At 42.5% G+C, this 69,386-nt stretch overlaps 1 protein-coding gene across 5 annotated transcripts; it reads left to right on the forward strand.

Moving 5' to 3' along the window:
* Positions 1-26,523: 26,523 nt before the first annotated feature.
* Positions 26,524-60,680, forward strand: stx3b (syntaxin 3b). Of its 5 annotated transcripts, none has more exons than XM_061251644.1 (11): positions 26,524-26,682; positions 37,436-37,504; positions 37,598-37,697; positions 39,149-39,223; positions 39,375-39,442; positions 39,618-39,726; positions 50,975-51,048; positions 51,278-51,412; positions 55,676-55,786; positions 58,111-58,235; positions 59,597-60,680. In XM_061251644.1, the coding sequence occupies exons 2-10, from the start codon at positions 37,454-37,456 to the stop codon at positions 58,195-58,197; spliced, it is 810 nt and encodes a 269-aa protein (XP_061107628.1). In that variant the 5' UTR covers positions 26,524-26,682; positions 37,436-37,453; the 3' UTR covers positions 58,198-58,235; positions 59,597-60,680. The 5 variants fall into 5 exon arrangements, with proteins under 5 accessions (XP_061107628.1, XP_061107626.1, XP_061107624.1 ...); XM_061251642.1 differs by lacking the exon at positions 26,524-26,682 and adding an exon at positions 26,742-27,068; XM_061251640.1 differs by lacking the exon at positions 26,524-26,682 and having other exon boundaries at positions 37,129-37,504.
* The last annotated feature ends 8,706 nt before the right edge of the window (positions 60,681-69,386 follow it).

The following is a 69,386-nucleotide window of genomic DNA, read 5'->3' on the forward strand; positions in this document are numbered from 1 at the left end:
CAAAGGACTGGTCATTATCCTTTATCAACACATGTCAATACCATGGTATTCCAACTCTTATTTGTTATTTTAACATAAAGCACATGATTACTAAACGCGCTACAAGTGCATTAGCCACTAGCCGTGTGTAGTTGAAGACCTCCAGGGAACTTAAGTATTGCTTCTGTGTTTTTTGCGTGTGAGCATTAGGTAATAAGGAAACCTTGTTAGTCTATCAGCTGTTGTAGATTTGTTCGTCAAATTGCCGTGTTAGTTAGACCAGGTGTGTTGCATTTTGTTATTAGTTAGCAAATCTAGTGTGTTTTTCACCAGCCGCCGGCAGTTTCTCTCGGTTCTATTATTCTGATTAGGTGATCAGAATCAGCTAGATACTTTGGACAGTGCAATTGTTAGGATAATTATTAGATCGCTAGTTTGCATTAGTAATTAGCAGTTTATATAGGCGTGCTCAGAGCGTCGCTCCCTCCCATTTGGAATGGTATGGTGTGTCAGCACCCCATTATAGTCTGCTCTCTCCCCTTCAGAACGCGCTTCCAGCGACGTGGCCCTCCATGGCGACGGAACCCCAACAACCTCTGCTACCCCTCACTGACCCCCTGTGACAACTTCACAGTTGCAGGGGGGCTATGGAACTGCCAATCTGCCACACGGAAGGCTGACTTCATTGCTGGTTATGCCTCCCTCCTGTCCCTACAGTTCCTTTCCCTCACCGAGACCTGGATTACACCAGAGAACACCGCCACCCCCGCTGCCCTCTCATCCTCCTTCTCCTTCTCTGGCCGTGGATGTGGCACTGGCTTGCTGATCTCCCCTTCCTGGAAATTCTCTGCGTTTTCCCTCACTGACCTATCCCTATCCACCTTTGAATGCCATGCTTTCTCAATTACTCACCCTGTTAAACTTTATATTGTCGTTGTTTATCGTCCTCCAGGTGCCCTGGGAAGTTTCCTTGATGAGCTTGACACTCTACTCAGCTCGTTCCCCGAGGATGGCACCCCACTTATCCTCCTGGGAGATTTCAACATCCACCTGGAAGCCTCCCAGTCTGCTGCCTTCTTACCACTACTTCATTCCTTTGACCTCTCTCTGCAGCACTCTCCCCCAACTCACAAGGCTGGAAACCTTCTCAACCTGATCTTTCTGAGGAACTGCTCCTCTTCTAACCCCACTGTTACCCCTTTACACAAGTCCGATCACCACTTCATTTCCTTCTCCATCCCCCTAGCTCCTCTGCCTCCCTCCCCTTCTCTCACCCCCACTGTTTCTGTCCGATGTAACCTCCGCTCTCTATCACTCTCCTCCCTTGCCCCCAGAGTCACCGCTTCCCTCCCTCCTCTTGAATCCTTCTCCAAACTACCCACTGATTCTGCATCTTCCGCACTGCTTTCCTCTCTCTCCTCAGCCCTTGACTCTCTCTGTCCTCTTGTCTCCCGGCCTGCTCGATCCTCCCCTCCCAGCCCATGGGTTTCTGACCTTCTACGTTCTTCCAGGCCCAGCCTACATGCAGCTGAGAGGAAGTGGAGGAAATCAAAAGACCCATCAGACCTGTCTTCCTACCAGTCTCTCCTGGCGGAATTCTCCTCCGTTATAACCACTGCCAAAAGAAATTACTTCCAAACAAAAATCCAGAATTCCACTTCTAACCACCGTCAACTGTTTTCCATTTTCTCCTCTCTCCTCAGCACACCTCCCCCACCATCTCAGTCCTCGCTCACTGCTGATGACTGCGGTATTATTTGACGAGAAGGTTGCAGATATCCGCAGCACCTTCGCGACCACCACCACTTCTATGCCTGCCTCCCTTTCTGTGTCTGGCCCCTGTTTCTCCTCTTTCTGTCCCCTTACAGATGCTGATGTCTCACCTCCTGCTCTCCCACCGCCCTACTACTTGTGACCTGGACCCCATCCCCTCAAACCTCCTTCAGGCAATCACACCTGACATCCTTCTGTTTGTCACCTCCCTTGTTAACTCCTCTCTGTCCTCTGGCTGCTTTCCCTCATCATTCAAGAGGGCCTACGTCACCCCACTCCTAAAGAAACCCACTCTAGACCCCTCCTGCATTTAAAACTACCATCCGGTATCTCTCCTTCCTTTTCTTTCCAAATCCATTGAACAAGCTGCCTCCAACCAACTCTCTTCCTTCCTCTCACAGAATAACCTGCTGGACCCCCACCAGTCCGGCTTCAGACCTGGCCACTCGACGGAGACCACACTCCTCTCCGTCAATGAGTCCCTTCAGGCTGCACGAGCAACCTCTCTCTCGTCTGTCCTGATCCTTCTTGACCTCTCTGTAGCGTTCGACACGGTCAACCACTCCATCCTCTTAGCCTCCCTGGCATCTACAGGGATCTGTGGCACAGCCTTAGAGTGGATTAAATCTTATCTCTCTGGCCGGTCCTCCCAGGTGTCCTGGGCTGGAGGAGTGTCAACCCCTCGCCCCCTTGTTACAGGAGTCCCCCAGGGCTCAGTCCTCAGACCCCTCCTCTTCTCCACTTACACAAGATCCCTTGACCCTGTTATCTCTGCTCATGGCATCTCATATCATTGCTATGCCGATGACACCCAACTCTTTCTCTCCTTCCCCCCATCAGACACACAGGTCTCTACCCGTATCTCCGCCTGCCTGAGAGACATCCAGAGCTGGATGGGCAACCACCATCTAAAGCTCAACCCAGGTGAGACGGAGGTAATCTTCATCCCTGCTCTAACCTCTCCCTTCTCCGATTTTTCCATCTCACTAGGCGATACCACACTGACCTCATGCCCTAGTGAAAGAAACCTTGGAGTGGTGATGGACAACAGGCTGTCCTTCTCCGAGAACATAGCTATGGTGACCCAGGCGTGCAGGTTCTTCCTGTACAACATCCGGAGAATCCGACCCTTTCCCACCACCTACTCCACTCAGCTCCTTGTTCAAGCAATGGTCCTGTCCCGCCTGGACTATTGCAATTCTCTGCTGGCTGGCCTTCCAGCATCTGCCATCAGACCCCTACAACTGATCCAGAATGCTGCAGCCCGTCTGGTATTCAATGTTCCCAGACATTCACATGTCACCCCCCTGCTCAGCAACCTCCACTGGCTGCCTGTTATGGCTCACATCAAATTTAAAACTTTGGTGCTCACATACCAGGCAGTTAAGGGATCAGCCCCTGTATATATTCAATCCCTTATCAAGACCTATACACCAACAAGACCCCTCCGTTCTGCTACTTTGTGCCGTCTGGCGCCTCCCCCTCGCCACACCTGCACTTCACGCTCATGACTGCTGTCTGTCCTGGTCCCACGGTGGTGGAATGACCTCCCGGTGGATGTCAAAACGGCAGAGTCTCTGACCTCCTTCAAGCGCAGACTGAAGACTCATCTCTTCAGGCTACACCTTTCCCTCCCTAACTCACCACCATGATTAGCCTTAGACTGTAATGGCACTTATGTACAGATTGTATAGATATTGTTACTTGTATAGATATTGTTGTTTTTTATTGGCTGTTGTATTGTTGTATTCAGGGTATTCTAGATGCCAACTGTGGTATGCTAATTTGGAAGTTGATTGTACTCTTCAAGGGTTCTGATTATCTGTATGTTTACACTAGGACTCGGAACTGTACTGTCCTCTCCGGTCCTCTTAGCACTCATACTTGTGTTTGATTTGCACTTTGTTGTACATTGCTCTGGATAAGAGCATCTTCTAAATGCCATGTAATGTAATGTAATCTGGATTATTGATGTTGCAGATATACCTATCATTTTCAACAGCAGCACACATCAGAGATGCAACTTGTTCACAGTATATTGTCTGCTTCTACGTATAAAAAATGAAAACACAAGTGGTACAAGAGTGGTGTACATGTCTACGGTGTATGCCTCCAGCTTACGTGTCTTTGGGGAGGTTGGAATTTGGATAAAAAGGGTTTGTAATGGCTGTCATCAAGCTTTGACAACCATTATGTACCCCTTTTATCCAAATTCCAAACCGATAATAACACTGAATTGAGTCTAAACAACAAAACTTTTTCAACAAAAGTTATTAAAGCCCCTTCGTGCAAGCCTCAAGATCTGGCAACCCTCACCCATTTTGCAGTGTTCTACTTTGAGGCTTTGTAACTTCAGAGATGAGCATCACAGAGATGTGAAAAATGGCTTAAATGAAGCAAGACACTTGTAACATTTAAAATGTTGTTTATAATTTAGATATAAAGTGCTATATACAAAAAGTGGGTGAATCACAAACAGGTAAGAGGTAAGCATCTTCTGAATTATACATTTCTTGACCACAAGTGTGCGAAATCTGAGGATGATGGATAGAACTAGAGATGTGCATTTCCTAAAACAATGCAGAGTGTGATTGCAGAAAATCAGTAGACAATGCTACTACTTCTTATACTATGATGTTTAAATATTTGCATTTACAAGCTGGTGTACAGGTGTACCTAATGAAGTGGTCTCTGGGTTTATATGAACTGCCAGAGGGCAGACTCTGGTGACATCACAGGCTTCCAGGAGATACAGGTCATTTGAATATTAGTAGCGGATTGCCTGAGGTGCAAGAGTGTGAAGAAAGCTGCTCTCAAACAAGTGCTCATAATTAAGAGTATAAGGACTACCCAAAAGCTGTTGGAATAATTGGAAATGAAAATGCGGCAAATCTGTAGACTATTGCTACGACTGCTAATACAGAGATGGAGTTTAAATATTTGCATTTAGAAGCTGGTGTACAGGTGTCTAATGTGGTCACTGAGTCTATGAACATTTCGATATGTTATGTATGTATAGTGTAAAAATTGAGTAATGGCAGTTTATAAAACTGCCAAATATTATGTCACCAAGCCCCAAATGTAATTATGAATTATGATTTTAGACGCTAACAACACCGTGCCCTCTTCCGTGCAGGCAGACTCCGACAGTGCTTCTTCAAGTCACGGTGAGTGTATGAATCATTAAAGGGGAAGTGAAATACTCGATTAAGTTGGCATAATTTACAAGATTGATTCCCAATATATACATCCTTAAAGGTTTAAGACTGCCAGTAAAGCTGGATTAAAAATAATAAGTAATTAAATTACCCTTTTTTAAAACATGCGCAGCGCCATTTTATCCGAGTGTATAGCGTGACGTCACTGTCCAGAGCGATCTCGGCTGCTACCAGAGAAAGTAAATATGTTGCTTTTCCTTAACAAAAACTGTTAGGGCTAAATACATCAGGAGAAGCGCCTCCCCTTCACTGTTCTGTTTACATGTATGTGTCTGTTGGGTTGAACATGTAGGCAAGGGCTTTCGTCATCTCCCTAGGTTTTTATTTAATTTAATCTATTCTGAGAAGCATTTGTAATTTTAAGTTAAGCTTCTGTTCTGTTGAAGCATTATCACATTGACAGTTACCTTTAAGGCTGTATGGAGCTGCCTGACATACCTCGCACTGCACATGTTGACTTGCTAAGGGCTTAAAAGGCATGTTGCTGGTGTTACCCCCCTTGTGGTAATAAACAACGATTGAATCTTTTACCATCTTGTAACGTCTTTATTTTATACACTAAATTACACGCCGTGGTATTGATAAGAGTATCGATAAATACCGGCACCGATAAGGAGTATCGGTATTGGTATCGGTGTCAATAAAATCCTAACGATACACATCCCTACCTATCAGTGGTGTTTGGTTCACTCACGCGGATAAGCAACTTGCAAGTGGGTCCTGGAATTCCCTGGTCAAATGCACGCAGGTAACACAAGGCTTATTTTACCGAATTAAAACCAAGTTAATATCCAGTATGGTAGGCAGCGCCGTGGTAGTATGCACCTTTCTAGAGTCAACCCGACAAATGTAAACGGATAGGTCCGGTCCATTGTCTCCATTGTTCAATTTGCATTCCAGCCGTGCTAATATCCACGATATACGCATGGCTAAATGGAATGTTCACACATTTTAAAAAATTACTCCGCGTTTGTAGATCACCGTGATCTACCTTGTAATCGAAATTAACGTAACTTAACGTTATCAGCATCTTGCCTCTAGTAACCTACCAAAGTATAGTAAAATTAAATGAGTGAGTCTAATGTGTCCTTTGATTTGGAAAGGAGCAGGAACAAATACAACTTTTAGGCAACATTTTGAAATACCAGCAAGACCACCAAACCCAGCAAAGCAAATGATGACTCATAACAACACGTTATTTCAAAACCTGCACTTTATCTGGCAGTGTCCTTATAAATGTATGCAACAACGTTTATGCAGTGGGGATACAATATTGCAATACCGTTGCTTAGCTAAAATTAGTGCAGTGGGGTGTACCGTTGTTTCGATAGTGGAGTGGGGATACATTATACTAATAATACTGTTGCAGCAACCGATAAACTACTGTTCAGCACATTTACCATAAAACTTAGTTCCATTAAGAATACATTTATTTAAAGTTTGAAGAAGAAGAAGAAGAAGAAAATCGTAGGCCTACTTTCAAGGTAAGAAAGTAAATGTTCCTGTTATCTGTTTCAGTTTATTATTGTTATTCTTGTAATTGATTATTTTTCATATTAATGTCTAGTGTTCTGTTTACTTTCATCAGTCTTTGCACTCGACTTCCCCTGTGATGCCTGTGGCTGAATGTTTCTGATTCCTAGTCACTCCCCTGTCTGCGTGCTTCACTCATTGGGTGGTTTCGGAATTTTCTGGTTTCCCATAATTCCTTCTGTCTTGCTGTTCTTACTTCCCGCTTTCTCTCCATTTCATGTTTGTAGTTAACACTAATATACTAATCCCAACTAACATAGAATTTGTACAGTACTAATTATATTAATATGTTTGTCAAACTAACATTCACTAGTTTTGGGTATTTGCAATTTAATCACGTAACTAACTTACTAATGCATCTCCAGTTTCAATTCTGTTCTGTAACTCTGCCTCCCTATTCTATCACTGATTACTTGTTTAGTTTCAGCAAAGTGTTCGCACCTGTCTCTCGTATCAAGAGGGCCCAAAATGCCCCGCTGCTAAAAAAGCCTACTCTGGATCCTTCCATCATCCAGAACTACCACCCAGTATCTCTTCTTCCTTTTCTTTCTAAAACCATAGAACGAGCCGCTTCTTGTCAACTTTCTTCTTTCTTTTCTAACAACAACCTGCTAGACCCCCATCAGTCTGGCTTCAGATCGGGCCACTCGACAGAGACCGCGCTCCTCTCTGTCATTTCCCCAGGGCTCAGTCCTAGGCCCACTTCTTTTTTCTCTTTATACTCGTTCCCTTGGCCCTGTTATCACTGCACATGGTCTATCCTACCACCGCTATGCGGACGATACCCAACTCTTCATCGCATTCCCACCATCTGATACACAGGTTTCAGCCCGTATCTCTGCTTGCCTGAGTGATATCCAGAGCTGGATGGACAACCACCATCTAAATGTAACCCCTATATTAAATAATAAGAATGTAGAAGCCAGCTTATGGTAGGGACCACAAGGAAAAATTTATTCCAGGGAGGATGTATGTACTTAGTACGTTCCAGTTCAAACAATAGAAACTGAGTCCTACAATTGCACACAGCATACAGTTTTCTTTGCAAATGTGAAAAGGAAAATTACACAATGATACAGCATAAAATAAAAAAGACCTAACATAATAATAATTTTTATGCTGCAGCTTGTTAACAACCTCTGAATGTGTTGATCGGAATTCCCAAATTGAACTGTCTAGAATCAGTCCATGAACATGTTTGTTTGGAAAAAAACAAACAAACAATAAAAAAACGTAGAAGTCAAAGTCAAACGGGTACCCGTGTCATAAAAAATTCCGTTCCAATTCCTACTTGACGCTACACGCTCTACCAGTGCATTTATACTACTAGCTAAGTGCAGCTAGGTATATTACATTTTGTCCTACATAGAAAACATGACAATTTTAACCTCACAAAAATATTCCTTCACCAACTATTGCATCTCCCCAAAATAACGTACTTGATGCAAACTTTACACAGTGATACGTTTATTGCAGGTTAATTCCGTTTATTCCGTTAATTGAAAACCCAGAATAGCTAGCTAGCAACTGTACTAGCCATGTACAACTCCCGATAATTGATATTTTTAATACATAGTTTTAACATACATGCTCTTTAATTAACATGCATAAGACTCTACCATTTCTTTTGGTCCTGATGTTATATCATGAACTTTATAACCAACGTATTTCACATTTTCAACCAAGAATAACACATGTTGCTTACTTGCATCTAATTAGCAGCTAGCAGTAACAGCTTTGGCCCGCCATTTATATGACTAAGTATTAATACACTGTTTCTACTAAAAGCAATTTCTTTATAATAATGTAGACAAATGCTTACCTAATATGAGAGGCATGTAATTGCAAACTTTGTAGGAGCAAGAATTATCGCCAGTGGGTGCAGCGGTTACTGTACAGGACTGTACTGCTACTGCCTCAAGTCTGCACACTTACGTTCTGGCGCGCACATGCTCTACCAGTGCATTTATACTGCCCTTCTTACTATTGCTGTAAACTGTGACGCTACCGCAGAAAATAGCCTAAAATGCGGCAAAAACTTCTTAAAGGAACCCCATCACTACCTTACCAACTTAGTGTGGGTTACATAAAGCTCAACCCAGGTAAGACTGAAATGATATTCATCCCTGCCATTATCTCTCCATTTCCCTCGGGGATACCACACTTACGCCATCACCCAGTGCAAGGAACTGTAAGACGGAAATTATTATATTATTATATATTATTATTATATCTGGCATTATCACTCAGGGCTGGTCAGCTTGCTGGCTTCCTCTGGTATTGTGGCAAAATGTGGCTGTAAAGTAATTTAAGCCAGGAGCATGCACCATTAACCCCCACTATCTCCGCACCCATACGGGCAGGAGCCTGTGGGGGAAGACTCAGGCCTCCAGCGGTAAAACTCGTCACGACAGGGGCAACATCCTTTACGGCACGGGAAGGTTTCAGAGGGCACGGCCTGTTAGGCCCTGACCTTCTCCTGAACCCCCCTTCATTGCTCTCTCCCTCTTTACTCAGTCACTAAATGATGTGTACAGCATTGGATGTTTCATGACAAAGTCAGTTTAGATAATATTCATGTTTTGTATTATTCTGATTGTTTCAGTGCGACTGGTGCAATGGTTTTATTTCTGCAACAGCAAACCCTGTACATCATAACCAGGAGAAGCTGTGTGGAGCTCTGCCCCAGTGAAAGCCATGTGCCTCAACCCCCCTGCGTTTCCTGGGGAGACGTGGCTCCAAATTACAGATGGGTGACCCATTTTTAGGGTTAACATCAAAGGCCAGATTTTGGATTTAAGGACAGTGAACTAAGCAATCTGGGAGAATGCAATCAGCCTCCCGTGCACACAGTGCACGTAATTTCTACGTACAGGGTGTCTGTAGCCAGACTCCCGTATGTAGCTTTTATTACCAGGTATGACTTTTAAGACTCCGTAATTTGGTTTCCGTTGTAATGTTTTTTGATTTGGAACTAGTATGTATTTACGTGTATGTAACCTGCCTGGTAAAATAAAATTGTTAAAACTTGATCTGTTTTGTTTTCCTTACTGACACTCAATGTTACACAGGGAATGCGTGGTTTACCCCCTCAAACTGGTCTAGGGAGGATGATTATTTCCACTTACTGTATCACGGCGTATAGCACCCGTAGATCTATGTTGGTAAATCCTTCGCCTCCGCATGGTAGTTCATTCATGTCGAGCACAGCCGTAGCTATGTTGGTCTGCTTGGGTCCCTAGGCTGTAAACAGATATACCCGAGAGTAGCTATTCCTGCGACCTCTGTAATGACTACAGATAGCTAGTCAGTTCGTGAGACGTGCACATAACGCGCGATGTGACATGCGGTGGTGCCAGCAGAGGATTGTTCAGCGAGTTCTTCTCAGTACAGGATTCCTATAGCGATCAAGTCAAAATTATAAATAAGACATCCACTAAATGTGGATAACTAATCTAAATTATTATTCTAAAATGGAGTCAGATAAACGAGGGTGAATCTATTGGCCCTATTGTGGAGATTCTGGGTCAGCCCGGACCAGTAAAGAGCGGAAGGCAGAGTGGTACTACTGCCTTTGTATCGTGGTTTGTTTATTGGCTGATCTAGACTGTCTGCATAGGGGCCACTAATTTTTAACCCTATTAGTATTCTTTCAGCAAGACCAGAAGGACGAGCACGCTGATACCCTCGCTAAAGCCCTCGCTAAATTCCGTCGTTGGGTTAGCGTGGGGTTTTACAAAACCTCGGCGTGGTGATGGACAGCAGACTGTCCCTCTCCGAGAACATTGCGGCGGTGACCCAGTCATGCAGGTTCTTCCTATACAACATACGGAGAATCCGCCCCTTTCTCACCCCCTACTTGACCCAGCTCCTGGTCCAAGCGATGGTTCTGTCCCGCCTGGACTACTGCAATTCCCTCTTGGCTGGCCTCCCAGCGTCCGCCATCAGACCCCTTCAACTTATCCAGAATGCAGCAGCTCGTCTGGTCTTCAACCTTCCCAAATACTCACATGTCACCCCCCTGCTTACTTCCCTCCACTGGCTGCCTGTCATGGCTCGCATCAAATTCAAAATTTGGTGCTAGCCTTCCAAGCAGTTAAGGGTTCTTCCCCAGCTTACCTACAAAAAGTCGTCAGACCCTACACCCCTGCCAGACCTCTTCGTTCAGCCTCCACAGGCCTCCACAGGCACCTCACGCTCACGACTACTGTCTGTTCTGGCTCCACGATGGTGGAACGAACTCCCCGTTGAGGTCAGAACTGTAGAATCTCTTCCCATCTTCAAGCGCAAACTGAAGACGCACCTCTTCAAGCAGCACCTCTCCCTGTCCCTCCCTACCTCCCTGTGAACCTTAATTGTTGTCTTTCTGTGATTTACTTTCTGTGTATCAGTATTTTTAGTTTGGCTAGGTAAGCAGTGTTGGGCTAGTTAAGGGGTTTGTTCATACTTTTGCGTTGTTTGTTTAAAAAAAAAAAAAGTATAAATAAATTTTACTAAAATAAAAAATATAATAAAATAGTCCTTATCTTTGTTGTGCAGGTAGCAGTTGAAATTGTACTTCCCTTTCATTAGAAAGCTTTTATACAAATATATACGTTTGAAATTAAATATCGACCTTGGCTTACCTGTATTGCTTCACTGGTGATAGAAAAATGGCAGGCGTCTCATATTATTTAGACATCGCTCATGGAGTCTTGTAAAGTCACATGATGTTTTTCGGTCATTCGTAGTGATGTTATGAAATTTGAGGGCATGCAATTTTATATCATACTTACGAATGGGTTGTGAGACCAGGTTGCATGGATAATATATCTATGTAGTGTAAAAGTTGAGAGAGTAATGGCAGTTTAAAGAACATGTCAAAACATTTCAATCCTATCCGTCACCACTCAACATTCCATCATTCATTCCTCATTCCTATTTTTCCCTGGAAAACCTTAAACATCATGGAAATTACTGGGAATATCGAAAAGCTATAGACAGGCATGCCATTTGGGACCAAGCCAGACATTTTCCAGTTGGTTTTGTGTCGATAGCTCAAAAACTATGGGAGGAGTAGGTGGACAAAAAACCAGGGGAATAATAAATAAAAGTGTTACAAATTATACAAGTGTTTACAAATTATACAAAACTAAAATATATCTTAAATAATAATAATAATGGCTAACATATATATACACTGCTCAAAAGAATTAAAGGAACACTTAAGGGACACATCAGATCTTGATGAACGAGTTATTCAAGCTGAAAATCTTTACTGATATAAATTATTTTATTTTTTGACCGTTGACCTAATTGAGGGCTGGATTCAAAATCAGACCGAAAATCAAAGCAAAATAATTTAAATCACAGGCTGATCCAACTTGTGTGAATTTTCTCACGGTGACTCATAATGTGATCCAGTAATGTGTATGGCCCCCACATGCCTGTATGCACTCCCAACAACGTCTGGGCATGCTCTTGATGAGTCGGCGGATGGTGTCCTGGGGGATCTCCTCCCAGACTTGGATCAGGGCATCAGTGAGCTCCTGGACAGTCTGTGGCAGTACTTGGCGGCATCGGATGCACCAATACATAACATCCCATAGGTGCTCAATTGGATTTCGGTCAGGGGATCGTGAGGGCCAGTCAATGGCATCAATGCTGTTCTGGAAAAATGCAGACTGTTCTGTATAGGGAAGAACCACATTAGCGATCCCATCATCGTCACCAAACTGTTAGGGAAAAATGCCCTTTTTAACATTTCACAGGTGAGCATCATCTGATGAAACAGATCCAGTAAAAAACATAACAATAGCTATTCTTCTCTTTAACTTTCGTATTTATTTGCAAAGAAATTACAGAAAGTGAGAAAGCTTATACACAGTAAGACTCTTATACACACTTTTCCAGAAGGGGGAGCTTTACCAAAACAAAAAGACATGAAGCTGGCCACAAACATTTATCAGTATTTTGTCTTCTGAATACCCGTTGTTGACCTTGCTGTAAGACCAGAATGTGCTAGCTGAGAAGCAGAGACATTAAGGTCAAAGGCTGTCTGTCTGCTGGAGAGAGACCGAGAAAGACTCACACATAGTAAGCACTTAATTCAGAAAGTGGTCTAATAGTAATAAGGATTATCACTAAAAGGTTATTTGTAATCATGTGATTGTCTTTATGTTAACACACATTGTCAATTAAGAATCAATTAAGAAAATGACCCTTACAATGCCTTCCTCATCCAGGAACTGCCAACACACTCTGGCCACATGAGGCTGGGGATTGTCCTGCACCAGGAGGAACCCAGGGCCCACTGCACCAACATAAAGTCTGACAATTGGTCTGAGGATTTCATCCTGGTACCTAATAGCAGTCAGGGTACTGTTGGCTATGACATGGAGGTCTGTGCGACCCTCCAAGGACATGCCTCCCCAGACCATCACTGACCCACTGCCAAACCTGTCATGCTGGATGATGTTACAGGCAGCATAACTTTCACCATGGTGTCTCCAGATTCTTTCACACCTGTCACATGTGCTCAGTGTGAACCTGCTCTCATCTGTGAACAGGGCACCAATGGTGGACCTGCCAATTCTGGTGGTCTCTCACGAATGCCGATTGAGCTGCACAGTGCTGGGCTGTGAGCACAGGTCCTACTAGAGGATGTCAGGCCCTCATGCCACCCTCATGGACACCAGTAACCTGCTGGAGGTAATTTTGTAGGGCTCTAGCAGTGCTCCTCCTGTTCCTTCTCACACAAAGGAGCAGATACTGGTCCTGCTGCTGAGTTGATGCCCTTCTACAGCCCTGTCCAGCTCTCCTTGTGTAACGGCCGGTCTCCTGGTATCTCCTCCATGCTCTTGAGACTGCGCTGGGAGACACAGCAAACCTTCTTGCGACCGCACGTATGGATGTGCCATCCTGAAGGAGTTGGACTACCTGTGCAACCTGAGTGGTCTGCAGGTACCGCCCCATGCTACCAGTAGTGAAAAGGACACTAGCAGAACACAAAACTAGAGAAGAATGAGTCAGGAAAGATAAGGAGAGAGCAATTGTTGGTGGCCATGTGTCTTGCTTTTGCATCTCCATTGCACCTGTTGTCACGTTAATTTGCACCAAAGCAGGTGAAATTGATTCACAACCACTTGTGCTTCCTAAATGGACAGATAGATATCCCTGAAGTTTAACTGACTTGGTGTTACACTGTGATGATTAAATCATTTTTTTGAGCAGTGTGTGTATATATATATATATATATATACACAGTCAGGTCCAGAATTATTGGTACCTGTTATGTACGGTGCAGGGAACCCAGACGCAGACCACAGGATAATCCAAAAGAGTAGTTTTAATGTCCAGTAGTCACAAGCCAAGAGATACAAAACACAGCCAAAAACGAAAAGCAAAAGAATGGTCGAAAAAACAAGCGAGAGGTCAAAATCCAGAAAATCACAGGGCGAAGGTACAGCAGGGCAAAAGCAAAGTCGAAGTCAAGGCAAAGGGGTGTCTTTCAAGAATCTCTATAACAAGGCTTACAAACAATCGGCACTTATCAAGATCAACGTTCTGACAATGAAGCATACTGAGACTGAGGTTTAAATACAAGAGGGAAGGTGACAATCTAGGCGGGGCAGAGGAAAAGGTGGGCTAAACAAATGGACAACAGGTGGGGAAACACAATAGGGTAATAACATAATAACGGGAGGGAGACGAAAACGCGGACTGGATGCACAAAACAAAACAAGTAAAACATACGGCTCCGGATTAGGGAGTAGACATTTGCATAGTTAGAAGACGTAGTGATAGTTAGAGACAGGTGCGAACACTTCGCTGAAACTAAACGAGTAATCAGGGATAGCATAGGGAGGCGGAGTTATAGAACAGTGCAGAAATACTAAGAGATAGCGTTAGTGAGTTAGTTACGTGAATATTTCTAAACTACCCAATAAAAGTGATTGTTAGTTAGTTAGTTAGACAGACAGTAAGTGTATTAATCGGATTAGTACTGTACAAAATCTAGATTAGTAGTAGTTAGTAAGAATCGTGCTTTACAACATTTAACTATCAAGAAAAAGCAGGAAGTAAGAATCGCGAGTTTAGAAAAAATGTTGAACCCCGAAAACTACCGTAACCACCCGAATAGTGGGGCACGCAGACAGGGGAGTGACTAGACTGAAAAACATTCAGACGTAGACATAACAGGGGAGGACAATAGAGAACTGTAATGGGAAAACATAAACCAGGTACTATGAGAACTGAATGATAAACAAGAATAAACATGAAAAACATACAGAACAAATACAGAAACATTACAGGTACTCTTGATGAAAATCAGCAAAAAAGACTGTAGAAAACAAATAATACCATTACTCAGATATATTGTAATTTCCCAACATGTGGAAAATATTTTACTTTCTTAATGATTCAATGGAATCGACTAAAATGACACATTTTTCAAATTATACATTTCTTTCCGAAAAAAAGGTTTCACAATTACTGGTAAGGATAACGGCACTGGGCCTATTTCTATTATGTTTAATAAGGTTGGAGAACACATTTGGAGGGATCTTGGACCATTCCTCCATGCAGAACCTTTCAAGATCCTTCATATCCTTAAGTTTGCGCTTATGCACTGCCCTCTTCAATTCAGACCACATGTTTTCGATAGGGTTTAAGTCCGGGGACTGAGATAGCCATTGCAAAACATTGATTTTGTTTTCACGGAACCATTTCTTTGTTGATTTTAAAGTATGTTTGGGGTCATTGTCTTGTTGGAAGGTCCATCTACGGCCAAGTCTCAGCTTCCTGTCAGAGGCAACCATGTTTTTGGCTAAAATGTCCTGGTACTTGGTGGAATTCATTATGCCATTGATCTTAACAAGAGCCCCTGGACCACTGGCAGCAAAACAGCCCCAAAGCATCAATGATCCACCACCATATTTGACGGTAGGTATGAAGTGCTTTTCCTTGTATGCATCCCTTTTTTGACGCCAAACATGCTGACGGTGTACATGGCCAAAAAGTTTTGGTCTCATCTGACCATAGCACCCTGTTCCAGTCATAGTTCCAATGACGTTTGGCAAACTCCAGACGCTTGAATTTGTTGGTTGCTCTCAGTAAGGGCTTTCTTCATGCAACCCCTCCTAAGAGCCTGTTGGTATGGAGATGGTGTCTTATGGTTGATTTTGAGACTTTGTGACCCCAAGACGCAACTAAAATCTGCAGTTCTTGAACTGTGGTCCTTGGGTTCTTCTTTGCCTCCTTCACCATCTTGCACTTGCGTCCTCTTCCTGGCAAGTTTGCAACTGTTTCAAGATGTTTGAAACTTTTTGATTATTGCCCTAACAGTGTTTAGTGGTATGTTTAACCGTTTATGTATTTTTTTGTACCCATTAGCCTACCTGACTTGTGTAGGTCAACAACCATCTGTCTCTTTTGATTTGACAGTTCTTTGATTTTCCCCATGGTGAAGGATGACTAAGAAATTTTACATGTGTGTTACCTCATTTTTATACCCTAGGGAAACAGGAAGTGATGGAAGGCCACAATACAGTTCCTTAAGACTGAGATTAACTTAAATAAGTAGAATTTTACTGCAGATTTAACTTTGTTTGGTGTTATTTAAAATAATCTTTAAAGGTGCCACGCCCTTTTCAAGATGGCTGCTACCATACTCTGCTGAGGAATTTGTTTGGTGAATTTGTTCAAAAATCAAGAAAATCCGGTGGATATATGGTTTCTTGACTGCTGGCCTGTGAAGTCAACAACTTATTGAATCCTATTGCGGGAAGATAAAAGAAAAAGACTTGTTTATCAGGCCAAATCAGGGCTATTTCCACCTGGCCAGACCCTGGCTTTCTCCACCAGCCAGGGCAAGGCTACCTTGCCTATCTAGCTGGCCCAGCCCAGGCTACTTCCACCAGGCACAGCCCAGGCTACTTCCACCAGGCATAGCCCAGGCTACCTCCAGGCCCAGCCCAGGCTACCTCCAGGCCCAGCCCAGGCTACTTCCACCAGGCCCAGCCCAGGCTACATCTAGCTGGCTCAGCCCAGGCTACATCCACCAAGCCCGGCCTAGCCTACATCTCTGGAGTCTCAGTCTACTATGCCGCCCAAGAAGATTAAAGGTACTGCTCCTGCTTTTGCTACATCTGAGCTCATGGAAGATGACGAATATATATCTATTGCTGTGTTTCATGAGTTAATGGATCAACAGAAAACCTATTTTAAAGAGTTGATTGATCAGCAGGAAAAGTCCTACAAAATGTTTATGCAGCTGATTCTGGACTCAACAAACAAAAGGGTTGATGACCTTGTCAAAGAAGTACAAGAGTTAAAGTGCAACCTTCAATACTCCCAGAAAGAAGTTGATGAGCTCAAGAAGGCCAATACTACTAACAACAGTGCCTCTCAGTCAGTCTCTACTCAACTTGAAGAATACAAAACAACCCTTGACAACCTTTCTTCTAAAGCTGATTATCTGGAGAATCAGTCACAAAGGAATAATATTGTGATTGACGGCATTCCTGATGTCAATACGGAGTCATGGGATGAATCTCAGCTCAAGGCTAAGAAGCTACTTGCAGACCACCTCAAGATGGACCCAAAGCTGGTGGAGATCGAGCGAGCCCACCGAACGGGGAAGTTCACAGCCACTGGGCGTCCGAGACCTGTAGTCGTCAAGCTACTGCGCTACAAGGACAAGGAGGAAATCCTAAAGCAAGCAAAGAAACTGAAGGGGACTGATTTCTTTATCAATCAGGACTTCTCAGAGAGAGTCCGCCAGAAAAGGAAAGACCTGTTGCCACAGCTCAGAGATGCACATAAGCAAGGGAAGTTTGCTTTTCTCAAGTATGACCAGCTTGTAGTGCTCCCTCCACGTAAACCTCGTAATGAAGTTTCCAATGAAGTTTCCAATGGCTGAATGGACACCTCTTCATTTATCCTTTATTCTTCTTTCAATTGATTATTTGATTTTTATTTTTTCTATTTTCCCACTATGTCTTACACTGATGAATTATTGAATGTCTCACATTTACTTGATGAGGAACTTGATTATACTACCTTCTCTAACCAACATCTCTCATCTTTTGTTAATGCTGACCCTGATATCAACCTCAGTTATGGTTCTAGTAAGAACTCATGTAGTTATTTTACTACAGAATCATTTAATACTCTTGTTAAGGCTACCAGTCCTAATGAATCTTTTTCTTTTTTTCATTTAAATATCAGGAGTTTACCAAAACATTTTGATGATCTCACCAATTATCTTTCTTTATTTTCCATACAATTCAAGGTAATTGCCCTAACAGAAACATGGTTAACTAGTGAGAAAGTGTCTCTTTTTAACATTCAAGGCTATAATCATATTCCTTGTTACAGGCAAGACAGGATTGGTGGTGGCGTATCCCTATTTCTGCAGGATCAACTTAAATTCTCTCTTCGCCCTGACCTAGAAATTTCACTAGGCCAGGATGCTGAAGCTATATTCATTGAACTTATTACTGGTATCCAGCAGAACAATGTTATAATTGGTTGCATTTATAGGCCTCCTAACTCCAAAACTCATTTATTAAATGTCTTACCAGAGAACAAAAGTTGTTATCTCTTGGGTGACTTTAATATAAATCTAATGCACCCCCAATCCTGCGCTTTTGCTGACCATCTGAGTGCCTCTGCCTTCTATCCTCTCATCACCAAACCTACAAGAATGACAGCTACAAACAAAACCTTAATTGATAATATATTTAGTAACTCAACTGATGATCCTGGCATATCAGGTGTTCTATTTGCAGATCTATCTGACCACCTCCCTATGTTCCATCTAGCACAGATTACTCCTCCCAAAAACTGCAAACAAGTGGCAGTATTTAGAAACTTCAGTCAGTCCAATATTAAAAGATTCATTTTGTCATTGAATGAAAGTCCATGGCATTCAGTGGAGATGGAGGGAGATGCCCAGAAAGCATATGATATATTTTTCCAATTATTTTTCAAACTTTTTGATATTGCATTCCCTTTCCAGGAAACAAAAAGGTGTCAAAGAAAACCTACATCATGGCTCACAAAAGGGCTAAAGAAATCCATAAGAAAAAAACACAACCTTTATAAAGCATACCTTACCATCCCATCTCCTTTGAATCTCAAACCTCTTCTTCACATATTGAATTGTTCTCTTTCCACAGGCCGTTGTCCCGATCAACTCAAGTGGGCCAGAGTTATCCCAGTATATAAATCTGATGAGATGTCTAAATTCTCAAATTACAGACCAATATCTATTCTGCCTTGTCTGACCAAAGTACTCGAAAGAATTGTGTACAATAGATTAACAGCTTTTCTTAATGAACACAATGTTTTATACACTCATCAATATGGATTTAGGGAAAAACATACTACAGCGATGGCTCTGGTACAACTAATTGATCGATTCTCAAGGGCCTTGGATATTAATGAATTTACTATTGGCATTTTTATTGATCTATCTAAAGCGTTCGATACCGTTGATCATGATATTCTGGCAAAGAAGCTGCAACTATATGGTATTGGGGGGACTGAGCTCAAATGGTTCTGTGACTATCTAACAAATCGCAAACAGTTTGTCTCATGGAATGGTACTGAATCTAGCTATAAGAACTTAACATGTGGTGTACCACAAGGTTCAGTACTTGGTCCGCTGCTTTTTATTATTTATGTTAATGATTTATATTTGGTTGCCAAAAATATGTTTTTTATAATTTTTGCTGATGATACTAATATGTTCTTGTCTGATAGAAATTATGAAGACCTGATTAGTAAAACTAACACTGAGCTTAGTAAAGTACATCTCTGGTTCCAAAAAAATAAATTATCACTCAACATCAAAAAAACATCTTATATGCTGGTCATACCAAAGAATAGACAAAAAACAACCCTTAATAAAGAGGTCTACATATCTAATCATTCATTAGACAGAGTGCAGTCCGCCAAGTTTTTAGGAGTCTACATTGACGAAAATCTAAATTGGAAAAAACATATATCATTTATCTGCAACAAAGTTGCCAAGAATATTGGTATCATCAGCAGGATAAGACATGTCTTACCTAGAAAAATTCTTATTTCTCTTTATTACACCTTAGTTTATCCTTTTCTTTCCTATTGTAATGTAGTATGGGCAAGCACCTACAGATCAAACCTTAGACACCTTTTTACATTACATAAGCGATTTGTTAGAATAGCTACTTTTTCTGAACCACGGGCTAGCTCAAAACCTCTGTTCCAAAAACGTGCAATTATGAATGTTTATGATATAAATGTGTATCAAGTCTGCTTATTTGTTTTCCAGCAACGAATGAATCTCTTTCCTCCTAGTTTCTGTAATATATTCTTTTCCAACAACCAAGTTCACAGTTATGCCACAAGACAGTCTTCTGATCTCCATACTGCTTTCTTTAGAACTACTCTTGGTCAATTTACTTTGCGATATCAGGGTCCTTGTCTTTGGAATCAATTACCCGACTATATTTAAAAAATTGTCTATTTATCATCCTTTAAGAAGAGTCTAAAAAATTACCTCATCAGTAATGTAACAGCAACTTTGTAATAATTTGTCTTATCTGTTAAGTTGTTCAGTGCTTCCGGAGTTGTGCGGTGGGCCGTTTTCGGGCTGTGGCGAGGAGTTTGTTGGGGTGGGCCCACATCCTGTTCCCCTGGCTGTCAGGGGCGGGATGTGGGTGCGCCCTGGTGGACTCTTTGCTGCGGCCCGGGGGTGGCCTGACGCATAATTCTGGTGGGACTGGTTGTTTTACTTTATTGTTTTACTTTATTATTGCTTTTATTTTGTATTGTGTATCTTACATGTATTTTTCTTTCTTTCTTTCACTCTTTCACACTTTCTTTCTTTCTCTCTCTTTATCTCTTTCTTCATTTTATATTCTGTATAAATATTGTATATTGAGTTATTGTTCTCAATTATAATTATCTTTGATTGCTTTAAATAATAGTTAATTTTGTAGTTCTTTTTTCTATAATTTGTATGCAATGGTTTCTGACCATTGTGTCTCTTGGGTGAGGCTCCCATATAAGCCCAGTAGGGTTTCATCTCTTTGTTGTCTGTCTTTGCTATTGTGCAAAAATAAAAAATAAAAAAAAAGAAAAGAAAGAAAAGAACTGCACCCTTCGGCGTTAAAACTGCATCACTTCTCTGAGATAGCCAACACTGTCCTGCAGTTCTATAAGACAATCAGCAGGGAGGTTGTTCCAAGCATGTTGGAGAACTGGCCACAGTTCTTCAGCAGACTTCGGTTGGCTCCTTGCTTCCCGACCCCTGACCTATTTCGTTACACTTGTTCTCCCTAACAACACATTTCATAGACTTTTTTTACACCTCACTTCCACTTCACCCCCGCATTCTTCATTCTTCAATTCAAAAAATAAAATGATCAAAGCCATTTCCAAAAAACAAAATTGGACCGATTTTTGAATTTGCTTTTTTTTTGTTTTTAGGTTTGAAACAAATAATAGATTGACCTTTTTTCATTTTTGAATTACAAATTAATTATGGATTATCCAATGATACCAAGAACAGACCCATTCACTCCAGCATTTCCGCTGTCTGAGCTGCCTGTGGTTCAACTCGTTTTGTATACCTCTACTACCGTCTTTTGGATTCTCTTTCTGTTCGTGTTTGGACTTTGTTTGGATTCCCAGTTTGTGATTTTGAATTTTATTTTGGTCTGCCTTCTCTGACACTCTTTCCATTAACAAACTTTTGCCTGTGTTTTGGATTACCTGTGTTATATCTGTTTGCGTGGTTACCGAACCCCTGCCTGGCTTACTGACTATGAACTGCATTGTCCATTACATTCCTGTTTGCCCGTGCTTGACCATTGCCTGTCCAATATTGACAGGCATGGCCAAAAAAGACTAGTACAACAGCATAGGAAAAGGCTCAGTAAGGTTCAGAACAAACAATACTTCACAGAGAGACAAAGGCCCCCGAGTCTTTTAAGTAGCCCTGAGTTAATTGAATAATAATCCGCAGGTGTCAATACGCAGAAGAGCCTGAGCGTGGCCACGAGGGCTGGTTGCGCTGTGAGCACTGATTGGACGTTACACACCCTTTAAGGCTCCATATAGAACCATTTTATAAAGAACCATAAAGGGTGCTTTATTAAATGGTTGATATTTTGTAATTGGTTCATAAAACTTATTCTATATAAATGTTCTATATGGCACCATTAGGGCTTTTTTTTTTTTTCTCTCTACAGAAGTAAAAATTGTATTGGTTGATTCATGATGAAATAATAAAAAATGAATGTGTATTTTGTGTAAAAGAATATTGATAAACTGAATACAAACAATTTAAATGAGACTGAATAATTGTTTAGTAGCCTACTTGTTTAGTATGTGATGGCTATAATAATTAACTATATTTACAAAATAACAATTACTAAATAATTATTAAATTAGTCTTTATAAAGTGTCATTTAGTCATTAGTTCCCAAAAATCAAAATATAATCCAGGAAGTATCAGTTCTAAGAAGTAACACTGAACTCTCTATAGAGTGTCTTACCGCTGAGATCAGACTAAACAGGGGCAAGCATCCTCAAATGGAATGCTTGCCTCTGTTTAGCCTGATCTAAGCGGTAAAACACTCTATAGAGAGTTCAATGTTACTTCTTAGAACTGATACTTCCTGGATTATATTTTGATTTTTCAGGCTGCACCTCGACTTCTGGTCAGCTTTGAGCACTGTTTTGAGAAATAAATATAATTGTATACAACAAAGACAATATGTAAGTCGTTTAAATAGAAATAATAAATCATTATAATTTACATACTTATACTATAAATATACACATCGCATACTGAAATAGGCACTTTCTTAGATTCAAAAAGACACAAAACATGTAACAAAATTGAATAGAAACATATAAACTGTAGTTTCATACAGCCGTATTGTACTGCTAATAAATTATGGTTGCAACATCTTTTCCACACGTGGGGTGGAGGGCTTGGAGGCAGCCGTTTTGAAACAAATAACAGATTTACCGTTTTTTCGTTTTTTAATTACATATGAATTATGGATTATCTGATGCTACCTTGACCACCCATGACAAAGCTACTTTATAGCAACATACCGGCCCTAGTTTTTTTTAACCAACTTTAAAACTTTAGCTAAATGGTGATCAACCAACAGATCTCCAATAACATTAGCCTACTTCGTGACCAATCTATCAACTAGGAATAACGTTGTCAGAATTTAGTGTGCTATCTTGGGAATCACCTTTAGGTGACGTTATTGGTAATGTAATGCCACCGGTGTCGCCGGTGACCAAAATACGACTCTCCTGTGACGTTGTCATAACACCATGTGTTAGCCCGAATGGCATCAACGTAAATGCTATTTGTGCTAGCGCTGAAAGAAAGACCATTCTTAAGAGCTACAATACACCTTTTAGAAAGGTTGATCATTGTAGATTCCGGTTAGGGCTGCGTGCATGCGGGGGACTGAACACATGTCTTCTTACTCCGCTGCCTATTATTTTTTGCGCCTTACCTGGATTGCTGCTTCGACCTGGAGGATAACGTGCCGCTACATTTTCTTTTTCTTCTCTATTAGTTCTTCCTCCGTCTTATTCTTATGTGAATCTAAATCGTTTCGACTAGTTTTTAATTTGTCCTCGTCAGGACAAGTGCCTTCAGTGAAGAAAGTTTATCCTGTAGGCTATTTGCACGCATGCACTTTGGAGTACCATCAGATCAAATATAGCTTGCAGAATGACTCTTTATTCAGTCCTTTTGTCAGGTTTTATTATTATTATATATTATTATATATATATTTTTTTGTAATCTCAGCCCCTTGGAATAGATCATGGGGAGAGGGGGCATGCATGAAAAGTATTTATTCTGGGTTGTTTCAAGGTTTTAAAGAGGGACTCCGTGTTGCCATCACATTCTGAAATACTGCGTGGGCCTTTAAAATAGTGACTGCGATCTATTACGCATACTTGCTTTTTAGGTTTGAAACAAATAATAGATTGACCTTTTTTCATTTTTGAATTACAAATTAATTATGGATTATCCAATGATACCAAGAACAGACCCATTCACTCCAGCATTTCCGCTGTCTGAGCTGCCTGTGGTTCAACTCGTTTTGTATACCTCTACTACCGTCTTTTGGATTCTCTTTCTGTTCGTGTTTGGACTTTGTTTGGATTCCCAGTTTGTGATTTTGAATTTTATTTTGGTCTGCCTTCTCTGACACTCTTTCCATTAACAAACTTTTGCCTGTGTTTTGGATTACCTGTGTTATATCTGTTTGCGTGGTTAACGAACCCCTGCCTGGCTTACTGACTATGAACTGCATTGTCCATTACATTCCTGTTTGCCCGTGCTTGACCATTGCCTATTTGACCTGCCAGTCATTCAATAAAGACTTTTATTGGAAGACCTTTGAGTTCACGATTGGGTCCTGGGTTCTGCACTCTGACAAGCTCAACTTCTCAAGTGTGCCTTAATTCTGAGAATGAAGCAATTTTGATCTGAATTGTACATTCTTACAAAAAAAGCTACCTTAAAGGGTGCCTTCCTTTGAGTTCAAAAAAGGTTTTTACTGGATGGGCAAGGCTAGAGAAGAATCCAAAGAACAGGTAATCAGGTCAAACACAGGAGATCAGAAGTGCAAGAAAACAAATAGGCAAATGTAATCCAATAATCAGAGTCGAGAAAAAAAACAGGCACGGCCAAAAAAGACTAGTACAACAGCATAGGAAAAGGCTCAGTAAGGTTCAGAACAAACAATACTTCACAGAGAGACAAAGGCCCCCGAGTCTTTTAAGTAGCCCTGAGTTAATTGAATAATAATCCGCAGGTGTCAATACGCAGAAGAGCCTGAGCGTGGCCACGAGGGCTGGTTGCGCTGTGAGCACTGATTGGACGTTACACACCCTTTAAGGCTCCATATAGAACCATTTTATAAAGAACCATAAAGTGTGCTTTATTAAATGGTTGATATTTTGTATTTGGTTCATAAAATTTATTCTATATAAATGTTCTATATGGCACCATTAGGGCTTTTTTTTTTTTTCTCTCTACAGAAGTAAAAATTGTATTGGTTGATTCATGATGAAATAATAAAAAATGAATGTGTATTGTGTGTAAAAGAATATTGATAAACTGAATACAAACAATTTAAATGAGACTGAATAATTGTTTAGTAGCCTACTTGTTTAGTATGTGATGGCTATAATAATTAACTATATTTACAAAATAACAATTACTAAATAATTATTAAATTAGTCTTTATAAAGTGTCATTTAGTCATTAGTTCCCAAAAATCAAAATATAATCCAGGAAGTATCAGTTCTAAGAAGTAACACTGAACTCTCTATAGAGTGTCTTACCGCTGAGATCAGACTAAACAGGGGCAAGCATCCTCAAATGGAATTTTTCAGGTTGCACCTCGACTTCTGGTCAGCTTTGAGCACTGTTTTAAGAAATAAATATAATTGTATACAACAAAGACAATATGTAAGTCGTTTAAATAGAAATAATAAATAATTATAATTTACATACTTATACTATAAATATACACATCGCATACTGAAATAGGCACTTTCTTAGATTCAAAAAGACACAAAACATGTAACAAAATTGAATAGAAACATATAAACTGTAGTTTCATACAGCCGTATTGTACTGCTAATAAATTATGGTTGCAACATCTTTTCCACACGTGGGGTGGAGGGCTTGGAGGCAGCCGTTTTGAAACAAATAACAGATTTACCGTTTTTTCGTTTTTTAATTACATATGAATTATGGATTATCTGATGCTACCTTGACCACCCATGACAAAGCTACTTTATAGCAACATACCGGCCCTAGTTTTTTTTAACCAACTTTAAAACTTTAGCTAAATGGTGATCAACCAACAGATCTCCAATAACATTAGCCTACTTCGTGACCAATCTATCAACTAGGAATAACGTTGTCAGAATTTAGTGTGCTATCTTGGGAATCACCATTAGGTGACGTTATTGGTAATGTAATGCCACCGGTGACCAAAATACGACTCTCCTGTGACGTTGTCATAACACCATGTGTTAGCCCGAATGGCATCAACGTAAATGCTATTTGTGCTAGCGCTGAAAGAAAGACCATTCTTAAGAGCTACAATACACCTTTTAGAAAGGTTGATCATTGTAGATTTCGGTTAGGGCTGCGTGAATGCGGGGGACTGAACACATGTCTTCTTACTCCGCTGCCTTTTATTTTTTGCGCCTTACCTGGATTGCTGCTTCGACCTGGAGGATAACGTGCCGCTACATTTTCTTTTTCTTCTCTATTAGTTCTTCCTCCGTCTTATTCTTATGTGAATCTAAATCGTTTCGACTAGTTTTTAATTTGTCCTCGTCAGGACAAGTGCCTTCAGTGAAGAAAGTTTATCCTGTAGGCTATTTGCACGCATGCACTTTGGAGTACCATCAGATCAAATATAGCTTGCAGAATGACTCTTTATTCAGTCCTTTTGTCAGGTTTTATTATTATAATATATTATTATATATATTTTTTTTTGTAATCTCAGCCCCTTGGAATAGATCATGGAGAGAGAGGGCATGCATGAAAAGTATTTATTCTGGGTTGTTTCAAGGTTTTAAAGAGGGACTCCGTGTTGCCATCACATTCTGAAATACTGCGTGGGCCTTTAAAATAGTGACTGCGATCTATTACGCATACTTGCTTTCTTGCATATTTGCATTCTAGATAGACATTCTTCCAAGTATACTAGCTAGAAAGCACTTATAGTATCAAGAGTACACTTCAATTTAGTTACATTTGGAATCCACTTAAATAGCTGGTCACAAAGCAGTTAGAAGAGCATACTATCTAGAATGCAAGTATGGAGAATGCATGCATAACAGAACACAGCCATAGTTATGTGACTGTGACTGGGATTTTAGTAGCCTATGTATTTGATTTTGCATACTTGCAGTTTGGAACGCTTTTTATGGCGGTCGTACTTGTTATGGGCTTCCTTGCGTCTGTTCCAACAACCGGTGATGACGAGAAGATCTGTGACTACAGCTAACAGACACCGTTGGGAAAGCTTAAGCGGTACCTGTCTAAAAGCCTTGCGTCACCCTTCAAGCGCTGAGCAGGTTGGCGAACACAGGTATTTCACTAATAAGGGCGTGGCCGGACATCCCTCCTTCGAGTACGGTAAGGTTGTGAGAGAGCGCTACGGGGCCTGTGTGGACTGCAAAGTGTATTTTGTGATCAGTATAGAGGGAGACTTAACTGCACAACAAAACGAATCACTCTGAAAGTATAGTCTCGGTAAAAGTACTGAGTTCAAACGTCGTAGCCATACTGACTGGTGGCTCGTGAAGCAAACGGTTTAACCATAATTATTGTATGAACAAAAAACCGCAGACTTCTCTAGTGAATCGAATCTTTTTGTCGTCTTGAATGCGTTTCGCTCGACTCTAGGATAGTCTCATTGTGTTTTTAGTTTAATTATATATTTTTTATAATAATAATTAACATTTTCTGCTTTTTAAAAGCTATTTATGAAAATGAAAGATCGACTGGAGCAGCTCAAAACGGTAAGCAGCCCATTTTGGTTTTCAACATAGGCTGTTTGATTCTTTCTATGAGCGAAAAACGATAGATGGAGATAAGACGTTGTCAACACAGGTCATGTTTATGTCTTGCGCGTGATTAACGTGTGGTCCATTATCCTTGGCAGTTTACAGTATTTTAAAAATACTTTGCCACAAATCAATTGAAATCGTTTTTTCTTTGAAAACGTTTTTTTATTGTGGAGGCTACCCACTTTTACTAACAAAGTATGGTATTTACAGATATTTACAGTGATTGTCGTGCTGTGAATAGGCTGTGGAAACCGATTGGTGTCATTGTGAGATTTCGGCAAGGCGTAATTTTATTAGGAATTAAAGGATAATAATAATCATGGACTATCATAAATGAAGTCCGTTATAATGTTTGTCCAACGCATCAATGCGATTGATGAACGATGCAACGGTCCCGCTTGCAATAGGTTACTTTGTTGTCCTCTCTGAAGTTAGGGTGGATGTTGTTGTATTTATTACTTATTTGGTCGGTGACTCGGTGCGTTAACGTAGTACTTTCAATCGGCACAGTTCTGTCTTTTCGCAGATTGGAGCGCTCATCTCTGTCATGAGCTGCTGCACTGTGGCGAGGGCGTAGGTGGGGTCGCGGAAAGGGGAGACTCCTGGCGGGCGGCAGTACTCCGGTGATTAGGCCGTTGCCTCTCCTATTCCTTTGGTTCAGCAGGCCGTTTTGTAGTATTGTATTTGTTGAAACATTGATATTGGTTTCCTGATATTGGTGTTGTTTAAATACTGGATAATGAATCACACACACTGACAGTAGTTTCTACTCCATAAATGTCCCATTTTTGCTTTTTCTTGTTGCCAGTAGCATCTTTTAGGTGCTACTGGCTGCTTGGGCTACTGCCATCACTTGTTTACCTCAATTTTCTTCTGTGTTGTTTACCACACTTTACTCCCCATGACAAAACATGACTTCAGGATGAAACTACTTCACATTTTCATGTGTTGATGTCAACATTAGCAAGACATCATATGGCACTTCACAAGCGCATTAACTGGATGAGGACTGGGAACAGTGGAAGGTCACTATATCGGCTGTGGAACGCCCCCCAAGTGGCCAGAATGAAAGTTTATAAGCCATTGCATCTGTATTTTGCTTCTGTACATCCTTACACCTCACGATCAATTGTGATTTAGGGTGTCATAGGATGACTTTTTATGAACTCCAGACATTATGCATTTTGCTTATATTTAGCTTTCACTTCTCTATTTGATAGAGAGCAGTATACCGGAAGTATCATTCTTGATACATCCGCTTTACCTCCCTATATGAGGTTGTCACTAGAAGGCCACCCTAGAAATGACAGTCCCGCCAACACTGAGACAGTATCCAATTAGTAGTGAGCACAGAATGGTGGTAGCGAGCCACATTCTGACAGAGCTCCGTGAAGCTAGCAGCAATTATGCTTCCTGTACAGAACGTCTGGTCTAAACTTCCTGTGAGTTTTCATCAAAATAAAAGTTATTAAATAATTAGAACATAGTTACAACATTTTCTATGCTTTCTTACAGAATTATATTACATTACATTGTTTGAATTTCTTATACAATTGATAAAAATCCGCAAGCAACTAGCTTGCTATTTGACTAGTTACTGTGATTGCTTGACCCTGTCAGTTCAGTAACAGCTTATTTGCATATCTGATTACTGTTTGAAAAAAAATATTACCAAATAAAAAGGGGCATACAATCATGGATATTGATGCTTGTAGAACACTCATGCTCTGACAAATCTCATTAAATGTACCGGATGCTTTGCTCACCACTAGCGTTGTCTGTTGATATTTTGGGATGAGATACAATCCTGATTTTTGGTTTCACAAAGGTAGCACCACCTCTTCCTTTCTGCAAGAGGAATAAAATATAGATGTTTCGGCTGTTCCTCATTCACAAGTAGGTAAAATAATATGTTGTGTAAAAGCAATATGGCATTCAAAGCCAAGCTGTATTGTAAATACAGTCACTGTTAAAGGGGTGTCGGCAAACACCCCTGAACCCCCCCCCAAAAAAAAAAAACCTGTAGGTTATAGCCATATAAACATGTGATATTTAAATCAAGTTTATTTCAATATTTCAATTTTTTTTTAATCACACTATTAGAACAAACATGATCTATAAATTATTTATTCATATTAGCACTACAGCACTTTTTCATGTTTGGTTAACTGGACCGTAATGTATAGCCAAATACTGAAAACAGTTTTCCATCAAAAGCTTTTTCCCCTGTATTTCTCTAACAGTGTACAATTCTCCCCATCCATCCAATTTAGTTTCCTTCTTTTTTGTTTTCCGTATTTTCCATTTTCGCAAAATAAAATAAAATATCGCTAGGTGTAACAGGTGAGATAACATGGTTATGGTCAAATTTTGCTACAGTAAATGTCAACCACTGCAGCAAAGCACTTCACTGGGGCGGGCTGGTAAATGGACCACTGGAGTGGTTAAGGTAAATGACTGGGACACGCAAGGTCGGTGGTTCTAATCCCGCTGTAGCCACAATAAGATCCACACAGCCGTTGGGCCCTTGAGCAAGGCCCTTAACCCTGCATTGCTGCAGGGGAGGATTATCTCCTGCTTAGTCTAATCAACTGTACGTCGCTCTGGATAAGAGTGTCTGCCAAATGCCAATAATGTAATGTAACTGTTTCCCTTACGTCTAAGGGGAAATCAACCCTTAAGTGTCAGAGTTAAGGGAAACACTCAAAGTGTTTTATGCAACCAGGCCCTGGTGATTGACTTGGCCAGTCAAAAACCTTCCACTTTTTCTCCCTATGGAAATCCTTTGTTGTGTTGGCAGTGTGCTTTGAGTTATTGTCTTGCTGCATGATGAAGTTCCTCCCAATTAGTTTGTGGGACGCATTTCTCCATAAGTTGGCAGACAGAATGTTTTTGTAGATTTCTGAATTCATCCTGCTGCTACCATCACAACAAAAAAAAAAACCATGCAAGCCCAAGCCATGACACTTCCTCCATCATGGTTCACTGATAAGCTTGTATGTTTTGGATCATGATCAGATCTCTTCTTTCCCCACACTTTGGCCTTTCCATCACTTTGGTAGAGGTTAATCTTGATCTCATCAGTCCATAAAATTTTGTTACAAAACTTTTGTGGCTTATCTCTGTACTCCAAATTGTAATCTTGCCATCTGATTCTTACTATTGATGGGTGGTTTGCATCTTGTACTACAGCTTCTATATTGCTGCTGTCTAAGACTTCTTCGAACGGTTGATTGAGATACCTTCACCCCTACCCTGTGGAGATTGTTTGCGATGTCACTGACTGATATTTTGGGGGTTTTCTTCACAGCTCTCACAATTTTTCTGTCATCAATTGCTGTTATTTTTCTTGGTTGACCTGTTTGATGTCTGCTGCTCAGTACACCAGCAATTTCTTTATTTTTCAGGACTTTCCAAGTTGTTGTACAAGTTGTCCCATCCTCTGATCTACCCTCTTTTTTAATTCCCCTCAATTTCCCCACCTTCAGAATGGTTTGCTTTCCTCCCAGAGACAGGTCTCTGGTCTTCATCTTGCTTTATCAAGTGTGGTTACAAGTGTAGTCTTCACAGGCAAACCCAAGGCTAAAACCAAGAGTAGACATTCAGAACTATTTATTGTTTAACCAATAAATCTAACAGGACACATCTGGGAAACATGAAACAATTGTCAGTCACATGTTCCAATGCCCACCTAAAAATTGGCTGGTCTGATAGAAAACGTGATGTGTTTAAGTTGTTTTAACAAATCTAGATAAAAATAAAATCTTTAATTTGGATCTGTGATCTCTGATCATGTACATCTTTTGACCTCAAACTCAGTTGTTTTCTGTATATAGCAAAACAAACAAATTGACCTCGCTGCTGCAATACTTTTGGAGGGGACTGTATAATGTGTCTAAGTCAGTGGTTCTCAAACTGGGGGCTGCAAGGGGGCACCAGGGGTTCTGTGAAAAAATCCTTGAGTTCATGTTTAACGTGTAAAATGCACAAAAACACATTTTATTTTGGGAAATTGTAAATAGACTTTACAATTGATGCCTCTCATTCACCCATTCACACACATACTCACAATCACACACCAAAGGCGACTGTCATGCTCAATGGGAGCAACTGGGTGTTGGGTGTTTTGCTCAGGGGCACTTCGACACACCCAGGGCAGGGGATCTACTTGACTGCCAGACAGCCGCTCTTACCTCCTGAGCTAATTTAATTATATTTATCCAATGAAATGCAATAAAATTATGAAATGTTGGTTTCTAGACTGTCTATTTCAAAAGTAATGTAAAAATAGGTTTGCTAGCTAGCCTACCAATCACAGATTTTGTGAAACGAGGCAATGAAGCCATGTAAACTGAAAAGACATCTCGCTACCCTCCATCCAGAGCACGCAAACAAAACCGTACCTGACAGCCATGCAAATAGCTAAAAGAAAAAAAAACCCACACCATCGGAGAGGAATTGATACTTCCTCCAGCAGTGGATTTGTGCAAGGTAATGGTCGGATGATCCTGCAAACAAGCTCAAAGCCATACTATTGTCCACCGTAAGCAGAAGACTGAACAAACTTTTAGATTTTTTGAAATTTGTCGATAGGCTGAGATCATGTAAGCAGTGCTCAATTCAGTTTGAGGAAAGATGTTGATAATTCAGCTCTCAATTGTTAGTTTGCAACTCATCGGAGGGGAAAATTGCAGAGGCCTTTTATTTTGCAAAGAAATGAAGTTGGACAATTTTATGGAAGAGTAAAATTTGAGCTGGTCAGAGTGCATGGCTGTTTGCATGGATGGTGCATTGGAGTCGTCACCTGAATCAAAGCTATGAAACCAAAGATAAATGCAACTCATTGCATGCTACATCAGCAGACACTTGAATCAAAGTCCATGTCAACTGATCTGCACAGTGTGATGGCCATTATCGGTATATATCAGTGGTCAAATTGATAAAATCCCAAACACACGAAATCACGTCTTTTGGAATGGCGGCCAATCACCATTGGTGTGAGTGTGTGTATGAATGGGTGAATGAGAAGCATAAATTGTACAGCACTTTGGATAAAGGTGCTATATAAATGCCAACCGTTTCTCAAAACTTTGAAATGGTTGCCAGTAATGACAAGCTGCTGTTTCATTTGGAAGTCAGTTGGCTGTCCCGTGGCAAAGTCCAAGAACAGGTATTCAAGCTGCTTTTTTGAGATTTTCACCAAAAGCACAAACTATTATCGCAGAGGATTTTTCTAACCCAGAATAAATTAGGAAATCTTGCTGATATTTGTAATTTTCTGAACGGATTTAACCTGCAAATTCAAGGGGTTTACTCATTGCGACAAGAATGCGACAAGGTCAGTGCATTCAGGAGAAAGACTGAGCTTTGGACACAAATGCCATGTCTGCTCATTGACAAAATCAGCACCCACCTTGCTTCATTGGGTGACCACCTCAAAACTCATGTATATGACCGGGTTTGTGATCCATTTGCTTGTGACAAGTGGCCTCAACGGAAAGGTCGAAGAAGAACTATTGGAATTATCAAGTAAACTAGAAATTAGATTCAAGCAGCAGACACCAGCAGAGATTTGGCATTCTGCTGGAGAGGAACACCCGGAACTGACACATGAAGCCATAAGGATACTGCTGTACTTCTCACCAACATACCTTTGTGAGGTGTAATTTTCAACCATGGCAGCAATTAAATCGAAATATAGGGCCCAAATTTAGGTGGAGGACAGTTTGGAGGAAGTTTGCGAACCGCTGGTTTAAGTAGTCTAAGAACTGTAGGAGGAGATAAGTCTACAAAAAGTGTCCAGAATAAAAATAAGAAGTATGGAGAATAACAATAGTTTGCTCTGCTAAAGCAAGCTGAAGGATAAAAACCATAAATAAACCCAAGTACGACTTTAAGGGATTAAACGTCCCTTTGATTTTCAGATGTTTTATGTGAGCAGTGCATTTTTATTCAGTCGCTTCATGCTAACACAGTGCTTGTTTTGCGTTGGGGCTGGTGCATGGCTGAGACTGGTTGTGTCAGTTATCTGTTTTACATGCAACTGTTGCCACAGGGCTGGGAGTTGCCCAGCAGGTTCACCCTTATCCTGCCTTCTCTCCTTCCCTCCCTCTCTTTTTCCCTCTCTGCAATGTTTAACTAACTGGTGGGGCAGTGTTGGTACGCAGCTGCTTTGTGCTTTGGAAAAAGGGAGGGGTCTGGTCAACTGAGCTAAGCCCTGATCAGGTGACAGGCTGTTTATGTTCCTTTGCAGTGAAACAGGCAGAGGGACACATGGACTGAGAGAGAAAAAGAGAAATGCCCATGAACTAACGCTGAACTGTACAGTACTGTGCAAAAGGTTTAGGCAGGTGTGAAAAAATGCTGGAAAGTAAGAATGCTTTCAAAAATATAAATGTTAATAGTTTATTTTTATCAATTAACAAAATACAAAGTGAGTGAACAGAAGAAAAATATTAATCAAATCAATATTTGATATTTGAAATTCTTTGCATCAATTCTTCTTTGTAAATTTTCACAAAGTCAGGGATTTTGTAGGCATATAGTCAGGTGTGTGATTAACCAATTATACCAAACAGGAGCTGATGAACATGATCATCAATTTAATATGTAGGTTGAAACATAATCATAAACTGAAACTGCTTCAAATAACTGAGGTTGCTGAAGATGGTCTAATGTCAGAAGTCATACACCATGGCAAGACTGAGCACAGCAACTAAACTCTCCCAGGTGGAAATTTCAAGGCAGACAGGGGTTTCCAGATGTGCTGTTGAAGAAGCACAAAGAAACGGGCAACATTGAGGACTGTAGACCCAGTGGTTGGCCAAGGAAACTTAGTGCAGCAGATGAGACACATCATGCTTACTTCCAGCAGTGCCATCAGCTCAGAATTGGCAGAAACCAGTGCGACCCAGGTACACCCATCTACTGTGCGGAGAAGTCTGGTCAGAAGTGGTCTTCATGGAAGAATTGTGGCACAAAAACACAGAAACTGGGGGTGCAGAAAAACAGGCAGAAGGCAGGCTGGAGAACGGTACAAGAATGAGTGTCTGCAGGCAACAGTAAAGCATGGTGGAGGTTCCTTGCAAGTTTGGGGCTGCATTTCTGCAAATGAAGTTGGGGATTTGGTCAGAATTAATGGTCTCCTCAATGCTAAGAAGTACAGGCAGATACTTATCCATCATGCAATACCATCAGGGAAGCATCTGATTGGCCCCAAATTTATGCTGCAGCAGGACAAAGATCCCAAACATACAGCCTGTCATTAAGAACTATCTTCAGTGTAAAGAAGAACAAGGAAGTCCTGGAAGTGATGGTATGGCCCCCACAGAGCCCTGATCTGAACACCATCGAATCTGTCTGGGATTACATGAAGAGACAGAAGCATTTGAGGCTGCCTAAATCCACAGAAGAACTGTGTTGTTCTCCAGTTATTATTCTACAGCATTTTTTCACACCTGCCTAAAACTTTTGCACAGTACTGTATGTGGTCAGGTTTCACCTGCCCGTCTCAACCTCCAGCAGTTGGACCTGGTTCCATGTATTGCACAGTGCACTGTTCAGCTTCCTCAGAGAGGTGGTACAGAAAAACAAAAATCCAACTGGGGAAGAAGCGATTTCCTGGTCTCAGGAAAGGCGCAGTTAAACAAAACTACCAGAAAACAGTTTATGTGGTATACTGTGTAACTTTTTGGGAACATTTAAAGGAGTAACATGCTGGTTGAATGTGACACATGCCAGTTGTCTTTCAACAATAAAACGAATGTGCATAATTATTTTAATATTCAGTCATTTCAACATTTTTCTAAGCCTAAATTTCCCACGTGGTAATGAAAAATGTCAATTAGCTGTGACAGGCCCGTACTTTCCTGTAGGCCAGCGGCGCAAGCTGTGGGTCACGAGTTATAGGGGAGGTATAAGGGGAGTGGTTATCCTCATGTGACGTACTACTAGGAGAACATTCTCAATCGGTTGAAAATAGGATAATACATTTAAAACGCTTACTTATACAAAACTAAAGAATGGACATATTTTATACTTATACTTATACTTTATACTTTATACTTATGCAAATTGCATATAAAAACCTAGAAAGTGTGACCAACCACTGAGTTACTCCTTTAAGCTGCCACTCCCCTTCCTTAAAAATATGTGTAATGTGTCATTTAAAGGTACAATAGGTAATTTTGGACTAAACACATCTGCATCCCAAACATTATGGTGCCCTGAAATGGAGGGACTATACCACTATAATTTCTACATGGTGAAAAAATACCCTTTTCTGAGAATGTAGACTTTAACCACATGCTAATTCTAAGATTCTGGCAAATCAGAGGAAAATCGAGGCATAATGTCCCCATTCCTTGTTCCGCACATTATGGAGGGCAATGTATAAGGCTGTGAAACCTGTAGGGAGAAAGAGGGGAGAAGGAAGCAAGAATTATGTAAAGCTGCAGCTCTGCCCCCATCTCTGGGATTTTTCTTTACACCTCTGTATATTTTACACGGACTTTACTCCTGTGTGTGTTTTCCAGGCACCCAATAAGAGACAGGGATTGAGACCTTTGACTTCTGAAAGTTAAAGCTATGTTTTCAACATTTGTCGAAAGTGAGGCCATATAATTTTGTCATGACAAAGAAACAGAGGACGAAAATAAATAATTCTTGGTATTGTTTATTATGTCTAAGCAAACTGCATCGTAGTGTTGTGTGTGCAGTGCATTTTTATGTAATGCTTTTACAGTATTGGAAGCATTGAAATCCACCAATAAAGCATTGTTGAATTGAATTGACAGAGGAAGAGACGGAGGCAGGCCCAGACCTGGCTCAAAATAAATATCATTGTAGTGCCTGTGCGTGTGTGTATATGTGTGTGTGTGCGCACGCATGACTGTGGGTGTGTGTATGAGTAGATGTACAGGTAAAGTGGGCTCCAGAATTATTGGCACCCCCGGTAAATCCTCAAAAAAAGTCCTGTGAACTCAAAATAATGACACCGATATTCACATAAGCTTTATTTTCCAACATGCATAAAGTAGTGTGCTTTATTAATCATTCAATGGAATCAACCAAAGTCTTTCATTTTTCAAATAAAAAATATATTTCCACAATTATTGCTACCCCTGGTTTAATTTAATTTAATTTGTGATAATCTTGACCATTCCTCCATGCAGAACTTTTCAGAATCATTGACAACCATGGGAATACCCCCCTCCTACCTACGACCAAGACTCAGCTTTTAAGATTTCCTGGTACTTTGTTGAATTAATTGTGCCATTGATCTTAAATGGTGCCCCTAGACCACTGGCAGCAAAACTCAATGACCCACCACCATATTTGACAGTAGGTATGAGGGGCATTTTTTGGCCGAAAATGTTGATGGTCTGTATAGCCAAAAACATAGCACTCTCTTCCAGTCATAATTCCAATGAGATTTGGCAAACCCAAGATGGTTAGTTTTGTTTTTTTGTGTTCAGTAAGGGCTGTCTTCGTATCACCCTTCCAAAGAGTTTGCTGGTATGGAGGTGCCATTGTATCCTTTTTTTTTTACTTGGTGGCCCCAAGTGCAATTTCCACCAGCTCTAACAATAAATAACCAAGTTTCCACACTCTAGTACATAAAATGGAAAAGTTGATGCAACAACTTTTTCTTGACTTCTTGTGTGGGTGACCTTTACTTTGTCTTTACATGGGAGTTTCATAAATGCTTTTTTATATATTTCTTCATTTACCCTTTCATGGTGCTCTGTTCAATGGCCCATTTTAACAAAAATAAAATTGAATATGCTTTAGAATGGCCAATCTTGTGTGTGCATGTATGTTAGCTATGTTTGCTAGCACATTTCATACACAGTTGGTACAGGCGCACTACAGGTCAGAGGAGTTTCATTTAGGTCATGAGACAAGGCAGCACTGCTGGCTGGAATGCTCCCTACTTCGCTGATGCTATGGCTAGCTATCACAGTCAGTCACAGTTATAGCACCAGCATGGCTAGGATGCCACACCACGCCACTGGGCGATGATGTCATCACCCCAAAAACCAGAACCTAAGTAGAACACAATACTGGGAAGACAACTCGTCCAGTTTCACTACTCTTTCCCAGTTGTTTTCAGTTTCAGACACCTGACTGTGTTTGTCTGTGTGTGTGTTTGCGTGTGTATGTTCGTTTGTGTGTGAATGCTCATGTTCACACGTGCATGTGTGCGTGCACGCAAATGGAAAAAAATGTGTGTGTGTTACAATTTGGCTGTGTCTACAGGTAGAACAGCCGTGTGTTTCTGTGGTCTGTCCATGTTTTATGTATGTTTGTCTTTGCAGGCATATGACGCAGATGATATGGAGCTAGGTGTGGACAATGCAGCATTCATGGATGAGTTCTTCTGCCAGGTAACCATGATTGTTATGCTTTTGTAATGTCAATGTTGTTATTTATGTGGTATGTATGTCTTCTCCCTGTAACTCAGTGTCTATCTGTCACAGATTGAAGAGATCAGGACCACTATTGATAAAATAGATGAGAATGTGGTGGAAGTTAAGAAGTTCTACTCCATCATCCTCTCTGCCCCCACATCAGACCAAAGTAATCAGCGCACTACTGTCCTCATCCTGTCTGTATCTGTACTGCTTCCTCTTCCTGTTTGTATCCCTGTTTGTATCTCAACTGCTTCATCATCCTCTTTGTATATCCAGCTCTTTCTCTGCCAGTTTGTATCTCTACTGCTTCCTGTGGGTGTGTTTGATTAAAACCCCTTAAAACCAACATATTTTTATAAGAATCCCCAAGCCACCTTAAATAAACCCCATTATCACCAAAACAGTATAGAGTACACACATGGTTCAAAGCTTAAAATAAATACTGGATTTGTACCAAAATGATCAACTCCCCCGATCCTACAAAAGTCTCACTCAGTTAACCTACAGAACATAGCCTCTCCAAATGGCACCAAATCTCTCGACATTGTAAATATATATTATTCAGCTTCTAAAAGGTAATTTAATCAAAGCTGTAAAGACAGATATTGGATAAATGAAACATTCAGTCAAATCAATTTTTTTTAGATATGAATGAATCATTTTACCTATTAGAGTCTGACACCTAGACATATCATACAAAGTTTCAACTTCATTGGTCAAATGGTTGAAGAGATATAACTTTTTTGGTTCATAGTGCACCACCTATTGTTAGAGAGGCGTCAAAACGTGCATGCCTCCACAGGATCTAGGACAACAATATTGCCCAAAACTTGTTTGAAGCCTTCATGGGTTTTAGTCATTTTTGTCAAATTGGCCACACCCACAATAAAAAAAAAAAATAGGGCAGCCTGTAGCATAGTGGTTAAGGTACATGACTGGGACACGCAAGGTTGGTGGTTTGATCCCCGGTGTAACCACAATAAGATCTGCACAGCGTTTGGGCCCTTGAACAAGGCCCTTAACCTCGCATTGCTCCAGGGGAGGATTGTCTCCTGCTTAGTCTATTCAACTGTACATCGCTCTGGATAAGAGCCTCTGCCAAATGCCATTAATGTAATGTAATGTCATGTAATGAAATATGGCATTTTAAGTGCTATTCAAGAAATGCTATTCTGCTAAATACAATCAGCAGAGAAAGGTGGCTTAATGAGTCAAATTTTTGCCCATGCAGAGACACATATGGTGATATAAAGCTCATGGCATCAGTTCAACCACAGTGCTGAAGTACTCAAATCTTATATGATATATTACTGTAGCGCCCCCTATCAGCCAATTTTCACCAAATTATGCATGCTGCTACAAAGTGACCAGTAGTAAACATGATTAAAATGTCTGTCCTGCAGGACTGGAGTTAAACCTGAAGAGTGTGTGGCCCTACAGGACTGTAGTTTGATCCTGTACCATTCCATTACCTCTAATCTCAAAATCACTTCCACCGTTTCCCTTTCTTTCTTTCTTGTTTGTTAAGATTAGTGTATAGACCACTACTGTCCCATTTCCTCTCCTCCTTTTCTTGCTGACCCTCTATCTCTTACCTCTTACTTTTTTTCTGTCCAGAAGCACAAGATGATTTGGATGCCTTGACCATTGACATCAAGAAACTGGCAAACAATGCTCGCAACAAACTAAAATGTACGTCCCCAGACTTAGCCGATATTTTTTAATAGTATTACTACAGAAGTTATTACAGGTGCTATATTTTGCAATGTTGCAGTTGTGATAGCAATTTTTGATATAGCATAATAGTATTAGTATTAATTAGTGACTGTGAACTTTGTAACAGGTATCGAGCAAAATTTGGAGACGACTGAGGAAAGAACATCTGCTGACATGCGGATACGTAACTCTCAGGTAATTGCGAGAAAAAGATGTAGATCTGATCAAATTTATGCAGCCAAGGATAATCCTACATAGATGGGGATAATTCTGTGGAGACTGGTATAATCCAGCGCACACAGGGATAATCCGGTGCAGATGGGGGTAATTACGCCCTGTATTTTGCCACTTGCCATTCTCTGTTGCACAGCATATTGTTCTGTCCCGGAAGTTTGTGGATGTGATGACCAAGTACAATGAGGCACAGGTGGACTTCAGGGAGAGGAGTAAAGGTCGCATCCAGAGACAGCTGGAAATCAGTAAGTTATACTCTTGCAATACCCCAAACTCTACTGTGCTATGCCCATCTCTCTGTCCTACCAAACCCCAAATTATACTGCTATGTCCTTCTCTCTTTGCTACTATACCCCAGACTCTACTGTGCTACACCCTATACATTTAAGCAATAACTCCTGACAGGCAGTGGTATATATGGTATATATATGGACATTTTATCTCAGCTAAGGGGCGTTGTTTGTCGCAACCCCCATAGCTGTGATAATATTTCTATAAAACCTTGGAGTAAAACGGTTACTAAACATAATAATATAGATATTATAGACACAATCCAATTAAAACCATCCATCCATCCATACATTATCTGAACCCGCTTATCCTGAACAGGGTCGCAGGGGGGCTGGAGCCTATCCCAGCATACACACACCATTCACTCATGCACTCATACCTACGGGCAATTTAGACTCTCCAATCAGCCTAACCTGCATGTCTTTGGACTGTGGGAGGAAACCGGAGTACCCGGGGGAAACCCACGCAGACCCGGGGAGAACAGAGCGACGCTAGCGTATATTAGACTCGCGAAAGTTGTCCTTAGTCAGTAAGTGCATCATTCCAACCAGGTGTTGTAGTTTTGCTGCGGATTTTCCTCTAGACGCGGTAACGTTTTATTTTAAATTGCTCATTTGAACAGCAAGGGTTAGGGCTTGAGCCAGTTTGTTTGTCTCGATCGCTGTTAATCACTTCTACTAGTTGCATACCTGTAGAGTGATTGAACGTTTGTCTTAAATAGCTTAAATAGCTGTGGAATTTACCAGTAGATTAGTTTTGATTTGATATTGCTTGTGAGCAATTGTAGGCGATTTAAATAGGTGTGTCAGAGCGACGCTAGCGTATATTAGACTTGCGAAAGTTGTCCTTAGTCAGTAAGTGCATCATTCCAACCAGGTGTTGTAGTTTCGCTGCGGATTTTCCTCTAGACGCGGTAACGTTTTATTTTAAATTGCTCATTTGAACAGCAAGGGTTAGGGCTTGAGCCAGTTTGTTTGTCTCGATCGCTGTTAATCATTTCTACTAGTTGCATACCTGTAGAGTGATTGAACGTTTGTCTTAAATAGCTTAAATAGCTGTGGAATTTATCAGTAGATTAGCTTTGATTTGATATTGCTTGTGAGCAATTGTAGGGGATTTAAATAGGCGTGTCCGTCCCAGTTTGTGATGTTATGTTTCACCCCATCCCAGTGTGCTCTCTCCCTCAAAGACCCCCCCTGCGACGTGGGCCTCCACGGCGTCGGAACCCCTCAAACCTCAGCTACCCCCCGCTGACCCCCTGTGAGGACTTTGCTGTCACAGGGGGACTATGGAACTGCCAGTCTGCCACTCGTATGTCTCCCTCCAGTCCCTACAATTCCTTGCCTTCACAGAGACCTGGATCACACCTGACAACACCGCCACTCCCGCTGCCCTCTCATCCTCCTTCTCCTTCTCGCATACTCCCCGGCCTTCCAGCCGTGGTGGTGGTACTGGTCTTTTAATTTCCCCCTCATGGAAATTTTCTGTTCTCCCCCTCTCTGACCTGTCCATATCCACTTTTGAATTCCATTCTGTTGCAGTATCCTACCCTACTAACCTTTTCATTGCAGTTATCTACCGTCCTCCAGGGCCCCTGGAAAACTTCCTTGATGAGCTAGACACCCTTCTCAGCTCCTTCCCTGAGGATGGCACCCCATTGATTCTCCTTGGAGACTTCAACATCCACCTTGAAGCCTCTCAGGCTGCTGCCTTCCTACCGCTAATCCACTCCTTCGGCCTCTCTCAGGCTGCTGCCTTCCTACCGCTAATCCACTCCTTCGGCCTCTAGACCTTGTTTTTGTGAGGAACTGCTCATGCTCCGATTTCACGGTTACCCCTCTGCATACATCTGATCACCACTTCATCTCATTCTCCCTCCCTCTTCCTCCCAATCCTCCTCCCCCTTCTCCCACCCACACTTCCTCAGCCCGCCGTAACCTCCACTCCCTCTCACCCTCTTCCTTTGCCAGCACCGTCACCGTCTCACTCCCCCCTCTTGAATCCTTCTTCGAACTCCCCACTGACTCTGCATCTGCCACCCTCCTTTCAACTCTCTCCTCCACCTTTGACTCTCTCTGTCCCCCTGTCTCAAAGCCACCTCGCACATCCCCTCCCAGTCCTTGGATATCTTGACACCCTCCGTACCTCCAGAATCAGCCTCCGTGCAGCGGAGAGGAAATGGGGAAAATCCAGAGACCCTTCAGACCTCACAATTTACCAGTCTCTCCTGGCGGCATTCTCTTCTGCTGTCACTGCCGCCAAAGCAAAATACTATCAGACACAAATTCAGAACTCCGCTTCTAACCCCGTTCTCCATTTTCTCCTCTCGCCTCAACGCACCGCCTCCTCCACCTCAGTCCTCCTTCGCTGCTGATGACTTTGCTGACTTTTTCGATGAGAAGGTCACAGTCATCCGCAGATCCTTTACAACCACCACCCCCCTCACTGTGCCCTTCCCCCCCTCTAGGCCCATCCCTTCCTTTTCCACTTTCTCTCCCCTTACAGACTCTGATGTTTCTCAACTCCTGCTCTCCCACCGCTCTACAACCTGTGCCCTTGACCCTATCCCCTCTTCTCTTCTCCAGACTATCACACCAGACATTCTCCCATTTGTCACCTCCCTTGTCAACTCCTCCCTGTCTTCCAGCTGTTTTCCAGCATCCTTCAAGAGGACCCACATCACTCCATTGCTAAAAAAGCCTACCCTGGATCCCTCCATCATCCTGAACTACCGCCCGGTATCTCTTCTTCCTTTTCTTTCTAAAACCATAGAACGAGCTGCTTCTACTCAACTTTCTTCTTTCTTTTCTAACAACAACCTGCTAGACCCCCATCAGTCTGGCTTCAGATCGGTCCACTCAACAGAGACCGCGCTCCTCTCCGTCAGTGAGTCGCTCCATGCCGCACGAGCAGCCTCCCTCTCCTCTGTCCTCATTCTTCTAGATCTCTCTGCTGCCTTCGACACTTTGGATCACTCCGTCCTCCTGTCCACCCTGTCAGCAACGGGCATCTGTGGCACAGCCCTGGACCGGATTGAGTCCTACCTCTTTGGTCGCTCCTTCCAGGTTGCCTGGGCTGGTACGGTATTGACACCTCGGCCCCTTGCCACAGGAGTTCCCCAGGGCTCAGTCCTAGGCCCGCTTCTTTTTTCTCGTTACACTCGTTCCCTTGGCCCTGTGATCACTGCACATGGGCTATCCTACCACTGCTATGCGGATGATACCCAACTCTTCATCTCGTTCCCACCATCTGATACAAATACTCACACGTCACCCCCCTGCTTACTTCACTCCACTGACTGCCTGTCATGGCTCGCATCAAATTCAAAACATTGGTGCTAGCCTTCCAAGCAGTTAAGGGGTCTTCTCCAGCTTACCTACAAAAAATCATCAGACCCTAGACCCCTGCCAGACCTCTTCGTTCAGCCTCCACAGGCCGCTTGGCACCTCCCCCTCTCCGAACCTCCACCTCACGCTCACGACTACTGTCTGTTCTGTCTCCACGGTGGTGGAATGAACTCCCCGTTGAGGTCAGAACTGTACAATCTCTCCCCACCTTCAAACGCAAACTGAAGACACACCTCTTCAAGCAGCACCTCTCCCCATCCCTCCCTACCTCCCTGTGATCCTTAATTGTTGTCTTTGTGATTTACTTTGTGTTTTGGTATTTTTAGTTGGCTAGGTAAGCAGTATTTGGATAGTTAAATTTGGTCACTTTTGCTTTGTTGTTTGTTCATTTGTTGTTTAAAATAAAACAAAAAAAAATACTTCCCTCTAGGGTCTTTCTGCGCAGTTAGCCCTGGTTATGGGTATGCACTTTGTTGTACGTCGCTCTGGATAAGAGCGTCTGCCAAATGCCAATAATGTAATGTAATGTAAAACATGCAAACTCCGCACAGAGAGGCCCTGGCTGAGGGGATTTGAACCCCGGACCTCCTTGCTGTGAGGGGGCAGTGCTACCCACTGCACCATCCGTGCCGCCATCCAATTAAAACCAATAAAATAAATCACATTTTATGAACAATAATAATAATTTAGAAGAAAATTGTTCTTGCTGCTGGCAGAGCTGTGCCAGGTGGTCGATATGCAATGTAAACTCTAACGTTGTTCTGTCAAACTGGCTAGCTAGTTTGCTTACAAGCTAGCCACTGTGATTCAGCAAGCAAGAGTTTATGCCTTTTTGATGTTTATTCGTATGTTCCAATTGTGCAAGCACTGAAAAACCGTTGCACTCACGTTGCATAGGTCTACTCATTTTATTATTTGGAGAAGCACTCTTCTGCTGTCTCCAGTCCACAAGTTTTGGTCACCCTAAAACTGCCTGCTTACAGACACAAATCTCTCTCGCAAATCAAGACTCATGTCGGATAGTTTGTGAATCACGTGGAAGCGGAGGCAGTTTTAGGGTGTGTAGCTCTGCGTCCCTGCTTACTTTACAAATTAGGGGCAACATTGATTGATGTGCATCGGCTAGCATCTAATGGTTTTTCCATTTTGATTTGAATGGCTGCTTCGCCGCAGAGTGATACTTGAAATATAACTCTAAACAAGCATTTGAACTCACAGTAGTGGTATACAGAAATTGTATCACTGCTATGGACCAATCAAATTGTGAGATTTGTCCTGCCAGTCTTATAATAGTGCTATATAGTAGGGCTGAGCTGACTACATAATTGTAGTCAGATCCGTATCCGGTTACCAAGCCATAGTCATAGTAGTCATAGTCAGAAAAAAGAAGAAAATTACAAGCAAATGGTAAACATGTTGTCCCCCACCCCCATACACTGTTGCCATCTCTGATTACATTGGGTGTAGAGCAATTGCTTGAGGCCTGACATTGGTAGTAGCTATGAAGCTAAGCTTTTAATGGATATATAGCAGACTAACTTGAAATAGTTTGCTAAAATTGCACAACACTGTTCTGAGAAAATTGGTCCCGGGGGAGGGGCCGGACTAAGAGGGATTCAAAGACTCCCATGATACGGCCACACAACGACCCAGTTACCTCGCCCGGAAAAGGGAAACCAGGGCCCCCTGCTGGAGCCAGACCCGGGAGGGGAGCTCGTCAGCGAGCGTCTGGTGGCCGGGCCTTATCCCATGGGGCCCGGCCGGGCACAGCCCGAACTGGTCATGTGGGGTCGCCGCCCTATGGGCTCACCACCTGCAGGGGTTCGGCATCGGAGTCGGGTGCTTTGCCCAACGGGCAGTAGGCAAAGGCGGGGATCCGGGCGTGCTGATCCTCAGCATCGCAGACTGCTTCTGGGGACGTGGAACGTCACCTCTCTGGTGGGGAAGGAACCGGAGCTAGTGCGGGAGGCGGAGCGGTACCAACTAGATATAGTTTGGCTCACCTCCACGCACAGTACTGGTTCCGGAACCAAACTCCTGGAGAGGGGCTGGACTCTGTTCTTTTCTGGAGTTGCGCAAGGTGAGAGGCGCCGGGCCGGTGTGGGGATACTCACAAGCCACCGGCTGAGCGCCACTGTGTTGGAGTTCCACCCGGGGAACGAGAGGGTCGCCTTTCTGCGACTACGTGTTGCTGGGGGGAAAGCTCTGACTGTCGTTTGTGCTTATGCACCAAACGGCAGTTCAGAGTATCCGGCCTTCTTGGAGTCACTGGGCGGCATCCTGGAAAGGGTGCCACCCGGAGACTCCATAGTTCTGCTGTGCGACTTCAACGCTCACGTGGGCAATGACGGAGAAACCTGGAGGGGGGTGATTGGGAGGAATGGCCTGCCTGATCTGAACCCAAGCGGTGTTTTGTTATTGGACTTCTGTGCTGGTCATGGATTGTCGATAACAAACACCATGTTCGAGCATAGGGTAGCTCATGAGTGTACTTGGTACCAGAGCACCTTATGCCAAAGATCGATGATCGACTTTGTGGTCGTATCGTCAGACCTGCGGCCGTATGTCTTGGACACTCGGGTGAAGAGAGGAGCAGAGCTGTCAACTGATCACCACCTGGTGGTGAGTTGGATCAAGTGGCCGAGGAGGCTGCCGGACAGACCCGGTAAACCCAAACGTGTAGTGAGGGTGAACTGGGAACGTCTGGCGGAGGCCCCTGTTCGCGAGGTCTTCAACTCCCACCTCCGGAGGAACTTCTCACGCATCCCGGGGGTAGCTGGGGACATGGAGTCCGAGTGGGCCATGGAGTCCGAGTGGGCCATGTTCAAAGCCTCCATTGCAGAGGCGGCAAGCAGGAGCTGTGGCCAGAAGGTCATCGGTGCCTGTCGGGGCGGCAACCCAAGAACCCGCTGGTGGACACCAGCGGTGAGGGAGGCCGTCAAGCTGAAGAAGGAGGCCTTTCGGGCTTGGCTGGCCCGGGGGTCCCCTGAAGCAGCAGACAGGTACCGGGTGGCCAGAAGGGCTGCGGCTTCGGCAGTCGCTGAAGCAAAAACCCGGGTATGGGAGGAGTTCGGGGAGGCTATGGAGAAGGACTTTCGGTTGGCCTCGAGGAAGTTCTGGCAAACCATCCGACGACTCAGAAAGGGAAAGCAGGGCTTGTCTCAGGCTGTTTTCAGCAGGGGAGGAGAACTGCTGACCCGGACTGGGGATATTGTCGGGCGGTGGAAAGAGCACTTCGAGGAGCTCCTGAACCCGAACAACACGTCCTCTGTGGAAGAGGCAGAGCCCGAAGACTCGGGGGAATCTGCACCTATATCCCTGGCGGAAGTTGCTGAGGTAGTCAAAAAGCTCCTCAGTGGCAAGTCGCCGGGTGTAGATGAGATTCGCCCTGAGATGCTGAAGGCTCTGGACATTGTTGTGCTGTCTTGGCTGACAAGCCAAGTGTCGCTTCAGTGTCGCTTGGAGGTCGGGGACAGTACCTGTAGAGTGGCAGACCGGGGTGGCGGTCCCCATTTTGAAGAAAGGGGACCGGAGGGTGTGCTCCAATTACCGGGTTATCACACTCCTCAGCCTCCCTGGGAAAGCTTACTCTAGGGTGCTGGAAAGGAGGCTCTGATCGACGGTCGAACCTCGGATTCATGTGACTTCCGTCCTGGCCGTGGAACAGTGGACCAGCTCTTTACCTTGGCAGGGTTGCTGGCGGGGTCATGGGAGTTTGCCCATCCAGTCCACATGTGCTTTGTGGACTTGGAGAAGGCTTTCGACCGTGTCCCCCGGGGAACCCTGTGGGGTGTACTGCGGGAGTATGGGGTACTGGGGCCGTTGTTACGAGCCATCAGGTCCCTGTATAAGCAAAGTGAGAGCTGTGTCCGCACGTTTCCTGTGGGTGTTGGACTCCGCCAAGGTTGCCCTTTGTCACCGGTCCTGTTTGTGGTATTCATGGACAGGATCTCAAGGCGCAGCCGAGGTGAGGAGAGTGTCCAGTTTGGTGACCTCAGAATCGCATCTCTGCTTTTTGCGGATGATGTGGTTCTGCTGGCTTCATCGGACCGTGACCTTCAGCACGCACTGGAACGGTTTGCAGCCGAGTGTGAAGCGGCCGGAATGAGAGTCAGCACCTCCAAGTCCGAGGCCATGGTTCTCTGCCGGAAAACGGTGGATTGCTCCCTCCGGGTTGGGAACGAGTCTTTGCCCCAAGTGAAGGAGTTCAAGTATCTCGGGGTCTTGTTCACGAGTGAGGGTAGAAGGGAGCGTGAGATCGACAGGCGGATCGGTGCAGCGTCAGCAGTAATGTGGGCGTTGCACCGGACCGTTGTGGTGAAGAGGGTTTACCGGTCGATCTACATTCCAACCCTCACCTATGGTCACGAGCTTTGGGTAGTGACCAAAAGAACGAGATCGCGTATACAAGCAGCCAAAATGAGCTTCCTCCGTCGGGTGGCCGGGCTCAGCCTTAGAGATAGGGTGAGGAGCTCGGACATCCGGAGGGAGCTCGGAGTAGAGCCGCTGCTCCTTCACGTCGAAAGGAGCCAATTGAGGTGGTTCGGGCATCTGATCAGGATGCCTCCCGGCGCCTCCCTTTGGAGCTTTTCCGGGCTCGTCCAACTGGGCGGAGACCCCGCGGGAGACCCAGAGCCTGCTGGAGAGACTATATATCTCTCCTGGCCAGGGAACGCCTCGGGATCTCCCAGGAGGAGCTAGAATGCGTTGCTGGGGAGAGGGATGCCTGGAATACCCGGCTTTGCCTACTGCCACCGCGACCCGACTCCGGATAAGCGGGTAATGATGGATGGATGGATGGATGTTCTGAGAAAGTGGAACAGTGGCATTTGCTGGAATGCCACATAGTAGATGGCAGAACCTAGCAACGTCATTTTGCAGCATATTGGGAGCAACAATCCAAATCTAATAAAGGAACATCTCATCTGCCTACCTTGGATAGTAGTAATAGTACTTCACAGGTAATCTAACCCATTACATTTATTTAGCATATGATCCTATTGACTACATCCAAAGCTACACTGTAAAAACCTGTACATTTGCCATAGCATCCCCTAATGGCCAACTGGCTCCAAATTTTACACGTTAGTACCCGTAAGTGATCAATATACTCACCAGGTTTCATAATGATCACCCATTGGTAAGCCTGTCAAATAGCTGCTGATTTGTTTCTGGTGGCCATGTTTTTTAAGATATCTTTTCTTCCTTGCGTAACTGGTAGGGTCCTTCAATGAGATTCAGTCTACAAAATATTCACTTGATAATTCAAACGGTTCAAGAGATATATGCATTTACACATTTTTGCTTCTTTTGTCCACCAAAACGTGCCTGCTTCCACAAAATAAAGTATTGCACAAAATTTGGTGAAGATCAAAGTTATAGGTTATAGGTGTCAAAATAGCCATGCTCACAACTTCAGACTCTCCAGACTCTTTGAGCCTAATTTGGTGATTTAAAGTTGGGCCAAGAAACCCCAGATGGAAAAAAAATTGGCAAGTGCATATTTAATTAGGAATATACATTTTCTAACAACAGCCTGCTAGACCCCCATCAGTCTGGCTTCAGATCGGGCCACTCGACAGAGACCGCGCTCCTCTCCATCAGTGAGTCGCTCCATGGCGCATGTGCAACCTCCCTCTCCTCTGTCCTCATTCTTCTAGATCTCTCTGCTGCCTTCGACACTGTGGATCACTCCATCCTCCTGCCCGCCCTGTCAGCAACGGGCATCTGTGGCACAGCCCTGGACTGGATTGAGTCCTACCTCTCTGGACGCTCCTTCCAGGTTGCCTGGGCTGGTACGGTATCGACACCTCGGCCCCTTGCCACAGGAGTTCCCCAGGGCTTAGTCCTAGGCCCGCTTCTTTTTTCTCTTTACACTCGTTCCCTTGGCCCTGTGATCACTGCACATGGGCTATCCTACCACTGCTATGCAGACAATACCCAACTCTTCATCTCATTCCCACCATCTGATACACAGGTTTCTGCCCGTATCTCTGCTTGCCTGAGTGACATCCAGAGCTGGATGGACAACCACCATCTAAAGCTCAACCCAGGTAAGACTGAAATGATATTCATCCCTGCAAAGACCTCTCCCCATCTGGATCTCTCCATTTCCCTCGGGGATACCACACTCACGCCATCACCCAGTGCAAGGAACCTCGGCGTGGTGATGGACAGCAGACTGTCCCTTTCCGAGAACATTGCGGCGGTGACCCGGTCATGCAGGTTCTTCCTATACAACATACGGAGAATCCGCCCCTTTCTCACCTCCCTCCTGGTCCAAGCGATGGTTCTGTCCCACCTGGACTACTGCAATTCCCTCTTGGCTGGCCTTCCAGCGTCCGCCATCAGACCCCTCCAACTTATCCAGAATGCAGCAGCTCATCTGGTCTTCAACCTTCCCAAATACTCACACGTCACCCCCCTGCTTACTTCCCTCCACTGGCTGCCTGTCATGGCTTGCATCAAATTCAAAACATTGGTGCTAGCCTTCCAAGCAGTTAAGGGGTCTTCTCCAGCTTACCTACAAAGAATCATCAGACCCTACACCTCTGCCAGACCTCTTCGTTCAGCCTCCACAGGCCGCTTGGCACCTCCCCCTCTCCGAACCTCCACCTCACGCTCTTGGTGGTGGAACGAACTGTAGGTCAGAGGTCAGAGGTCAGAACTGTAGAATCTCTCCCCACCTTCAAGTGCAAACTGAAGACGCACCTCTTCGAGCAGCACCTCTCCCCATCCCTCCCTACCTCCCTGTGAACCTTAATTGTTGTCTTTGTGATTTACTTTGTGTTTTGGTATTTTTTAGTTGGCTAGGTAAGCAGTATTTGGATAGTTAAGTTTGGTCACTTTTGCTTTGTTGTTTGTTTATTTGTTGTTTAAAAAAAGATAATAAAAAAAAAATAGGCTCTGGTCCTTATCTTTGTTGTACGGGTAGCAATTGAAATTGTACTTCCCTCTAGGGCCTTTCAGCGCACTTATCCCTGGTTATGGGTATGCACTTTGTTGTACGTCGCTCTGGATAAGAGCGTCTGCCAAATGCCAATAATGTAATGTAATGTAATGTTCGGCATTAGCCAAGGAATCTGAGGAAAAAATAATTTTGATTCTACAGCACACGATTCAATTAATTAATTGCGATTACATTGGTTATGGGGGTGGATAGCAATATACCTGCTTTTTGGAAGACTACTACAAAATAAAAATAAAATAAAAAGTAGATTAAAAAAATAGGGTTCCAGCACTACCGACTTGGACCTCTATTAATTATAATAATATGAAGAAAATCAATAGGGTTTTTAGCGAAAAAAAAATAATTTCCAGCTCACCCAATAATCTGCTGAAGCTCCTTCTTTGTCTTAGGGTCTGAAAAAGCATGTCAAGTTATTCAAAAAGAAGTGTGATCTGCATGTGTTTTTCATCATCCATAGAATGAGTTTTTATAGTGGGGAAATTACGCTGATGAGGTGGGGGGCTTCAACTAGGCAGTCATGATTAATGCAACAGTGAAAAGCCATGTGCCTGTCAGAGAATGACTGCTCTACAACTGAAAAATGTATTGTGCTCATTATTATATTCGGGAAACACGGTCACAAACATAAACGTGGTCACAAATATAAATATGAGACAGGCTACAAGGTTTATTTCAATGTTTTTGTGGTGGGGGAAAAGGAGTAAAAAAATTGTATTTTGTTCTAACTAGTTCAGACTGGAATGTTATGTTGCAGGTGGAACAAAAGAACAGAAAGGTTAAAATCATAATTCTGTTTGGAAAGGATACAATTTGTACAAGTGGGTAAAGCTGCCATTGTGTTACCTTGTAATTGCAGTGGATAAAGTCACCATTGTGTAATTGCAGCGGGTAAAGTCACCACTGATGAGGAGCTGGAGGAGATGCTGGAGAGTGGGAATGCTGCTGTCTTCACTGCTGGGGTAAAAGTGTCCTGCACAACACCCCATTTCCACTGTGTGTGTATCTTTTTTAAAACTGTGCCAATTACCCCACATTTAAATCCTTTTACAGACTTTTCATATTGTTCATTCATCTGTCTGTTTTCTGGAACACGTAATTTGAGCTTTGTTAATTTTTTGGTTTATTAATCAATTATTGTTTTATCACTTGATGCACTGTAAATAAATATTAACTGTTTTCTGCTTGCAGATTGTAGACTCTGGCATCTCCAAGCAGGCACTGAGTGAGATCGAGTCTCGACACAAAGACATTGTGCGGCTGGAGAGCAGCATTAAAGAGCTGCACGACATGTTCATGGACATTGCCATGCTGGTGGAAAACCAGGTACTCTTTCCCTCCACTCACTGTCTCTCTTTTTTTCTCTCTCCCTGTATCTCTCCCATCTCTGAAGTTCAAGTGAAATTTCAGAAAAATGTCTGAGATCATTTGTCCACACTCCTGTGGTTGACATTACGGACAGCCAGAGTAACTGTGGGCGGGCTGTCTGATACTACTCCAGCCTTAAGAAGAAAATTATCTCATGAAAAAATTTTTTTCATGAGATAATACTAGTATGCCATGGCCGAGATCAAGTGTGCCTTGGTTTTTAATGACCAATTGTGTTTTTATAAACCCTCATTAAAAATATTTTTATATGCCCTGGCACTGTTTCTTAAAGGAGCATCGTCATGCTTGTTTCAGTTGAGCTTATTTGGATTAAATGCTTAAATTATGAGTGTAGGCATTTTTTAAATCACTGTCAGTATAGCGATTTCCTAAATATGGGGCAAAACTTCTAACAGCAAACCTGTCCAGGCGTGAATCTCTAGTATGTATTTCCCAGAAGGTAACGGGCCCTCAAGCTCCACCCTGAAGCGCAGAGACTGGTTTATGGATGGCCACCCATCCAGGCAATCACATGACACTCCCATGAAAAAATATGGTAACGTTAGCATACAAATAGCATACCAACTTTGGCATTTTTAATGCTGGATCCTTTATGTCTGAGGTTAGCTATGTACCATAACTTGTTTGAAGCACATGGCTGTGTGTTTACAACGGGTCACATCTTCCCCATCCTCAGCCATTTCTGTTAGCAGTGCACTACCTTTTCAAAATCTAACAGAAAAAAGTTTTAATATGTAATGCATCCCTGATCACGCAATGACAAGATACTAGTTAAGTAGTTATGTCCATGATCGGAACAAGTTCACTCAACAGTCTCTTGACAAGTTCGAGAGAAAAGTGAGGAAAATAACAGCAGGCAGTAGCCTTTACTGATCTAAGGAGGAGAAACCAGAGAGGAACTGGCCTATCACGAAACAGTGTTAACTTTATGTAATGCATTTGTCACTGATGTACAGCTACTGCAGCCAATGTAAAAAATGAATAAATAAAGCAGGCCAATTCTCTGATCATGGATAATGAATCCAATAACATTCTTATTCATAAAAAAGTCAATACTCGCTACAATGAGTACTCATATCATTAATGTAATGAGTATTTGTATGAAACGAATACTCGGCTCACCCCTATTAAATACATTACATAGCTAATGTTAACATTGGTTATATCAGGGCTCTCAAGTTTCATGAAAAACTCTGAGTGAGATTGCAAATCAGGGCTGGAGCAAATCGACATTGTGTATGTTTTGGTCGCAGAGGCCCCTTGGTCGAATCCACTTCTCACAATTATAGTTTAGTTTATATAAACTATATGAACTTTAATTTAGTTTATAATTAAGTTTATAATTGACCAGCACAAATAAATCAAATAGAACCGAAAACGTACTAACTTACTGGAGCGTTGTTCACAGTATACCTACCCATCAGAGCACACCGCCTTTCTGAGCGTGCAGGTGCAGAGTGGGACAATTGCGGCAGATCCTCACAGTAACCCCGCCTACCGGCCAGACGGGTAAAGATCACCAAAAAATGTCAAAAGATCCTCAAGTGTCCAAACGTGGCTCCAAATCCAAATCCTTTTCAAAGCTGTCTTGTTTATTTCTGTGTAGTGGGTTTTATCCGTTCTCGGCCGACTCACCTTGAGAAAAGACAGGTGTGGCGTGTGAGCGTGTGAACTGGTTGAAATGTGTGTGTCTCACGGTCAATGGGTGAGACTTGAGAGGTTTTGTTATATAGATAGCTAAGTAAAATGCTGGAAAGTTAGCACCTAACGTTAGCTAGCCGCAACAGACAACGCTAACGATACCCTAGGTTAGCCTCATTCTTTGTAATAGAATGTTATTTAACTTAGTCCCTCGCAATTGACAGTTACTTTTATTAACTATCTTGTCATATCATAGCTAAGGCTGCATTCCATACAACTCGGAAGTCAAATTTTTTTCCAACCTCCTACAAGTAACAGGGCGATACAACGTCACTCAAAGTCGGAATTCCTACTCATGTACTCGGTACAAATCTATCTACCCTGACTTCACCAGAAGCAGTTGTCTGACAACACACAACAATGGCAGTGCCCATGGAGGCACACATCGTAAATAGTAAACCATGAACTAAAAGGCAACGCAACGTATTTGCTCCTGCGTAACATTAAAATGAAACATGCTGTCATACGGTAAAGCCTGTTTTGCATGCAAATTGATGTTGCCAATGTTATTAGTTAGCTGGTTAGGGCAAGTGATCTCTGAAAGTTATCTTCTTAAGACTGGAGTAGTATCAGACAGCCCGCCCACAGTTACTCTGGCTGTCCGCAATGTCAATCACAGGAGTGTGGACAAAATCGGGTCTTAGGTTTGTATCAGTCCGTCGGGAAGTTAGCAAACAACTAACAACTGCATACAGCGAGAACACTTGAAAAGATTTGGGGCTAGTTTCCTGGCTGAACCCCCGGAAGCCCAATGATAGTGACGCCACTGTATCTGACGTCACACAACAATGGCAGCGACCATGGAGGCGCACTTCATAAAGTAAACCATGAAGTAAACCGACTAAAAGAAAATATAAATTTTATATGGAAATTTCTGCATGACATTAAAATAAAACTTACTCATAGTAAAACCTGTTCTGCAAGTAAATTGATGTCAAAGTACACTCAGTGAGCACTTGTATTATACTTATTAAGTCTTTTGCTGCTGTAGCCTTTCCACATGGACGTTTGACGTGTTGTGTGTTCAGAGATGCTCTTCTGCAAACGACTATTGTGATGCGTGGTTATTTGCATCACTGTCACCTTTCTGTCACCCTTCTCCTCCGACCTCTCTCATTAACAACCCGTTTCTGCCCTCAGAACTGCTGCTCACTGGATATTTTTTGCACCATTCCCTGCAAACTCTAGAGACTGCAATGCATGGAAATTCCAGGAGATCAGCAGTTTCTGAGATACTCAAACCACCCTGTCTGGCTCCAACAATCATTCCACGTTAAAAGTCACTTGGATCATATTTCTTCCCCATTCTGACATTTGGTCTGAAAAACAGCTGAACCTCTTGACCATGTCTGCATATTTGTATGCATTTAGTTGCTGCCACATGATTGGCTGATTAAATATTTGCATTAACAAGCTGGTGTGCAGGCCTACCTAATAAAGTGATCACTGAGTGTATGTTGCCAATGTTATTAGTTCTCTGGTTAGGGCAAATGATCTCTGAAAGTTATCTTATCAAACCTTTTTTGGCAAAATGTAAAAACTACCAAAAACAAGTAGAAACATTTGGAAATATACCATTTACTGACTTTTGCAGATTATCTACCAATGTAGCTAGACGGGAGCACATTTAGCAAGTGGTATATAGTGTCCTTGAACAATAGTAGGCTCGCCATAAATGTGGAAAGGTTGCTTGTTACATTTCAATCCAAATTAGTGACCAGATTTCTTAAAACCAGCCGAAAACTGCAAACACGCAACTTCCCTTTTTTCACTTTAGAAAAAATAAACATGCCACATATTAGTGGGCAACTCTATAGGTAGCCTATGTTGTTCCATGCCTTTCTCAGTTGGTGTCCTATAGGCATCTGTTGTTCAGCCAGTAGCTTGTTGCTCAATATCATGATATTGATTTTTACAGTTGCCGTTTTCATGCAAGCACCCCTTGTCGGTGTCATATTGGAAATATTTGAATCTTAGAAATTACCGGTATAGATACACTGCTATATATATATGTTGGCTTTTGTGCAACCATACATTACATGAAATTATTTTTTGCCATCACCAACTGAAATGATACTGCTGTTGTACATATCAAATGAATGTGCTTATACTGAATTTTATTGTTTTGGCTGTGGTCCAGCCTAATGGACAGCGTGCTTGTACAGCCTATATTACGAGTGTATTAAAAAAATGTTTTAACCCGGTTAATCGATTAAATCTCACCAGTTAGCTGTAACATGCAAGTAATTGTGATGGCAGGAAAGTTACGTCTCTATATAACCACTTGCATTTCTGTTAATTGCTGAAAGCTTTCTGTGGAAGATCCAGCTCCAAGGTAAATGCACTGTATTTCAGTTTTTTGCTCATCAGTAATGAGTTACATTTATTGTGTATTCACTGGTGTGTCAGAATATCTTTTGCCCCTTCGACTATTTTGTGTGTGTGTCTGTTGATTTAACATTCAACCCAGTTCATCGTGTGTGTGTGCTGTCATTTCAGGGTGATATAGTGGACAATATAGAGTCGCAGGTATCTAAAACTGTGGATCACATAGCGGTAGCCAAGACGGAGACCAAAAAGGCCGTCAGGTACCAGAGCAAAGCACGCAAGGTGATGCATGTTAATGAATGTCACATCCTGGTAGTGTGTATTTTTCTGTCTTTTTCTTTCCCCACCTGCATTTCTCTGGCACCATATGGCAGGAAATCAATGCCAAAAACCAAATCTACACACACAGAACTTTGTTATGCAGACCTTATGTGCAAGAAAAGCCCATATTTGAGTGCAATATTGTAGCCTTTCAGGAGAAATTCATGCTCATAAAATTTGGTGGGCATAGATTTGTTTTGCCATTGATTTACTGCCATACTGCCCCTCCTGTCAGGTTGGTATGATTGACAGGATTGAGAAATAACATTTATTTTTATTTTTAGCATCCACTACCACGGTAAGGTGAAATATTGGTGGAACAGAAGTGGTACATTCCTCAAAATGGACGATGACAAGCTAGTAGCAGAGATCGACTGAAGGGTTACATTTGGAATATAGGAAGGAAGAGGAAATAGCTAACTAACATAGCAATCAGCTTCAACTGTCAGGTCCATTGAACTGTAATATTGAATTAATATTTGCTACAGTTCAACAGTCAGATCAAACCATATAAACGGAGACCAGTAGGTGGTAATACTGAATGGTTCAATCTAAAATAAGAATCTCTCCTCATCCAATTGGAGCTTTTTCAAGAGCCTGCAACATACTCCATGTTTTTTCCAGGACTGCAATATCAGATCTTCTTTTGAGTCTTTTTCCATATAAAGTAGCACAATAGCCAGCACTCTCTTTCGGTGCCGGTCCATTTTGCAAAGCCACACTTTGGTACACTGGTTTTCTGTATGGTACGCACTGTAAACATAGCAAAGGATGTAAACAGTGCAACCACTTGCCGCAACGGAACATTCTGTACCCGCCGAGTATGTCCTTGCCACCGTGTTGTCTGCCATTTTGCCATCTACTATCCACTGTGTGAACGCTGATGCTAGCTGGGTAGGCGGCACTGAGACCACCACCCACCTCCCTTAAAGGACAACACTAACATTTTGGGAAATATACCTTTTTCTGACCCAGATTAGAGAAGATGTTCATTGAATTAAAATGTTCAATTTCCATGTTAACATGTTAGCTTAGCATAAAGACTTGAAGCCTATCGGAGTCAGTAACCTATCTCCTTCAAAGTGAAGAAATACGCCTTACAGCAACTCCGAAGCTGTCTTATTTACACAAGTTACGGTGTGTATTTTAAATACACGTGCGGGGGAAAAAAATAGTAAAAACAAGAGATGTTATTTTTGGAGTTGTACCTTTTAAAACTACCTTCAGAAGGTGTGCGAATCACAGCACTCAACCAGCGGAAGACGGAAGATACATCTGTGTTCAGCGGTTACAGTTCCAACCATCTAACTTCTCAGAAAACAACGTCTCCCATTTGTATTATTTTTCCCGCACATGTACTTCAAATACACATGATACCTTGTTTAAAGAGGTGCGAGGAGGAAAGACCGAGCAAGAGCAAAAAATAAACAAAAAGTCTGCGCCTGTCCCCATCACAGGTTCTGGGCAAAAAGAATAAACAAAAATAAGAAAGGCAAAATAAATCAAGACTGGAAAAAAAAATATCTTCAGATGAATGTGCTAAACTTTATTATGCAAGAAATTATGGCCAGTTAACCTTGGTTTACATTTTCAAAACAAATTAGAACATTTCTGATTACCCATTAAGCCTTCAGGTATTTTTTTTTTTAAGTCATAAACCTTGATGTGAGAGATTAATCTTTCACTTTTAATATTTATTTATTTTTAATATTTATAGTCTATTTATAGTCTATTCCCATACATAGATTTTTTTGTATTCCTTTTTATTATCTGCTCGGATCTTTTTTCTTTTTTTTTTTACGCCCAAAATGACTTGAGGTGCAAGAGCTACATACTTACATACAAAAAAAGATCATAACCGAAGCTAGTAGCAATGACTGTTGCTGAAATTAAAGAAAAAAACGTTCAATGAAATCATTAATTCACATGAATGGTATGGCTCACTAAACTGAACTGAGCGATTTCATTGAGTAACCCCCAATATTGGCCCCTCCCATCTGCCAGCCACACAAATTTGCACACACACACACACACACACACACTGCCTTCTATCTCCTCTGTCTCTCTGTTTCTCAGTGTCCTGTGTCTCTTACCGCGAGTCTTAAGTTCTGTTCTGCTGCCGTTAGCACGTTTCCCATTCCCCATCTCCTCTGTCCTCGAAGGAGCCTCTGTGCCAGGCAGACCCGAGTGTGTTTCAGATAGAGAGTGTGTGTGTGTCCTGACTCCAGAAGTGTAGCTCTCCCACAGTGTGGTTGACCATGAGTGGTTGTGGTTGTCTCCTACAGAAAGTGGTGATTATAGTGATTGCCGTTGTGGTGCTCCTTGCACTCTTGGCCCTGATAATCGGACTATCAGTGGGACTCGATCGGTGAGGGGAGATGGGAGGATTTGCGTAAAACCATAGAAAAGGGTGAGTAAAGCTATAAGAATAGCTGCTCCTTCTGTCTCATAGTGTGTTAGGATGCATTTTTATGTGAATGTTCGTGAACATGTACATTTGTGCATGCTTATTTTTGTGTACACGTGAATATGCACATATACTCAGTGATCACTTTATTAGGTAGACCTGTACACCAGCTTGTTAATGCAGCTTAACATGCGGCAGCAACTAAATGCATAAAAGCATGCAGACATGGTCAAGAGGTTCAGCTATTTTTCAGACCAAATGTCAGAATGGGGAAGAAAAGTGACTTTGACCATGGAATGATTGTGCTGCCACACAGAGTGGTTTAAGTATCTCAGAAAGCTGACAGAAAGGTGAGAGTAACACAAATAACCATATATTACAACAGTGGTATGCAGAAGAGCATCTCTGAACACACAACATGTCAAACCTTGAAGTGGATAGGCTACAGTAGCAGAATTAATAAGTCTAAAAAATAAATTGAATAAATACCTAATAAAGTGCACACTAAGTGTACGTGTGTTAGCTTGGTGTTTAAGTGGAACATTGTATGGTTCTGACCTTGGATTGTTGTGCTCTGAGGGTATTATGGATGATGCATTTCTGTGTGTCATAGTCCCCACCCCTCATACTGTTCCTCTCTCCTTTTGAGTGGTAAAATCTTTAGGGGTATAGAGTGAGTATAATGGGAATCTGTGTGGGTTGGTGTTAAGCTGCAGGTGTGAATTTCTGAGCTGTAGTGAGGGTCTTGGTTTCTGCTACTATCTCTGCGTCTTGCTGAAGGATGTCTGAATGCTCTGGCCTTCCTCAGTGGCAGTGATTCTCGGGGGTTAAGCAGGTCGGTGGCTCCTATGTAGCTCCACTCTCCCTGCTTTGTAGCTCCACACTGCTAAAAAACAAAACATAAGTCCGTCTTAATAAGTATCTTAGTCTTTTATACTAAACTTAGCATCCTTTATATATTTATTTATATTTTTAAAAACTGCCAATGAGGTGAGAGTTTGACTGATTTCAAGATTTGCCAATGGGGTGAGAACATTTATCTTTAAGCAAACAGTAATTTAAAACAAGCTAATATTTTCTATTTAAGAGAAAAAACATAAGACGCATGTTAAGACAGCTATTTTTGCAGTGCAGGAGGTTCCCATGTTGTATTGCAGTTCAGAACATTGATTCCCACAGGATGCTGCTTTTTCCTGCCCCCTTATTAATATTCAAAAGATGCATCAAATATGATGTTTTTGGCTTCATTGGGATGGTGGTGAGCTTTTAAGAATCCCGACTAGAGTATCTGCTGAGGCTTTACAATCTGTGTTTATGGTGTTTGATGGGTCCTGACACTAACAGGTGTGTTTCCTCTGTTATAGAAAACAATAATAGTGGGTTTGGCTTGTGTCATTCTCACTGTGGTCCTCGCTATCATTCTGTCCCAGACTGTTTGAGAAGACGAGCAGCGCACTCCCCACCAAAACGCCTTTCCTCACGAACAGCAAACCCAACCCCCAACGCCTTATCTCCAACGTCTCTCTATCCTGCTCAATATGTCCATACCCATCAGCTGGTGAGAAGGATAGCCCATCCTCCTGGAAGCCCATTGTACTGCCCAAGAGCCAGCGAATCAAAGAAGCTGGAGTGGACAGATTCCATGAAGATTAACTATGAAGAGACGAAACACGTGCACACACACTCCTGCCATGGCTCTCAGAAGTAAATTCAATACTCACACTCCAAAGGCTGTGTGTCCTTTTCTACTGAGACATCAGCCAATCACAAGGCTGTGTCTCCCTTTCTGTTGAGACAGCATCCAATCACAAGGATGTGTGTCCATTTCTACTGAGACAGCAGCCAATCACAAGGCTGTGTCACCCTTTCTGTTGAGACAGCAGCCAATTACAAGGCTGTGTCTCCCTTTCTACTCAGAAAGCAGCCAATCATGACTGAATATAAGACTAGCTGCTCAGTGGGGGAAAATGGCTCTAATTTTAAATTAGATTAATAATTATAAACAGAATCATTCTGTGAGCAGGATTGACAGTTTTCCGGGTGTGGATTACTTGATGGCGCACAAATTGCATCTCTGTTTTTATGAATGCCAAGGAATTCAAAGAATGAATTAATTATAGTATTTTATTTGGAAAAGGAGATAGATTTAGCTTGGCCCTAATCTGTGGATGAGATGCACAGTTCCAGAACACTCTCAACGTGTTCCACACCACCTGTTAGCCATTGAAGTGCTCTCCAGTTCGAATGTATGCTTATGTATCATATGTATGGTTGTAAGTTCCAGGAAAATTGTTTGAGAAATTTTAAGAATTTTTAGGTCATTTGGGGAATCATACTGTAATCGTAATTGACTGTAATATATTTATTTTGTTTCTGACCTGTTTTAGGAGTCACTGAAAGTATGACACGTGAGCTGAACAAAATTCACCATAAATTTATCGAAGTTTTCGGATGACAGTTTTTTCGTAGGAGCCCAACAAACTTCACGAGTGGTCTTCATACTGTGTGGGGAAATGAAAAAGCACAGTTGTAAAGCGCGTTTTGTTATTTCATTATTCCACTAATTGATATTTTATTTATAGATAATATCTATATTTATATAATATCATATTTATTTTGTTTAGAGTGCCTAAATTATTTTAATATGCCAATTGGATTTAATAATTATTCATATCATATAAAAACACAACAGGATTCAACATTAAAATGGGTGATATTTTATTCCTGATTAATTCATGCTTAAGTGGAGTTGAATATAAATTCCATAAAACAGGTACAGGGCATGGCGTAGCCTACTATGGCTACAAAACAATGATCTATAACGGTAAGTTACATTACATTATTGGCATTTGGCAGATGCTCTTATCCAGAGCGACGTACAGTTGATTGGACCAAGCAGGAGACAATCCTCCCCTGGAGCAATGCAGGGTTAAGGGCCTTGCTCAAGGGCCCAACAGCTGTGCGGATATTATTGTGGCTACACCGGGATTAGCGTGTCCCAGTCATTTACCTTAACCACTACGCTACAGGCCGCCCCAAGTTCAAGTTACACCTGCAAACATCATGGTAGGCTATAGAATGGCATGACATGTGGCTGATATGTTTTGTTTTGTTTTTTGCCTTGCGTTTAATGTCAGAGGTTGACCTGAACTGTTTTTCCCAGTCGGAAGGTGCTAATTCGTTCATTGTAATATGACGTGAACGCATCATTAGGCTTTGTTGCTACAGCTTTACATTACATTTACAGCTTTATCAGAAGATTTGAAGCATGGCCACATAATCTCTTTGTTTGAGGCTTGTGATACCTCCTTCTGGCTCCCTGCAAGGACAGGGAAAACGTAGCTATAAGCTATTGCTGATATTACAAAATAGTAAATGAATCGCAACAGGTTTAGCAAACTAGCTAGCTCAGTGACATAAATACAGATACATTTAATAAAAATACATTAAATAAAAATAGCTAGTGAAGTAATAATATGTACACATAATCAATGGTTGGCGGAGCTGAAACTGCTGCCTTGCAGGCTTCACTATGGGAAGGAAAGTGCCAAATGTGAAACCATTTTCTTTTTACCTGTTGCATTGTGCGTGTTACTTGAGAAAGAGTTTACATCAGCTAGGCTATATTGCCAGGCTTTAGTCTTCCCCAGCTCTGACAATTCACTGCTTACGCTAAGGAAATAAAATACAGCCAACCACCTGCTTAAACCAGTTTTTCATGATAAAAAAATGCTTTAAACACTTAATATTTCATTATATGATATGCATACTTATATAAGCAGATTATCATAAGTGAATTGCATTCAAAAGTTAAAATTTTTAATAAAAATGGATGTCTTGTAAGCTTCTTGGGGGGGGGGGGGGTGTGCACAGTTTTGTTATTTAAATATCTTGGTACGTACTGGTGTTCACAGTGACGTCTGTCTTAACAAATGCTCCAGGATCTGTAGAATTTTTAACAAGAAATAAAAGACCCCTGCCATATTTCAAAATGCATGGCATCTAATTCTACATCAGTTTCACCCTTCTTCCTTCCGTGCAAATTACATGGTACTGCATATGGTGAAACTTTTTAATCGTGAAAAACTGGTTTAAGCAGCTGGTTTAATATTATGGCTGATCGGTGTATGTTTTGGCTTGTTGTACTTCCATGAATAGAAATTCAGTCTCTACTTCAGAGAAGCTTTTTTCTTTTTTCGACGATCTCTTTAAAAGCTGAAATTCCATATATGGTGTTTTAGGGGCGTCAATTTACGCTAATCACTTTGATTTAACATTGCTTGCTATTTATCAACATACATGGATACATGAATGTCTCATGAATCTGGTGAAAGATCTTAGTTCGTTTCCGATCACACACATTTGCACACGGATTTCCGAAAATATTGATAAATGAGGCCCATTGTTCGGGAGAAAAAAATGTGGGTTTTATACATGACCTTGGTTTAAGAATATCCATCCATCCATCCATCCATCCATTTTCACCCGCTCATCCGGAGTCGGGTCGCGGTGGCAGTAGGCTAAGCTGGGTATTCCAGGCGTCCCTCTCCCCAGCAACGCATTCCAGCTCCTCCTGGGGGATCCCGAGGCCTTCCCAGAGATATATAATCTCTCCAGCGGGTTCTGGATCTACCTCGGGGACTCCACCCAGTTGGACGAGCCCGGAAAACCTCCAAAGGGAGGCACCCGGGAGGCATCCTGATCAGATGCCCGAACCACCTCAATTGGCTCCTTTCGACGCAAAAGGCTGAGCCCAGCCACCCTACGGAGGAAGCTCATTTCAGCGGCTTGTATGCATGATCTCGTTCTTTCGGTCACTACCCAAAGCTTGTAACCATAGGTGAGGGTTGGGACGTAGATCGACCGGTAAATCGAGAGCTTCGCCTTCCGGCTCAGCTCCCTCTTCACCATGATGGTCCAGTGCAACGCCCGCATTACTGCTGACGCTGCACCGATCCGCCTGTCGATCTCACGCTCCCTTCTACCCTCACTCGTGAACAAGACCCCGAGATACTTGAACTCCTTCACTTGGGGCAATGACTCGTTCCCAACCCAGGAGGGAGCAATCCACCATTTTCCGGCAGAGAACCATGGCCTCGGACTTGGAGGTGCTGACTCTCATCCCGGCTGCTTCACACTCGGCTGCAAACCGCTCCAGTGCATGTTGAAGGTCACGGTCCGATGAAGCCAGCAGAACCACGTCATCCGCAAAAAGCAGGTCACCAAACCGGACACTCTCCTCACCTCGGCTGCGCCTTGAGATCCTGTCCATGAATCTCACAAACAGAACCGGTGACAAGGGGCAACCTTGGTGGAGTCCAACACCCACTGGACTTTGTGCCGAGGATGCGGACACAGCTCTCACTTTGGTTATACAGGGACCGGATGGCTCATAACAACGGCCCCGGTACCCCATACTCCCGCAGTACCCCCCACAGGGTTCCCTGGGGGACATGGTTGAAAGCCTTCTCCAAGTCCACAAAGCACATGTGGACTGGATGGGCAAACTCCCATGACCCCGCCAGCAACCCCACCAAAGTAAAGAGCTGGTCCACTGTTCCACGACCAGGACGGAAGCCACATTGCTCCTCCTGAATCCGAGGTTCAACCGTAGGTCGGAGCCTCCTGTCCAGCACCCAAGAGTAAGCTTTCCCGGGGAGGCTGAGGAGTGTGATACTTGGAGCACACCCTCCGGTCCCCTATAGCCTCCCCGAACTCCTCCCATACCCGGGGTTTTGATTCAGCAACTACCGAAGCCGAATCCTTCTGGCCACCCGGTACCCGTACCGGGTAGCCCGAAAGGCCTCCTTCTTCAGTTTGACGGCCTCCCTCACCGCTGGTGTCCACCAGCGGGTTCTTGGGTTGCCGCCCCGACAGGCACCGAGGACCTTCTGGCCACAGCTCCTGCTTGCCGCCTCTGCAATGGAGGCTTTGAACATGGCCCAGTTCACCCTCACTACACGTTTGGGTTTACTGGGTCTGTCCGGTCGCAGGTCTGATCATACGACCACAAAGTTGATCGTCGATCTTTGGCCTAAGGTGCTCTGGTACCAAGTACACTTATGAGCAACCCTATGCTCGAACATGGTGTTTGTTATCGACAATCCATGACACACAGAAGTCCAATAACAAGATAACAAGAAATAACAATAACTCGGGTTAAGATTGGGCAGGCCATTCCTCCCAATCACCCCCTTCCAGTTTTTTCCGTCATTGCCCACGTGAGCGTTGAAGTCGCCCAGCAGAACAATGGAGTCTCCGGGTGGCACCCTTTCCAGGATGCCGCCCAGTGACTCCAAGAAGGCCGGATACTCTGAACTGCTGTTTGGTGCATAAGCACAAATGACAGTCAGAGCTTTCCTCCCAGCAACACGTAGCTGAAGAGAGGCGACCCTCTCGGTCCCCGGGTGGAACTCCAACACAGTGGCGCTCAGCCGGTGGCTTGTGAGCATCCCCACACCCGCCCGGCACCTCTCACCCTGAGCAACAGGAGAACAGAGTCCAGCCCCTCTTCAGGAGTTTGGTTCCGGAACCAGTGCTGTGCGTGGAGGTGAGCCCAACTATATCTAGTTGGTACTGCTCCGCCTCCCGCACTAGCTCCGGTTCCTTCCCCACCAGAGAGGTGACGTTCCACGTCCCCAGAACCAGTGGCTTAAGATTTTTTTTTTTTTTTATGTAGTTCACAAACAGCATATTAAATCAGGAAACAAATGCACAAATATACAGGGATCTCTCCAAAGATTACAACAGTGGCAGTGCACCAGTCTGTGCCCTCACTTGTGCCATTGTGTAACAAAAATAATAGCCTGTGTCATCTCTATGTTGTTGATGCTCACGGGGAGATGTGGTTTCTGTGAAATTGCAGAAGCAGTAATGTGTCTAATCAGAGAAACATCACCACCTACTCTGTCAAGGCTCTTTCCTTCCGTACCAGACTCTCAGTTCGGCACATGCTGTACCCCAAACAATTTCAGTGTTACTTTAACACGGCCATAACATTTCATTTTTTTGGAGCTTAACCCTTTCAGACTTGAATTTTGAATGAAAAAGTCAACCCTTTATTTTATTTCATTTCCATTGCAATGGACGTCAGGTCTGAATGTTTGTGAAAATTTGTATAAATGATACATGTCTGACTACCTGCCAATCCATCTATATGTCTATTAATTGTTTACTGTAGATTGTTTACTGTTTATTCACACTGGATTGAATGGGGAAAATGAATAGATTGTATCTTTATTTGATCCCACACATATATTAAATGTTATCTCACTTCAATCCTGGCTGTCAAGGGTGCACCTTCATCCTCATTCTCATTCAGTGGTGGATGGTCAATATGGGTGCTGCCCCACCTGCAAAAATGTATTTAAAATAATATACAGCTTGGACAAAAAATTAAGAGACCACTGCAAACCACTGGTTTCACTATTTATAGGTATGTGTTTGAGAAAAATGAACATTTTTGTTTTATTCTGACAGGATTTCTCAAAAAATAAAAATAAAAATATTTAGAGCATTTATTTTCAGAAAATGACTGGTCAAAATAACAAAAAAGTGTTTTCAGACCTCGTATAATGCAAAGACACAAGTTCCTACTATACTAATGTTTGAACTTGGAAAGAGTTCAGAAATCAATAATTGGTGGAATAAACCTGATTTGCAATCACAGCTTTCATGCGTCTTGGCATGCTCTTCACCAGTCTTTCACATTGCTGCCACTCTTGGCGCAAAAATTCAAGCAGCTCGGCTTTGTTTGATGGCTTGTGTCCATCCATCATATTCCAGAGGTTTTCAACAGGGTTCAGGTCTGGAGATTGGGCTGGCCATAACAGGGTTTTAATCTGGTGGTCCTACATCCACACCTTGATTGACCTGGCTGTGTGGCATGAAGCATTCCCTGCTGAAAGAACCAATCCTCAGAGTTGGGGAAAATTGTCAGAGCAGAAGGAAACAAATTTTCTTCCAGGATAAGCTTGTACGTGGCTTGATTCAAGTGTCCTTCACAAAGATAAATCTGTCCGATTCCAGCCATGCAGAAGCACCCCCCCCTATCATCACCGATTCTCCTCCAAGTTCACAGTGGGTTCGAGACACTGTGGCTTGTAGGCCTCTCCAGGTCTCTAACCATTAGACCACAGCAGTAGTTTTGATGCTTTTTGTCATTAAATAACATTTGGTTCAGGTCATCACCGAATCAGTACCTCATAATGTAGAATGAGGTGTGCTTGTGTTAGAATTGAACAGACTCTGGAATGGCTACCATACATGTAGAGATGCTGATTTAAGAAAAGATTTGAGTGGTCTTTTAATTTTCCAGTCCTATATATACTCACTGAGTTCAGAGGTGCTCTTCTGCTTCCCACTGTTTTAATGTGTGGTTATTTATTACTGTCACCTTCCTGTAAGCTTTGACAAATCTGGCCACTCTCCTCTGACGTCTCTCATTAACAAGGTGTTTCTGTCTGCTGCTCAGTTTTTTTTCCACCATTCTCTGCAAACTAGAGACTAATATAGATGAATATCCCAGGATTTCAGCAAACCATACTCAAACCACCCTCTCTGCCACCAACAAGCATTCCACAATCAAATTCTTTCCTCATTCTGATGGTTAATGTGAACATTACCTGAAGCTCCTGACTTGTATCTGCATGATTGTATGCATTGCACAGCTGCCACACAATTGGCTGATTAGATTGCATGAATAAGTAGTAATAAAGTGTCATTAAGAAATTTCCTAATGAAGTGCTTGGTGAGTGTGTGTGTGTGTGTGTGTGTGTGTATATACACAGTTATACCTACATATATACATATACATATATTATACATACATATATAATTTTCATGAAAATGTTTGTAAAATACAACATTGGTTTTTATGTCTGCTAAATCGCCTATTTACTAGACATACAAATGTGTATATACATAAAGTCAGTTTTCTTCCTTTTTCTCTCTCAATTGTGTCAGTCTTGGCTCGGCAGGCCTCTTGTTTCCGGCCCTGGGGCACAATTACAATGTGCCCATATGGGTGTTCAATTGGAGGGGTGTGTTTCTCATTTGGGTGATGTATATTGGTGTACACTGATTGGCTGCTACCAGAAACCAGGCAGGGCACACATGTTAGTGCCCCTGGCCAATAGACATTCTATTCCCACTCAATGGCTTTGCTAGGGCAGGGGCCATTGGCAGCAACTCCTAGCAACTCATCTTCTACCCTCTTTCCTGTCCTGCCCTCCACATACCTCCTGCAGGGTAGGAGGCAAAGAAAGAATGAAGGAATAATGTAAGGACTGGATTTGAAAGTCCTTCCATCAGCATACTTTGCATTGCTACATTCCCTAACTTCCCTTTATTATGTTGAAGGCGAGTGACTGCGTGAATTTTACATTTCAGTGACTTTCTTTTGGTTCAGAAAGGGTAGACATTTCAATGTTGTGCAGAAGCCCAGAGAGCCTTTGCTAGAGCAGAGTGCCAGTCTTTAGTGTATAGTGGGAGCTGGTTGGTACCTTGCATGGCAGCCAATTGCCGTTGGTGTGTGTGTGTATGAATGGGTGAATGAGAAGCATCAATTGTACAGCGCTTTGAATAAAATGCCAACCATTTAGGTGTTTTATTCTAAAGCTAGACAATCCTCCCCTGGAGCAATGCAAGGTTAAGGGCCTTGCTCAAGGGCCCAACGGCTGTGCGGATCTTATTGTGGCTACACCGGGATTAGAGCCACCGACCTTGCATGTCCCAGTCATTTACCTTGACCACTACGCTACAGGCTGCCCATTTATTTCATGTTTAAATATTTATTTAGTTTAGCCATTACAAAATGGCTGGACTTTGTTTGTCTTCATTGTTAGCTTATAGAGCATAACGTTTGTAGCTACAGCAAGTTAACTGGTTTATACAAGTAAGATGCTTCATGCTACATTAGTGATATTGTTGCATGCTAAATTAAATTAGCTGATGTATCCATTCCCAAATTATAATAGGATCACTAGGTAGCTATAGGAGTGCTATGTATTGTGTACTGAGGGATTGATGAGGGACATGCTGCTATAGGGGATGAATGCTATGAGTTATCTGGATGGGGCATTTTGTGTCTGGAGAGGTTGGTTGTAAGGGGGAAGTTGTAAACAGAAGCTTGTGGGTGAAGAGCCAACTGTGTCTGAAATGGCTCACTATTCACTATATAGTTCACTATATATTTTTAAGGGTTTCCAAATTTCCGGTTTCAAATCAGACTCCCAAAATAGTTCACTCAATGTTCCCCATAATGCACCACAAAATATAGGGTACAAACGATGTACACTACTTGATCACTGGAGAAATCTTTGTCAAGATGGCGACGGATGAGCCTGCTGCGCTCATCTACAAATATAAAGCTGGTAGAACATGCTCACATGAACAAAAACAGCAACCACAACTTTTATGTTTAATTGTTTTCTGGTTATTAATCATGGATAAATTAGTACACGTACACAACAAAAACCCTTGTTCACAGCTGAAGCAAGTGTTGCTATGTAACCTGCGCTTTGTAGATTTCCCTATGCTGTGTATAGGGAGGGAGTGAATGAGTGAGCTATTCCAATACCGCCTTAGACTCACTGTGTTCCGAACGCAAATGCTCATGATGTTACGAACAGTGCAAGTTTCATGACGAATAAGAAGTTACTTAAAGATCAGCTTTGGTTTTTATGTGCGTGTGTGTGTAAAGTCTTAATTTCTAATTTACATAAAACTTGGCACGAGTCATGTACGTGATCCGTTTCAACATAGTGACATGGTAATGGTGCTCCCCAGTGTGGTGGGAAAGCTGTTGCTAATGCGAGACTACGGACTAGGCAGACTCAGCCAAAAGTGTAAAGCCTTGTAAAATTGTTCGCTCATGTACATGGAATACAAAACTGTAATAGGCTAGCTCTGCTTCAGGTGCTGTTCAGAACATTGTGAATGGGTGTTCGGTAGGTGCTTGAATGCTAAATTCCTCATTTAAGGAAATAATAATATTGGAACAGCAAGGTCAATTCCTTAGTTTTTGCTATACACTGAAGACAATGGTTTGAGGTCAAAAGGTGTACACGACATGACGGAAACAAATGTTAGATTTTATTTCCTGGAATTTTATGTATCAACTTAAAATATATCACCATTTGTATCAGACCACCC

Source organism: Conger conger, chromosome 8 (genome assembly GCF_963514075.1).
Source record: "Conger conger chromosome 8, fConCon1.1, whole genome shotgun sequence".
Lineage (NCBI taxonomy): Eukaryota > Metazoa > Chordata > Actinopteri > Anguilliformes > Congridae > Conger > Conger conger.

Bases quoted from the DNA above. Each gene is read 5' to 3' on its own strand.
- stx3b (XM_061251640.1), top strand. From the start codon at position 37,295: ATGCTCATGTTCACACGTGCATGTGTGCGTGCACGCAAATGGAAAAAA. The intron at 39,224-39,374 runs GTACGTCCCCAG...ACTTTGTAACAG, and splicing joins TGCTCGCAACAAACTAAAAT to GTATCGAGCAAAATTTGGAG. The intron at 55,787-58,110 runs GTGATGCATGTT...TGTCTCCTACAG, and splicing joins ACCAGAGCAAAGCACGCAAG to AAAGTGGTGATTATAGTGAT.